This window comes from Hoplias malabaricus, chromosome 17 (assembly GCF_029633855.1).
Source record: "Hoplias malabaricus isolate fHopMal1 chromosome 17, fHopMal1.hap1, whole genome shotgun sequence".
Taxonomy (NCBI): Eukaryota; Metazoa; Chordata; class Actinopteri; order Characiformes; family Erythrinidae; genus Hoplias; species Hoplias malabaricus.
In genome coordinates this window covers 31,503,999-31,568,779 of record NC_089816.1, presented here as the reverse complement: position 1 = coordinate 31,568,779, position 64,781 = coordinate 31,503,999, and the positions used below count along the sequence as shown (strand labels likewise).

The 64,781-nt window shown below is 42.5% G+C and overlaps 3 protein-coding genes across 5 annotated transcripts in view; 1 reads left to right on the top strand and 2 right to left on the bottom strand.

Annotated features, from left to right (window-relative positions):
• The window catches only part of ndufa9a (NADH:ubiquinone oxidoreductase subunit A9a), a 5,597-nt gene extending 2,691 nt beyond the window's left edge, over positions 1-2,906 (bottom strand). Inside the window, exons 1-4 of the mRNA XM_066649558.1 lie at positions 2,787-2,906; positions 999-1,169; positions 282-379; positions 84-175 (exon numbers count right to left, since the gene is read on the bottom strand). Of these exons, the coding sequence (XP_066505655.1) occupies positions 84-175; positions 282-379; positions 999-1,169; positions 2,787-2,841 (416 nt within the window). The 5' untranslated portion in view covers positions 2,842-2,906. The remainder of the gene's footprint in view (positions 1-83; positions 176-281; positions 380-998; positions 1,170-2,786) is intronic.
• A 2,706-nt stretch (positions 2,907-5,612) lies between these two features.
• dyrk4 (dual-specificity tyrosine-(Y)-phosphorylation regulated kinase 4) lies at positions 5,613-35,809 on the bottom strand. Its single transcript, XM_066649591.1, has 14 exons — positions 35,711-35,809; positions 23,261-23,344; positions 21,070-21,216; positions 20,666-20,813; positions 19,951-20,114; positions 17,223-17,359; positions 15,490-15,630; positions 11,864-12,002; positions 11,379-11,460; positions 11,006-11,178; positions 9,503-9,563; positions 8,799-8,928; positions 8,472-8,638; positions 5,613-6,962 (listed from the first exon to the last, which is right to left on the bottom strand). The coding sequence occupies exons 1-14, from the start codon at positions 35,807-35,809 to the stop codon at positions 6,658-6,660; spliced, it is 1,977 nt and encodes a 658-aa protein (XP_066505688.1). The 3' UTR covers positions 5,613-6,657.
• Positions 35,810-52,804: 16,995 nt separating this feature from the next.
• ferry3 (FERRY endosomal RAB5 effector complex subunit 3) overlaps positions 52,805-64,781 on the top strand; it is a 20,147-nt gene continuing 8,170 nt past the window's right edge. For 2 of the 3 annotated variants that reach the window (XR_010795942.1, XM_066649161.1), the window contains exons 1-11: positions 52,805-52,907; positions 53,910-54,093; positions 54,602-54,747; positions 57,351-57,532; positions 57,638-57,737; positions 58,260-58,381; positions 60,830-60,936; positions 61,540-61,737; positions 62,096-62,224; positions 63,614-63,685; positions 63,769-63,971. Coding sequence is in view for 2 of the 3 variants with exons in the window: in XM_066649161.1 (XP_066505258.1) it covers positions 53,916-54,093; positions 54,602-54,747; positions 57,351-57,532; positions 57,638-57,737; positions 58,260-58,381; positions 60,830-60,936; positions 61,540-61,737; positions 62,096-62,224; positions 63,614-63,685; positions 63,769-63,971 (1,437 nt within the window). In the remaining variant the exon portion in view is untranslated. Of the gene's footprint in view, positions 52,908-53,089; positions 53,149-53,909; positions 54,094-54,601; positions 54,748-57,350; positions 57,533-57,637; positions 57,738-58,259; positions 58,382-60,829; positions 60,937-61,539; positions 61,738-62,095; positions 62,225-63,613; positions 63,686-63,768; positions 63,972-64,781 lie in introns of those variants that run through there. The other variant, XM_066649162.1, reaches the window with a different exon arrangement.

Below are 64,781 nucleotides of genomic sequence, written 5' to 3'. Positions count from 1 at the left end.
TTAAGAGAGTGTCTTGCATCTACTGATATCCAGTATTATTATAATATCAACTTCAAGAGCAGCAATTCTAATGTCCCGCATACTTGGTCTCCCACTCTCTTCCCACTAGATTGATCACGACATTGGAGTGAGAAATCGCTTTCTTGATTGATTCCTTATTCCTTGGGTCCCATTCCTGAAAAAAGAACACAAGTCTCTCTAAGAAAACCTCAATTCTAATCCCAAACGAAAAGAATGCCATTAAGTTGGAAGCACAGTAAAAGTGTTTAAAGAAAGCATACCATAAAGATAATCTGGCCAAGATCTCCCATGGGTCTGAGATACATTAGATCATACTGGTCGCACCGGTGAGGGACCACTATCTGAGATCCAATTCGACCTGAAGGAATAAATGAATTAACAAACAAATAAATAAATAATCTAAATTTATCTGTTAGGGAAATACATTTTCCAATAGAACAGGAAAGTGGCAGCAAATATATAACTTGCATCAAATCATCATAAAACTGAAGGCACTACAATAGACAAACTAAATTAATCAGGTTATAGAAAAGATTTTTAACCACTGATAGTTACAGTATTATATTGCACTCTGGTAAAATGTTGATGATTTTTGATTTTTATTTTCATTAAAAACGAAACCCCACAAACTTTGTTTGATTATAATTATTCTATTTTTTTTTTGTGGCAGAGACAGTTTTCAATTAGGTGCTTCATTATTTATTTGTAAAAAAGCATGCAAAGCTGCAGGACGTACAACTACCTAAAAAAACTAAAAAAAAAAAAAAAAGGCTGTCCTACAGAAATTTTACTACTGTCTGAAAATAACAAATTAATCACTGAGGAAGTGTACTGCTCATAAATAAATCCCAATAAGGCTAATGATGCTTGCAAATCTTTGGCATCAGTTTTGCTAAAAGATTTTTTCTGACCATTTATTGTTGATGTCATTGCTAAATTTTCCTTAAAAAAATTTCCTCATGCACACTTCAACTTACCCAGTCGATTGACCACATACCGGCCCAAGAAGCCAGTGGCTCCGAACACAGTGGCCGCTATACCACTGGATGAAGAGCGGCCTCCTTTGCCTCTAGGGATTAGAGCATGGTGGATCTGTCTGTGCTGAACCGCAACAGGTCCAGCTGCCAGCACCACAGGGGAGTAGATACCTGGACAAAAGAGAGGGTACACTAGCAGTTATCAGATTACCCATAACCCACTGCGTTGTTTGGTGAAAACCTGCATGAGGTAGTGCTAGAAATCATTCACTACCCTCCTGAAATCGATTGGAACCGAACCAAGGCTACCTGCTCTCAAGGGTCTCTGTGCAGTTGTTTTGGTCCGCATCTGAGTGCGATTACTGCATTCACAACTGCACAAACGAATCGCACCAAAGGCCTAAATGAACCAGAGTTCGATTTAACCAGACTACAAAGTGCAGGTGTAAACCATAGGGCGGCACGGTGGCGCAGCAGGTAGGTGTCGCAGTCACACAGCCCCAGGGGCCTGGAGGTTGTGGGTTTGATTCCCGCTCCAGGTGACTGTCTGTGAGGAGTTGGTGTGTTCTCCCTGTGTCTGCGTGGATTTTCTCCGGGTGACTGTCTGTGAGGAGTGTGGTGTGTTGTCCCTGTGTCTGCGTAGGTTTCCTCCGGGTGCTCCGGTTTCCTCCCACAGTCCAAAAACGCACGTTGGTAGGTGGATTGGCGACTCAAAAGTGTCCATAGGTGTGAGTGAATGTGTGTATGTGTCTGTGTTGCCCTGTGAAGGACTGGCGCCCCCTCCAGGGTGTATTCCCACCTTGCGCCCAATGATTCCAAGTAGGCTCTGGACCCACAGCGACCCTGAACTGGATAAGGGTTACAGATAATGAACGAATGAATGAATTCCACCATACAAAGCTCCTTAAATTTCAATAAAATTAATCTGGTACCTAAAACCAGGATGCACAGTTGTTTATACATCTTCATGCTGGTAACAACTGACCATTCCAGACAATAACCAACATGATTTACTATCAATGTACATCCTTATTTCAACAACAATATCATCATCATCATCATCTAGCCCAGCAGTGCTTGAATGATTCTGTATTTAAAATGAAAACAAATAATGTACTCAATTATTACAGTACTTTTATATAAGTCCCACTCTGGTAATCCACTCTCCTGAAGCTCAAGAGTTGAATTAATTACTTAGCTACTTTTATGATATCAGAATATGCTCTTCTACGGCATTAATTGTTTATTTCGATTTAGGTCTTCTACCGTATAAACAACACCAAAAACATTTGTTATCAACGTGAAACTTTATCTACACTGGAGAGATTCTTCAATGTTATGAACTTGCGTGAAATTAAACAAAAATAAATACCAAGGCAAAGCTGAAATTCATTCATTTTAAAATGAACTTAACCTCACACAATGAACTTCTCGTTAATTCTCCGTTCCACCTTAAATTGTGCAGGCGCCAGAAAATAATAGCGTCAACATTTAATGTGGAACAGAATATTAGAAATGAGCGAATAGGAAACTAAGTTGTCTCACTTCACTGGTTTTGAAGGTAGTATAGATAAGATTAATACTGTGCGTGTGTGAAGGCATATTTTGTAAAAACAGCCCGCGTCAGAAAACTCGACCAGGGTCACACTGCATTTTAAAGGACAAATAAGCCCTACAATGAACGACTAATCTCGTATTTAGCGGACGGCGTTACATCTTAAAGCGTCCCGGTTTCAGAATACAGTCCCAGTTTTACAGTGAGACATTTGTGTTTGTGTTAATACTCACTGGAAATCCTGGGAAGGACATTCACAGGACGGCTAACCAGAACCACAGCCGCCATGACTCCGGCCTACAGCGGCTACGGCGGCGCAGGAGGGTCAAACTCACACTGCGTCCCACTGAAACAATACATTTTAGTACTATTAAAGAGCCCATATCTAAAATTGACGACTGAACTTTTGGGCCACGGCAAAAGTATATATAATAAATAAGTATATATAATCTAGGAATAAAGTCAGAATACTTAGAACAAAGTCGGACTAATTTAGAGAGAAAATAAATAGTCAGAGTCATGATTTGTCAGATCCTGCATGGTTGTTGGTGGTCCCATAGTTTTTGTAAATCGCAGTATTTTTTTGTAACTTCCTCAAATCAGGAAACTTTTGGATTTTATTTTCACGGTTTCCAACTATGATCTCCTCAGATGCATCTCCTGAAAAATTGCATGACTTGGAAATAAATGGCCTTCTTATTAAAGGCAGTGTCCCTCTCTGACTTTACCCTGCACTGTAACTTACAAGTACCTTAATAAATTGTTCTTACATGTATGGTCACTTACATGTATCACTATTTGGTAGAGTGGGGTAAGATGAGCCGGTGAGTAAGTTGACCGTTGCTCTGTACCTTGGCAAATGTGCACTTTTATTATCATATGACACACATTTTGGGACAATCTATAATTTCTGTCTGACTGAACAATGCAAGCACATACCACCCACTTTATAGGTCCATTGTTGATGTGTTTCATTTCATAGCTTAATTATGAAAGGTTGGTTAACCTTTGCATCGTGCTAAGGTTTTGTTAAAATAATGAATGGAAAATGACTAAATCCTGTCCTCACTTAAATATCGAGGTCATTCTGTGATCTGACTTATATTTGGGCAAGTTGTACTAAAATAAATCCACTGTAGTGTTGTGTAACTAAAGGCAGGTAACAGTCAGCCCTTTTACAAAGTGGGTGTGAAATGCGGAAGAGTTCCATTTGATGTAGAAATGTAATTAGAGAATGAATGTAATGTTTATGTAATCAATAGCTGCCTATTCAGATGCCTGTTTGTTGGATATTTGACACAAGGATGACTAAACCATACAAGGATGACTCAAAAGTACACAACGCAAAACCAAATACAGGATTCCGAGGTGTTGCAAAATGTTTATTTTCTCACAAAATTGAGGCAAAATGACTCCAGGTCTTGTCCGCAAATGAAAGCAAGTCTGAGCTAGAAGTTTATACAGATGTTATGATATATTTAATTATTGAATGAGTTTGTTTAAAAAAAACAAAAAAAACAAAACTACAGCCAGATGTGTTATAAGCATCCGGGGCTAAGACTACTGGCAGTGCTTGGCTTTAGTAAAACACCTGTCAAATACAGACATTATAAAGAGCATCTGTCACCTCTGGTGCTACAAATATAGACATTAAATGAAAAGAGACATTGATGGTTGTAAAAACCACTTCTTTCATTTGTAATACACAAACAATACATCAACAAGTAAAACCTTGTCTAATTTTACGTCACCTGATGGCATACACTTCTAGTGCATGGCAAAGAAAACATTAAGAATTTTAGAATTGTATATACAGAAAGAAAAAAAACTGTATGCTGACATTTTAGTATCAAAGCACTTTAGTACTAAACTAAACGATACATTGTACAACATGTTGCTTTCAGTGCATTACTGCTCCTCAGTGTCCTAACCATCACCACATCACACACAATGCCACCTTCATCCATCTATCCATCCATCCATTTTCCACCGCTTGCCACCTTCATTCACACCTGATATGGGGACACTTTATTTAAAGGCCGGCATAGAGCCTACATAACACAGTCATTAAGCGTTGCATAAGCCAATTATAAAGCTATACTTCATTAATTATGACCAGCTTCTTCTATTAGCCCTAATTACATTGTAAGGTACTTTACGAAGTACATGACATCGCTTTAACAAATGGATATTATAATGCATCAAACCCAAATAATGACAGTTTTGGGGCAGAGGTCTAGACTAATCCATTATATATCAGTTGTACTTCAGTTGACACACAAAAGTACAATATCAAATGACTGCAGACAAAGGAAACTTGCAAATAAAACGTTAAGGATTACTGTCAACACTCTTACATGGGAATGATTATTTTAACAGTGTTATGGCCCTTTAGGTAAAGGTCCTTCCTGTCTATACAATGTCATTTTTATTTAGGGTATTACTGATTTAAATGCTTTAAAACAATGTAAGATAGATGTACTTCTTTATTATTATGTTATACATATTTCAACACTTATGCAAGTATTACAAATAGGCATGTAGGCAGCCTTTAAATAAAGTGTTACCTAATACTGTAACAACTTTTATTGCCTGCTTTATTACCACCACCCATTATCTACACTTTCACCCTCATCACTGCAATCATGCCACTTCTGTATTAACACAACCAAGAGAGTCCTAACAATATGTTACTTTATAGATACGTTCAGGTCAACTATTACTTTATATTCTCCCTGTGTAGCAGCCTTCTCCCTGTAAAAGACAATATTGATTCACCCTCATAAAGGGAATGATAACTGAACATTAAACCAATGAGCAGAATCAGTACACAGAATCTACAGTAACACCCCATGACCATAACTCTGTGAGAAATAATCTCTTTGGCTCAGTCTCATTACACTACCTTGGCTAGTAGTGATTCCATCTTACAGCAAAACAAAACCTTAAAAAAGAAAATAAAAAAAGCAGAAAATGCTTCCAAAAACATAAAACACTATTTGAAACCATGCAGATGTATTGCACATTACAATTGCTTTGGTATTGAACTGGAACTCTATTAAAAATGTAGTGTAAAAATGTCCTATAAAGCATGGCTACCTCAGAAGAAGAGCTGTAGGAACTAAAGTCATTCATATACTAGAGTAATACTGTGTAAGGGAAGGACACTGGATGTTTAGTGTTTATAAGACGAAGAAGAAAGGAGCTACAGCAGTGACCTTTTAAAGAATATCACAAGATCCAAAAAGCTAGAAATGTTCTTATCTTGATCTGAAGGACTAAAATATTTAGGGTCCATTTCCTAGACAGGGATCAAGCTTAGTCCTAGACTACACAGGACTTTGAAATGAGATTTTCCTTTGAAAGGGCTGTCGGGACAAAATGATCCAAGTCAGGGTTTTTTTTTAAACATAATCTAAAAGTATCTTTTGGTCTTTATGTGTTATGAGTAAGTACTGAATTATTAAGTGTCCCATTGAAGACTCTCTAAGGAGAGTCAAGTACCTTTCGCCGCCCGACGTGGAAATGAACTGCATTCTACTGCAGGAAAAGGAATTTGACTGACACCAAAAGGACCAATCACAGATCTGCCATTTTGGCATAGTGTATAGAAGGAGACAGGGAGCCAATCAGACTTCAACGGACAGAATCCTGACAGTGAGGCCAACTTAACAAACTGAGAGTCTCTGTCAACTTGTGGGTTAGGGTTAGGATTGAGAATACTGATGTATGGACTTATAGAAATGGTCTAAAATAACTTCCCCTTTCCATTCATATCTCTGTTTTTGTCCCAGCAACATGGCGTTAATCCCTGCCTGGGAAACATACTCAGAATCTATGGTACTGACTTTACAATACTGACATCCAAAAAAGAGAGAGAGAAAAAAAAGAACAAAATAAGAAAACCTTAACACAAGTCACAGGTAAGAAATAAAAGCCAACGTTGACGTTTGATCTTTCAGACACAGCAAAATAAGGACAAGTCTGAGTGATGCAGATTTCAAGTTCTTATTCTCCACCCTGCATCACTCAAACACACCTTAAGACTTCGTTAAAGCCACAGGTCAGACCCAGGACTGATTGCCTGAACTGTGTGACGTCATGTTAAATGATAGGGGGCACCCCGTGGACCTCCAGTCCCTCAGAGTCTGTGCTCGACTGGGACTGAGACTGAGGTTTGATGACAATTTCCACAGAGCGCTCTTCACTGCCCGGGTTGCTGTCTTGGTTGCTGTCCGGTTTGCTGTCTGGAAGGCTGTCCGGTTGGCTGTCTTTACTCTCTTTACTGGACACATTCTGATCCACTCCTTCGCAGGCCTCCTCCTCAGCGGACGCTCCGATTGGCCGCAGACGCTCAAACGTCTCTATCTTTTCATCTTTGACCGAGTTGTCCTTCTTCACTCTTTCATCTGGAGGATAAAACAAGAAGAGGTTGGATAATTGTTGATACGTGGAACAATGGACGCAATTACAAAGCATCCTGCTCCTAGGTCACTGGAATTCTGTGGTGACTCTGAAGTGAACCAGACCTGGGTTTGTCAGTGGAGGGGAGATACTTTACTTTGATTTGAACTTATTTGTAGAGTCTTATTTTGTGGATCTAAGGCAGCGGTTCCCAAACTTTTTTTGTAGATGAGAATATGTCCCCACCTCCCCAATATTGACACATCTTTTACTTCCGAGCTCCACAGGAATTTATTTATAGATTCATACAAAACTGCAACTACTTATAAAAATAATAATAATAAATAAATTAAATAAAAACTAAAAACAATGTGATTGTTAAACACATTTGCTCCTAATTGCTTCCCTGCACAAATTATACAACTATAAAACAGCTTTCTGAGAGAAAAAGCCTAAAACCTGCACATTTGCTCTGTAACAATGACACATTTAATCCCCTCATCTCTTCAGTGAATGGTATGAGCTTGGAGATATGCCTCATAATATTTTATTGTTTTCCCTTTGGAAGTTATGGCTTGAGAAAACTCATCATCTGCTTCAGGTTTAGTTCTCACATATGTGTCCATCTTTTGCTGGCAGTGCTTAAACGTGTGTAACTCTGCACCCCCTAACCACTGATCTAAGGAAACTAAATACATCCCTACATTTGTCCTTCATCTGCACAGAAGATATTATCATAGACGGTGAAAAATGAATGGGAAAGTTTGTAACGCATTATGGTCTCTGTCTATGGCAGGGGCGCACAACTTATTTTTTTAATAACTTCACTTCATAATTTCAAACACACAAATGCAAGGTCCTGCCATTCAGTGAAAAATGTCCATTAGACTCTGATTCATTCATTCCTTCATTATCTGTAACCCTTATCCAATTCAGGGTCGCGGTGGGTCCAGAGCCTACCTGGAATCATTGGGCGCAAGGCGGGAACACACCCTGGAGGGGGCGCCAGTCCTTCACAGGGCAACACAGACACACATTCACTCACACACTCGGACACTTTTGAGTCACCAATCCACCTAACAACGTGTGTTTTTGGACTGTGGGAGGAAACCGGAGCACCCGGAGGAAACCCACGCGGACACAGGGAGAACACACCAACTCCTCACAGACAGTCACCCGGAGCGGGAATCGAACCCACAACCTCCAGGTCCCTGGAGCTGTGTGGCTGCGCCACGGTGCCGCCCCATTAGACTCTGATAAAACTTCAAATGGAAGAAAAACTCCTTTGTTTTGAGTATAAGTGTATGTGGATCTGCCATTGCATCGGCTTTTAGTTTTGGGTTTATAGGCCTCTCCCTATTCAGAGAGAAACAAGCCTGGTCTTGTACGAGTGGAAATAAATGTTTACATTTTTATTATTTTTAATAAAGACTTTGATATTATTTGCTCACAGTGTGGCATACCACGTTCTTAAAAGGGCTGTAAATAGAACAGTTGTAAACTCTGACCCTCACTGGTTCTGTTGGTGGTTGTTCTGCGGTATGTGTGCTCAAAGTTATTGTCAGGTTCTCCAGGCTTTCTCAGTGTTCGAGTTTTAGGGCGCAGCCTGTTGAGACGACCCTCGTGGATCCACTCGTGCTGCATACCCTCATCTGGGGTCATGCGCTTAGTGGGGTCCCACCTGCCACAGAAACAAAAACAAACACTATTATAACATGCCCTGCTTGGTGAGTTCAATAACACTTCAGTTCAATAACTTAATTACATATTTACACAACTTATCAATGGGAAACTTGCTTTACTAGCTGATTTATCTAGAATGTAATCTTGAGTACACATACACCAGACAGCGCTTTAGAAAGTCCATAAATAAAGCATCGTTTGTCTTCAGGACACTGGCAAGTTCCTTAGAGTTGGGTCTGCGTTTTTTCCCCTTGCTGTTAGTGATGTTCCTGGGGTTCCCTTTTGAATCTGAATAAACACACAACACGTTAACTTACTGTTATTCTTCAGCAGTACCAGAATATGGACTTTGGCATTATTATAGACTGTATGCCCAAATGTTTGTAGACACCTTTCAGCTAATTTAATGAGCATTAACTGTAGAACCAGACATTCAGCTGTGCACACACTTCTTGTAGTATTTCTATGAAAAGCATGGCCCAAAATGGGACGATACAGAGGAACATTCCAAGTGTTGGCAACTGGGGTATAAATATAGCATCACTGCACTGTATATGTTCATTGGAGTGATGGCGCACCATCCAATATCTTTGGGATGAGCTGCAGTGGCATTTGTGACTAAATAAAATGATTTAACACCAGTACCGTCAAATGCCATTCCATCAGATCCTTACAGACTTGTGCCAACAGCTGCTGTAAAAATGCATTCTCAGAAGAGTTGAAGCTGTTACTGGAACAAACGGGGAAAACTCCCTACTGATTCAGAAGAATTTCAGAAGAAATATCGGATGAGTTGATATCCACAAACATTTGGCCATGCAGTGTATAGCTGTTATTCTGATCATCAAGGAGGAAAACATACCAAAAAATAACCTTCTTCTGGACGCTGTCTGAATAAAGTCATTTGGAGGCATTCCCAGCACCTACAAACCAACAGCAGAAAAACAAACACAGGGTTAAATTCATGCTTTAGGTTTAAAGGAGAACTCATTCATTATCTGTAACCGCTTATCCAATTCAGCAGGGTCACGGTGGGTCCAGAGCCTACCTGGAATCTTTGGGCGCAAGGCGGGAATACACCCTGGAGGGGGCGCCAGTCCTTCACAGGGCAACACATACACACATTCACACACATACCTATGGTCGCCAAGCCACCTACCAACGTGTGTTTTTGGACTGTGGGAGGAAACCGGAGCACCCGGAGAAAACCCACGCGGACACAGGGAGAACACACCACACTCCTCACAGACAGTCACCCGGAGCGGGAATCAAACCCACAACCTCCAGGTCCCTGGAGCTGTGTGACTGCGACACCTACCTGCTGCACCACCGTGCCGCCCTTTAAAGGAGAACTCCTTCCACCAATTTGTTTCAAATGTTTGGTGTGAAATGCTTCATTTTGAAACAGATGTGAAATGTTCCCTTGGGTGATCTACGACTTATCATTTCACATCATACCTCATTGGGTGGCAGTTAAACAGACATTCAGAAAAATTGTAGAAAACCCTTTTAAAGAAACAAATTTTCCAGTGTCAGTATTTCATGTGAAATACTGTGTTGTGTTCTTAAAAAAGCTGGCAGTATAGAAAAAAGAAAGAAGTAAACTTGGTACAACAGTGGAAAGTAAAACAAAGTCCAAGAAGGGCTTGTATGAAGTACTTTCCCTCAGAGGTATATTAAATAATAATGAACAGACAAGATATTCAAGAGACAAAAGAAGATGATTAAATTACTCATTAGAGAAAGAAAATTATACCGATTCATACATTATCTGTAACCCTTATCCAGTTCAGGGTCGTGGTGAGTCCAGAGCCAACCTGGAATCATTGGGCGCAAGGCGGGAATACACCCTGGAGGGGGCGCCAGTCCTTCACAGGGCAACACACACACACACATTCACTCACACTCACACCTACGGACACTTTGGAGTCACCAATCCACCTACCAAAGTGTGTTTTTAGACTGTGGGAGGAAACCGGAGCACCCGGAGGAAACCCACGCAGACACAGGGAGAACACACCACACTCCTCACAGACAGTCACCCGGAGGAAACCCATGCAGACACAGGGAGAACACACCACACTCCTCACAGACAGTCACTCGGAGGAAACCCACGCAGACACAGGGAGAACACACCACACTCCTCACAGACAGTCACCCAGAGCCGGAATCGAACCCACAACCTCCAGGCTCCTGGAGCTGTGTGACACTACCTGCTGCACCTCCGTGCCGCCCAAATTATATTGATGATAATGAATAAAAATTAATGTACACATCTATACATATACATTCATATATATATATATATATATATATATATATATATAATTTCCCATCATATTAGTGAATAAGGAACAGAATTAACCTCCATGATGCAGGCGATCTGCTCAACCTCACTCTCTCCAGGGAACAGTGGGTAACCCGTGTAGAGCTCAGCCAGGATACAACCCAGACTCCACATGTCTATGGCCATGCTGTATGGATGACCCAGAATCACCTCCGGAGAGCGGTAGAAACGACTCTGGATGTACGTGTACACTAAAATGTACAGAAAAAAGAAAGCCATGAGCAAGCCCTAATTATGAGGCAGTAAGTGAAAATACAAACCCAAGAAAAGAATAAGTGAAGACAGAGATTAGGGCTGTTGTCTATGCAAGCAGAATAAATTAGTTGTTTAGGGTCTCTAGGGGCCGGTGAATTCTACATAGGTCAAGAGAGAGAAAGAGAAGAAAAATTACCTCTCTGCTGTTCATAGCAGCTTGATCCAAAGTCGACCACCTTGATATTCCCCTGACCTCGCTGAGACAGCAAAATGTTCTCCTTTAAAGCAAAGCAGAAGGTATTAAACACATGGTAGAGACTGGTTTTTGCATTTAATATCAGGCCTCTAGGTACACAGCCAATTAATTAGTCAAAATACAGAGGAAGTTAATCATAATAACAACTTAGCATCTTAGTATTTTATTATAATAACATACATTCTCATAGTAATTAATTCTCCAACAATAACGAGCTCACACACAATAGTAAATCATGATTAGGAGCTGCTAAATGATTAACATGAGACACTAAGTTACATTAACGGGATCTTTTTCATTCATATGAATTAATAAATAGCTTTATTATGTGTTTGTTTTCCATAGCTCTCTACTCTTCACATCTTAACACCCCACATCCACAGTTCAAGCTCTAGCCTGAGTGTGTGAGGGAGGAGACGATTTACCGGTTTGAGGTCACAGTGGATGATCTTCTCTCTGTGGAGCATCTGCAGGCACTTGAGCAGAGAGTGAGCGAAGCGGCGGATCAGCGCCAGACTAAAGCCCTGGAAGTTATTCTTCTTGATCAGTTCATACAGGTTTGCTCTGAAGTAGAAATGGAGAAGGGGGTGGATGAGAGGGTGTTCATTCAGGTATCGCCACCTAACAGAAGCATGACATACTTTATCTTTTCATCTTTAGCCCTGTCTGATTACTCACACTCACAACCTTGCATTCCTTATTTGTGCAAAGCTGTAGAACACTGAGCTTGTTGTATTTTCCATATTAAGTGCACACATGAGAGCCACCTTTGAGGATTTAATGTGCCCCTCCAAAATCAGGCTACAGAAGTAGGCTAATGTAGAGTTAGGAATCTTGGCCAGTGATTCCTCTGTGTAGTGAAATGTTCCTGCTAGAGCTGGGAATTGAACCCCAGAATATGGTTGTGCTCCACACTATGCTAAGCCCACAGTGCTATACTCCTTGCAAATACACATTAGATGACACTTAAAAAGCTGTATATCCATAATCCATTACGATCATGTGACATTTAGAAAACGGCTTGGAAAATGGAGAAAAGGATTCAGTGTTTATTGACAGTTTAATGGGCATATTCCAAGTGTTTCCCAATTCTGTTTTCAAGGTTCTTACAACTGAACACTTAGGCCCTATTGACTACCCCTCAGTGATGCCACACACCCTGCAGGCTTTAAAAGTGGGCTTAAGGACTTAAGGCAAGTATGCAACGTATCCTTCTACCTCTAGAGGGCAGCAGTATTCAATCAAAACCCTAAGCTCATTCTTTCCCTCTTGACTAGTCTCTGACACATGCCCATCTCCACACATCTTTAGCTCTTTGATCGATAGACGTGAAGTCCCTCTAAAGGCTGTGTTAATTGCGGTGTATTTTGATAAAGTGTCCTTTGAGAGCAATGGTCTGAGAGTTATCTTTGGCACCGAATGGGGGGCTTGTGAGAGCAGCTGTGAACAGCACCCACAGAGCCCAGTGAAACCAGAGCTTTCACACCATGAGCAGACCAAGAAAGAGATAGGGACCTAATCAAGGTATTAAGTAAAGGGTTTGGTAGCAGTAACCTGAGACGAGGGACAGACATCTGACTGTCTCCTAAAGGTCAGGGCGCCCGTGACGGTACGTTTCTCACAGTGCATCCTAATCGATCACTTTACTCCCAGAGCCTCCCAGACTCCTTATACAACTCTCACTTCACACTCTCAGCGTGGGTCAAAACCAGGCCAGTGTCTCAGGGGACCAGGGAACATTCCGTCAGCAGCGATCTGGGAGAATTTCTCTACCCACCAGGGCCTAGCTGTTTACAGGAAGGCGGCAATGAAAGCAGCCTGTACTGTAGCTGAGACTGATATCCAATATTTTAATGTACATATCTGCTGATGCTGATAATGCTGATACATACATATTCATGAGACTCTGCTTGTATTAGGTTTAAAGGGAAGTATAACATTAAGCACACTGAGCAGCAGGCTGCCCCTGCCCTGCTGCAGCTATCAGACAACTGTAGACTCCATTTATGCATCCATGCAAGATCAGCACGGGACATTCTTTTTTTATACATACATACATTTCTGTCCTTCTCTCAAGAATAAATACCATAACACTGCAGTAGCCATTTACTGATGTGGCTCTTCATCTGTAATTACCCAATGTATGTGGCTGTACCACTGTATATTCCGTTTACAGCCTATAATACATTCCTTATATAACTACATTTTATTGAATTATTTAATTTTAATTTGATTTATTTATTATTCGTAGTAATAATAATTATGTGCAATTTTTTGTCATTGTACAAATAAAGGTGTCTTCTGTATTTAACCCATCGATGGCAGTGAACTCACACACACACACACTAGTGAACTGCAGGCTGCAGCAGGAAGCCATCCCCAGTGGCCGGGGAGCATCTGAGGTTCAGTGCCTTGCTCAAGGGCACTTCAGTCATGGATGTTCCTGCCTTTCCAGGAAAATGAACCGGCAGTTTTCAGGTAGCGAGCCCAGTTCTCTAACCATTAGGCCAAGGCTGCCCCCATTTGGCTTATATCTTGTGTTTAATTTATTTAACCTGCTATAACACACTGATTTTTCTTTGGGGAATAGTAAAGTTTTATGTTATCTTAACATTAACTCATATAATATCACAAATGCAGTAATATTAATACAATTCAGACACCACAGTGTGTCTTGCAGTTGTGTGTAAATGTTTGTGCACCAATGGTAAAACATTTAGGTGGTTATCTAAGTGAAAACAAGCCTACAGCCTGTGCATAGAACACACTTCTGCACATTTTAATACACAGTTAAAGAATACTGGGCTAAAGCCAAATACAGGGAAATAAATGTAATTGGAAATGCTATGGCACATTTCATAAGTTGTGCTTTACTATATTCTGATGTCTTAAAATCAGAAAAGAAAAAGAAAGATGAATGATACACACAGGTGTGATTTATCAGACTGTGCTGTTTAATATATCATTCATTCATTCATTCATTCATTCATTATCTGTAATCAGTTCAGCGTCGCGGTGAGTCCAGAGCCTACCTGGAATCATTGGGCGCAAGGCGGGAATACACCCTGGAGGGGGCACCAGTCCTTCACAGGGCAACACACACTCACACCTATGGACACTTTTGAGTCGGCAATCCACCTACCAACGTGTGTTTTTGGACTGTGGGAGGAAACCCACGCAGACACAGGGAGAACACACCACACTCCTCACAGACAGTCACCCGGAGGAAACCCACGCAGACACAGGGAGAACACACCACACTCCTCACAGACAGTCACCCGGAGGAAACCCACGCAGACACAGGGAGAACACACCAACTCCTCACAGACAGTCACCCAGAGGAAACCCACGCAGACACAGGGAGAACACACCACACTCCTCACAGACAGTCACCCGGAGGCAACCCACGCAGACACAGGGAGAACACACCAACTCCTCACAGACAGTCACCCGGAGGAAACCCACACAGACACAGAGAGAACACACAACACTCCTCACAGACAGTCACCCGGAGGAACCCAACGCAGACACAGGGAGAACACACCACAATCCTCACAGACAGGCGGGAATCGAACCCACAACTTCCAGGTCCCTGGAGCTGTGTGACTGTGACACTACCTGCTGCGCCACCGTGCCGCCCTGTTTAATATATCTATTAGGAAAATTAGTAAAGCTCCCCTCTCCTTGTTGAATTGAAAGTAGTCTAATATTTATGGTACACAATTAAAACCACTGTTATACCATTTGAAGGTAAATTTACACTGTTTTTACCTTTGATGAATAAACTACTGTTAGAGTTACTTCTTTCTGGCAGCGCACACTTTGACTTATTCACTGAGTATCTTAAGCAAACCAAATATGTTAAGATAAGATAACAGATAAGAACTAATAATACATAGAGTCCCTCGCTGATTGCACTTGCTGAGCCGCTGACTCCCTCTGTGTCTGTGGTGTCTTGTATCTCAGTGAAAAGGTCTAAACTGCATTATCCAGGACTCTGAGATCCTTTAACCATCAGCAGTTAACCTACAGGGTACAGGGCTGTGCTCACCCCAACAGCTCGAAGGAAATACAGAGATGATTGCGGAAGTAGAAATAATCCTTCATGTGGATGACGTTGTGGCAGTTGTCGCGGTCTCTCCTCCTCACAGCGTCCAGAATCTTCAGCTCAACCAGAGCCTGCTGATGGAACCTGCAGATAAATAGAGGAAACAGTGTACATTAACCTCAGTGCCTTCATTTATTACTTTCTCAAATCACCAAATCACACAGGTTTAAGCCCCTGGTGATGCCTCGGCCATTTGAGTGTGGGAGACAGTACAATTGGCCTCGCTTTGTATGTGGGCAAAATTCCACTTATCTCTATCATTCGCCCCTTCTCTCTCTCACACAGTTGACATTCACTTCAAAGCACACTGAGCTCTCCAGTGGTGTTACACTAGCAGCAGTTTGAAAAGAAATAGTGGCTGGATTAACGTATTTTGTAAACACTGTGTTTGCATTCACACTCTCAGGTTGGTGGCACGGTGAGTAATTAGGGGGAGTATAAGATACTGGGGTGGAATTGCTGACATAAATGCATATCAACTTCAGTAATTATGTAGTAACAATATTCTGCAATGTCACATCCAGGGTGCGTTCCCGCCTTGTGCCCAGTGATTCCAGGTAGGCGCCGGACCCACCACAGCCCTGAACTAGATAATCGGTTACAGACAAAGAATTAATAAATGAATATACTGCAATGAAATCACTGAAGTTAACCCTTGGTTGTATTTACATTAACATTTTGATGCACAATAATATTACAGAATATCTTGAATGTATTTTCTCAATCAACTTAATGCTCTGTATCACTTGGTTTGAAGCCACATATTTGATATTAGTTTTATATTAAAAAAAAAACTACATCTGTGACACGAATTGAAAGTTTCAGAAACGTTAGAATACTTTCCTGTTCCTGATTTGTTTTTCACTTGTTGAGAAATAACTCGCCTGCGCTAAAATACTTCTCAAGGTAGATTTGAAAGCTGAAATGAGGCTATGTGTAAAAAAGCCCTTCAGTAGTTACATAAGCTAAACTGAGAACAACTTTTGAGCTTATTTAAAGCCCAAGTTCAAAGCCTCAGTCTTAAGCCCAGTGATAAGTCCAGGGCAGGCCCTCTGCACTAAGCTCTCATTTTGTTTGCTGCATTATTGAAAGGCTGTAAAGCTGAGGCTTCTGAATCAATCACAGGGTGTGTGGTGTGTCTGAGGAGCAGGTCACTTGAGCGTGGATGGGAAAGGAGATACGGTCTGATGCCTTTTAACACTTCTCTGGGTTTCACACTGACCTCTGACTCAGTCATGTACAGATCAGATGGTCACATTCTGACCAGCTCCGCTCCAAACAAGCGAGAGAATGAAACGCTCAACTGATTATAAGAGAAATATGGGAAAAGTCCAGTTTACACTTTGTCCTTTTATCTCAATTCAGTGTTCAAGTCTGAATATCAATCAGTCAATACTGTTCTGTATCTGCTTCTGCTTGTTCATGTTTGTGGGGGGTCTGGACACTCCCTTGAATCTTGGGGCACAAGACAGGAACACACCCTGGACCGGGCATCACACACACACACAGCCAATTCACCCCAAAGGTTTTCCACTGTGTGTTGTTGTGACAGTGACAGTTTGTAGTTAATTCTTCAAGGTTCCACTCAGAGTTTGATAATCATGTTATAACACTCTACATCCTCTCCGGTTTGAGGTGGGGGCGCTCTTAAAGAAGACGCTGTTTTTGAGATATACCTTTTCTTATTGCGGATGATCTTGATGGCCACCATTTCGTTCGTCTTGTGATCCAGGCATTTGAGGACCTGCCCGAAGGAGCCCTTCCCAATCACTTCCAGGACCTCATAACGATAGGCAATGTGGTCATGTACAACCTGCAAACAGATCATATTTGGAAGAAGAGTCATGTCTCAGCTATGGATAGCCGAAGCACAGCTATTTCCATCTCCATCTGGCAGGAAGACCTACTGTTTCGCAGTGGGGAAAGATGGGTAAAAGTGAGACAGACAAATGAGCTGAAAATTCCCCCCATTCCATATTTGTCCTTCTTTCTCTGTCAACGTTTAATATAAATGACCCATTTATCATTTCAGTCTTGGGGAGTAAAATCCTCTGGAGTTACATTACTGTGCGAAAGTCAGAGACCACCCTACTGTTATTTAAAATCTAGCCAAGGGCTTCATATTTTGGGGAGATTTTAAGGAAAATCATAGGGAAAGGAAACGTCACTGGAAAATAAACAGCATTTTCCAAAACTGCACTTTTAAAACAGCACTCCACACAACCATGAAAACCAGAAAACCAACTGTCCAGATAAACATCACTTAAGTCTTTAATCTTTGAAAAAAGCAAGTTCCATTATTGTTTCAGATCTAAAAAGTATTTCTGTCCATGTCTCTGACCACTGTGAGAAACCAACTCAGTGCTGTGTCAGAACGTATGTGGAAATGTCAAGAAACTGTTACCTGGATTAGGGAAATAGATTTAAAAAAGTCACACATTCCTAAATCAAACAAAGAAGCTACCGAACAATGGACTGGCCACAATCCAGACCTCAGCGTCCATCCATCCATTCATTATCTGTAACCCTTATCCAATTCTAGGGTCGCGGGGGGTCCAGAGCCTACCTGGAATCATTGGGCGCAAGGCGGGAATACACCCTGGAGGGGGCGCCAGTCCTTCACAGGGCAACACAGACACACACACATTCACACCTACGAGTCGCCAATCCACCTGCAACGTGTGTTTTTTTGGACTGTGGGAGGAAACCGGAGCACCCGGAGGAAACCCACGCAGACACGGGGAGAACACACCACACTCCTCACAGACAGTCACCCGGAGCGGGAATCGAACCCACAACCTCCAGGCCCCTGGAGCTGTGTGACTGCGACACCTACCTGCTGCGCCACCGTGCCGCCCGACCTCAGCGTCATTAATAATAATTGGATTATTAACAACCATCCATTGCTCAGTCTAGAGTACTGAGAAGACACCTGTTCACTCACAGTGGTTAGACCTGGCAAGTGTTCATGATTCATTTTATAAGCTGTTACATTAATGATAGCGAAAAAAGAATGAATATTAATAATAAATCAAACCAACATGCTGTTGAACAATGTACTGACCAATCTCGAGCCCAGACCTCAGGGTCCAACACCTCTGATTGTACTCGATTTGAAAGATGCAAAAAACACAAACCTTCCAAGACTGACAGGGTAAACACCACTAAATATAGGAATAATGTGATATTAGATTTAAAGCCTCGTGTTTCTGAGTACTGTTCGATGTTTCCTGATGAAAATGAATGACTTCTAATGACTTTCATTTTTATGGAAATACAATGAATTAAATATGGTCTCTGACTTTCACACAGTAGTTTCTCTGGGGGTCAAACTCATGCTGTGGTGACCACAGAGAGGGCAGCGGGTCCAAACCTTTAAATAATGCAAAGAGCATGTGGTAAAAGTCTCTGTTCTGGTGAGAGCGCACTGACAGTGGACAGGACGAGGAGGGTTCACGTGAGGGTCTGCAGGAGATTAGCTGGCCTCATGCTGTAATGCAATTTCCCTGCTTCTCGTGAGGTTGAGTATGAGATCAGTGTGTCATTCACTGTGCTGTTGTCTCAGTAAACACCCAGAGCCCGACCTGATGCAGCATAACTCAATCATGGAGAAGTAGACTTTTCCAAATATGGGCTATGTGTGTAAAGACTTGGAGCGCTTCATTGTCTGGGACCTCTGAAATGGGCCATGAACCGATTAGACAATTAATGAAGGTCCTACAGTGCTCACACTGCAAACGCTCATGCTGTGAATTTAAGGAGTGTTTCATGCTGGACTAGTATATTTATAGAGAGAGGCAATAAAGGACAAAGAGAACAAAGCACATCCTAAAGACACAAATTCAAAATATTGCGAGTTGGATAACGGTCATGTAAAAATGTATATGATTATTTTTGATACTCCCAGACACACTCATGTTAAAAGTGGACTTTAAATACACACACACACACACACACACACACACACACACTAGTGGTTACGGGCAGTAAACACATACCCAGAGTATTGGACAGCCACCTCTGTCCCCAGGGGGCAGTTGTGGTTTAGGTGCATTGCTCAAAGGCATTTTAGCCATGTTTTTGAGGGAGGAGGACAGCGCTGGTCCTTCACTCCCCTCAGCCCCACCTTTCCTGCCAGCACCGGGGATTAAACCAGCAGACCAGTTCCAAGACACCTCCTATTTACCTTTAATCTACAGCTGCTCACAGCTATTCCTTTATCCCCTGAACATTTTATAAAAAGTATATGCCTAGAAACTAATCGCACTAATACAGACCCAGCCTTAGGAACACTATGTGATGTAAAAAAATATGAGTGTCTAATTTTCCTTCAAGTGACAGTATTTAAACCCTGCACCTTGCAGTGTGTGCGCATAGCCCCTCTTTCGCACTCTCTGATGTTACCTTGAGGTAGCTGCCGTGTTCGTCATCATAGCCGGAATTGTGTGGAGATCCCTGGCAACCCTCGATCTTCTTGGCATCCAAGGCCAGATACCAGATCTCAGTGTAGTCCATAATCTCCTCTCGCTCGTACTCTGTGAGCTGGCTCTGGAAGTGCTTGAGTGCAGCTGTCGGCGGGATGGAGGGGAGCAGAGGGAATTTCAGGTCATTTAGATTCTCCAAGAAACATGCCGGCTTTTCCAGACAGAAATCTGCACGGCTTTACTTACGTCTCTGAAATGTTGAGCATGTTAATGCTTTAATTGTTACTACAGCATACAACTAAAGCAAATGTGCCTTTTCTTAAGTTCATTATTGTGTTCTGCACTGGTCAGGGTTGAGGTGGGGTGTTGAGAGGGATGCAGGAGCTCCAGATTTTAGGATGGCTTAACTACAACAACTGTTGCTACGTTCATCCTATTTATCCATGTGTTTGTTAAATTCCAGAAGTTTCCCTGTTATTATTTGAAACTTCATCCCATGGATTATCTGATTAATTATCTAATACAAATCTAGTTTGTTAATATTGGGGCCAATATATGATCCAGAGATACTGAACAGCTCTATATGCTTGGAGAATACTAACCACCCAATTCTGATATGTCAGCCAAAAGATGTCAACATCATGCTAAGCTAATTCCTTCACATTTTTTTCTACACCCAGCTGTGTATGGCTCACCTGTTGGAGACATGGGCAGCCTCTGTCCCTCATATGTCCGGATCTTCTCAAACTTGTTGATGATACTTCTGGTCGTAGACTCAGAGATGTTGTCCACAGAGGAGCCGAAGCGTGCGGGGAACTGAGGCCTTGGCCTCTCCCTCTCCTCCTGTGTATTAAAGCATGGTCAGCTCTCAGTGATGAAACCAAACCAAAAAAATCTATTCTCCTAGGCTTCACATTTTGTGAATGCTTAATGATTCAAACTGCTTATATATATATATATGTGAGTGTGTATAAAATGTTTGTATACTTGTTATGCGACTGATTGTAGAATGACTTTCATATTTACTTTCACAATGTAACCTTTCGAATGACCAAAGACCAGACAAAATCATTACTCATTAAGAGCAGCGTTGGGTCACCTGACTCTGTTGGACATTCTGCACCAGCTGTTTGACGATGTTGGGCAAGATGCCATCTGATTGGTGGAGGAGTTTGCCATTGGTCACCACCACCTGTTTGACAGGTGGGTCGAGTTGGGGCAAGGTGCCAGTTCCTGTACCACACTTCTACAGGAGAGAAACACCAGGATTAATGATGGCACAATGGTATCAGTGGGTGTCGGTATTGGGTATGAGGTCAGGTACCAATGCTGGACGATTATTTTTCCACTCTGCATTATTTTCACATTCTAAAGTGTGGTCATTGTGGTCACTCACTGCTCTTTTTCCAACACAACCATTGGTTCATGTTTTTCAACATTTCATTGGTTTGTTACTGAAAAAAATGGAAAAAACTAGGGCATGAATCATGTAAATGATATGTAAATTAGGCATTGGTAGGTGGCACTTGATTTAATTCATTCATTCATGTCATAGCCGGTCCAGAGCCTACCAACAATACACCCTGGGCAGGGTACCAATCCACGGACACTATACACTAACCCTAACCTTAATCCAGCTATCCAACCAAGAAACATGTCTTTCTGAAACCTAAGCACATGGAGGAAACCCATGTAGACACAGGGAGAACCCAGTACCCTGAGATCCAGGAGTTTTGTGTTTGTGACACTACCTGCAGAGCCGTGGTACCACCCCATGCTTAATTGTATGCAATTGGATGAATAAAGGATAAAACTTTTCAGGTTAAATTCCAGGGTTAATGCAGAAGATTAACAGGTAAACTAACATTTTAACCTTTCATCAATAATACATTACAGAGTGCCACTTACGACTTGTCCAGCTCACTGACTGTGAAATTGTTCTCAATGCATCTTTGTCCCTTAGACACCACTTCTGATAAACACACACCATTCAGCCTGCTAAACCGAGCGGTCAGCGGCCCTATTGACCTGCCCCCTGCTAAGAGGATGGAATTTCAAGGAAGGCAGGGAGAGTGAGAGTGGAACAAAAAAATTTGTTCTGACAGTGAAGGCCATTTTCTACTCTTGGTGCTGACCTGTTTTCAGTGCTGTTAAATTTGGAGGCGTATATACAGGGCTTATAAGGCAATACTATCTGCGTACGGTAGGTGTGGATGTACATTCTACAAGCCTTCTCATCTCTCAGTGGTCTTCCAGGAAAAATTATTTCCAGCATTGACGGCAATCAATAAAAACAACTTTCTAGCTTAGGGCTATGGTCAACATTTGCCAGGGAAACTGACCCTGCATCTGATATGTTCCCATTGCATCAAAATCCTTGGGCTGTTTGGGCTAGATTCCTATTCCAATCCTGCTGATGAGGAATAACGTGAGATTTCTGAGCTCTAAAAACTAAATGTAGGGCAATATATTAAGTAGGAAGTACATTTGCACCTTGCAGGTTTTTACGCCCTCCGGTCGGAGATTCCAACTGCAACATTCTGGGCCGAAAAAAGAGCAACTGCATCTATAGATAGACATGATATTTAATCTCATGTGTTCCAGGGCTGCTGCAGTATCTGCCAGCTTGATTATGATGCATAGAGACAGAAACTAAATTTAGAGCAGAGGCACCTGCAGAAGCACGCGAGCGGCTGAATACAGTAACCAGGCCATAAACAAGAGGACTTGCTCCTCAGGTACCGCAGCTGTGCCTTTAAACCACAACATGTTCAAAGGATTCTGTCTCTATTTAACCACCGCACACCACGCCGCTTAAGGTGGATGATACTTCCATAAGTTCAGCGTGTCACATAGTTAAAGGCTGGTATTGAAGGAGATGCAATCACATCAGGCACAGCATTAAAAATTTAAAGGTACTTACAGTACCATTAGAAACGCTTGGCTTGGAAAGTGTATCTACTGCATAATCACTGCATAATGAGTGGAAAACTAAAATGAAGAGGAAACTGAAACTAAGACTAGAATAAATATACTGTAAACTTGTGTCCCTAAATTTTGCGAAGAATGGAGGAGTTTTCCTTGGAGTAGTATGTTGTATACAGTGAGGTGTTGTATGTGGGGGTAAATGTGAGTGTGCTGTATATAGGGAGGTGTATCTGGGGGTAAATGTGAGTGTGGTGTATATAGGGAGGTGTTGTATTAGGAGGTAAATGTGAGTGTTGTGTATACAGTGAGGTGTTGTATCTGGGGGTAAATGTGAGTGTGCTGTACTCAGGGATGTATTTTACCTGGGGGTAAGCGCGGTTGATTCCCAGGCGTGTGTTCTCAGCCTGTGATCTCTGAGGGTGAGGGAAAGCCTCTGGTCTGGCTGCCTGCAGAAATAAACAGAACAAACATAGAGAATGACGTGAATGTGTGGGCACTTCTCACCTCCTACAGCCTGTGATAGCTCTTAAATAAAAACCCACAGTATGTGGGAAGCAGTCTGAACACCCAGGGAACCAGCTCTCGCTTCAGAATTCACACAGCATTATTCAACACACCGCATGATTCATCAAGGTCTCTCTTCTTGATTTACCTCATATATATATATTTAGTCCTAAGCCTGCACTCATAACACACATACAAGCAGTGTAAGGATGTAATCACAATGTTCATTACGTACCTGTGAACGCTGAAAATGTAAATCTCAATAGGAATGATGTGTTCCAACCAGAGAGTTGAGAAAGTTTGGTTCCTTCTATTCTCCGGAAATGTATTAACCCCTAAGATTCACATTTTAATATTTAATCATTTTACTGCAGTAAACCTCACACTGAACAGTGATGTTCTTGTTCTGCAGTCCTTCCATGCTGGATGACGTAGGCTGTTTTGAACATGTGCAATGAGCGAGTGTATTATTAAATGGAAAGTACTCCTTGAAATGTAGAGGTGTGTGTGTGTGTTGGAGCTCATCACACAGCGGTCTAAATAGCTCTTGTGCCAGTGCTGGTCATTCACAGTTCTGATAGACTGTGCATAAAAGCTATTTCTACTTACAGCCTTTTCTAAATGACAGTTTGTGTATACTGTACTGTGGATACATCACAGTGAGGCCTGTCATAGTTATGGCAAAATCCTATGATTGTAATTATCTGCGCTGACTGAAGGTCTTGTCCACTGATGTTAGCTCATATTCTCAGACCATTACCTTACGACAAGGTGAATATACATCTCTGCCAGACGAAGGGAAATGCATGCATATACGCTCAAAATGCTTATTTAAAGCATCGATCATATTACCAGGCTGAAGCGGCCCAAATCTGATTTTCTGCCTTAAAGGCATAGTTCAAGACTCACACTTTTTTAGAAAATTCAGAAGATGCTTCCTCACTGGAAACTGGTCTAATGTGTTTACGAAGCCCTAGTGTCTGGAAATGAGTCTGGTCCAGTATGCTAGGCTTCCTCTCTCTCTCTCTCTCTCTCTCTCTCTCTCTGCCCATGGCAGAGGCATCTGGAGTACTTTTAGACAATGGAGAAAACTCCAAACATTGAAAAGAAATCAAAGTGCACAGTGAAGCTGGCCTAAAGCCAGCCATATGTATCCTAAAGTGGCGGCCCAATTGAATGCTCTACAGCAGCCCCTCTAAAGCCCACCAGCCTCCCTCCAGGAACCCATTTGCTGTCCGTAAGCTGAGGGATCAGGGCTATCAAAGGGGCCCCACTGATTTGTCATGAGGCCAGACTTTGGCACATGCAGAGGTGAGGAAACAGGCATGCGTTTGTCTTAGTCGTGGGGACAGCAGTGTCCATAGTGCTGACAGACAACATATGGATGGACTGAAAAGCCCAGTCCAGCTGGGCACTGCTCCAACTCCCACAATCTGTCAAAGCTCAGCCCTGGATGACCACCACATCACACATTTCAGTGCCCTGTACTCCTCCAGACCTGATTAAACTGATGAAAGACTTTATTCAGGGCTCTATTGTCCAGTATCTTATTTTGGCGCTTTATGTAACAAAATGAGGGGGGGGGGAAATGACATGGCCGTTGTCTATCTTCTTATTCCACACAATTATGTAGTATATACCACAATGTAAATTGGCAAAGCTAAATCGCTGTAGGCAAAATAGATTAATATATGATCGCTGTCCAATTAAAAACACGCATCTCCATTTTTGTGGATTTTTAGTTTGAACACAGCAGATGTCCTTCACAGCAAGTGAAAATTTCATGATGAATGGGCCAATAGAAATGCTCCAAAATTACTCAGAATAAAATCTTTTTTTACACTGACTTCAAGTAAAAGTTTTTCCTTCTCCTGTAAAGTTACTGTTTTGGGAGATGTGCGTTTTGAGCTGGACAACTGGACAGTTTTATGGCCTTCCAGGACTTGACTTTAGCTCATTTACTATGAAGTCTCACTCTGTAGGGCCTCTGTAGGGATGCAAAGGGAGGTCAGGCAGAGTGGACGATCTTGTAGACCGACTGACACACAATGCGATGATCCAATCCATACGCGCCGCAGAGCTTAAGTGGTTTTCGCACCCTTAATCCAAGTGCTTATGTACTTCTAAAACACACAATGGTATTTGGCACAGACAGAGATCTAGAGGCAGGGGAGGGTGGGGGGTGTTGGGTGTCTGTGAGAGATACTGGTTACGGTCACATTCATTTACATGAAAGGTTTAGGAAAGATGTGTAATGATATATGTAGCATGAGTACCATCACTGGGCAGACTTTACTAAAAAAGTACTTTAATGTTAAAAACATATCACTGACTCAACATATGGAGCATATACAAATAGCTTAAATATAGCTTTTACATTTACTGTTTTGTAATATCACATAAAGCAAAGCATGAAAATTCAACCTTCAGTTTAGCACTGACCATTAAAATTAAAATGACAGTTTACTGGTAATTAAAGGGACCCTAGAATGTATTTTTACCTTAAAATTTTAGCATCAAAATCAGTGTGCTGCTTTACTGGGCGGTAATAGGAAGCACTGCAGAAACTGCACTAAGGAAACCACCTTGATTTTTAGGACAGAGCTGTAAAAGTGAATTACATTCTGCAACTGTGGGGGGAGGGGCGGCACGGTGGCTCAGCAGGTAGTGTCACACAGCTCCAGAGACCTCTCCGGGTGACTGACTGTCTGTGAGGAGTTTGGTGTGTTCTCCCCGTGTCCACATGGGTTTCCTCCGGCTGACTGTCTGTGAGGAGTGTGGTGTGTTCTCCCCGTGTACGCGTGGGTTTCCTCCAGGTGACTGTCTGTGAGGAGTTGGTGTGTTCTCCCCGTGCCCGCGTGGGTTTCCTCCGGGTGCCCCAGTTTCCTCCCACAGTCCAAAAACACACGTTGGTAGGTGGATTGGCGACTCAAATGTGTCCGTAGGTGTGAGTGTGTGTTGCCCTGTGAAGGACTGGCGCCCCCTTCAGGGTGTATTCCCGCCTTGCGCCCAATGATTCCAGGTAGGCTCTGGACCCACCGCGACCCTGAATCAGATAAGCGCTACAGATAATGAATGAATGAATGAACTGTGGGGGGAGCCCAGGAGTAAAATGACCACATCTTACCTAGTGTTCCTTTAAGTGAATTATAATGCAGGGATATAGTAGTGGGAAATATATTTACCTGAATCTAATTTGGGGAGGGCAGATGCAGCAGGGACAGGAAAGGCACATTTAGTGAAGGGAGAGCAGATATTCTGCAGGCTGAGTTGTTGGTGCCGGAATTTGAGCCAGAGACTCAAAACACATTCAAATATTAACACCTGCTTAACTGCAAAGTCACTCTACCTCACTGCTGAAGTCTATGTGGGTCAGTGTGCACAGCAGAGGTCACTATGGTGTACCTTCCTGTGGTCAGTGACTGATTTAAGTTGCATATTATATAGGGTGACCAGACGTCCTCTTCTACCCGGACATGTCCTCTTTTTTAGACTTAAAAAAATGTCCGGGCGGAATTTCACAAACGTCCGGGATTTTGTTTTCTAGAGCTTACACAGAACTTCGAGAAGTTTCATTCACAAACTAGTCCCGCCCTCCCCTACTCCGATTGGTTCGCTTGAATGAGAAGGGGGCGTGGTGAAGTAGCCTAAAATCTTCTGATTGGACGGTCTGACTCTAGAGCTACCGTTATTGGTTGATAACCTTCTCTGTAAACATTTAATTGGTCAGTCTGCACGTCAGTAGTCCTTGTTTACGTCAGGCAAAGCTCATGTACCTACCCTCATCGCGAGCAGCTATGCCGAAACGTAAATGTAAGTTCTCGGATGAATTAAAAAAGAAATTCCCATGTTTTCCCATGTGTAGCAAATAAAGGTGTAAAGGACCTAAAAGCACACATAGGTTCAGCTAAGAATACAACGGCAGCGAGGGGCGAGAGCTCATCACCCCCCAGTCAGTGAAATAATTTAACTTTCAGGAATCCACTGCTATGGATCCTTAGTAGTTTTCCCATGGCTGAATGCCATCAAAACCTCACAGGATGTTCTGGCATGTAGTCTAGAGACTGCCTTTCAATAACTTTCACGTATGAAGAAATGTTGGAACACCAAACAGAAAATAAAACTATTTTAAATGAACAAAAAACGAACATCATATACATTTGATTTTATACAGTGAATCCGATGTTAGGGGGCTAGGATTTATTGCTAAACGAAGCAGCTGAGAGGGTGCTGGGGTCATCTGAGAAGCCCAGCAGACAAAGGTATGACCAAAAGCACACCATATGTGCTTCCCGACACCCCGAGGCCTCTGAGCTCATGATATGGTGACCTAAAACCTTCTACTGTGTGACTTGTTGACAGGCACTTCACTTAGACACTAGCCTGGGGTTTTTGATACCAAGGAACTATCACATGTTCCTCTGCCAAATATGTTCCTGCCCGCTTCACTTCAGTGGAAACAGTTACTTAATCCGGAAGCACCTTGGAGACAGCCCTGAAACTAAAGGAACGCACATCTAATGAAGAAATACTCAGCAAATCAGCAGCCAACAAATTTAATATAGTGGACAAAGGTGACAGTTGCTGAACACCAAAAGAAACTAAACACTACTGGACACTGAATACTAGACAACACTGAAATGGATGATGAGGAACGCAGGATAAAATGACTTACATTAAACACCACAGGACACTGAGTGTACAGTGCAGGACATTTAAAGGAACACAAGGGAGAACCTATACCTTAAAACATCAGCTTCAAAATCATTATAATAATTCACTGACCTGTAAAACAGCCTCTGTCATTGCAACTCCGGGCTCAACACTGCTGGAACTGCACTATGTAACTTTTAGAGAAGGGTAGGAACACCCCCCCTCCCTTGTAGCGGGAGCCCTGGAGCCAAATTTGACCTAATGTTCCTTTAAGTCCACTGTAAAAACTACAACAACTATTGAGCACAACAGGACACTAACGTTTACAGGACCCTGAATATCACATGAGAAAATATGATAATCACGTAACACTACTGCCAAAAAACTATTAACTGACAGACACTCAACACCACAGGACAAAATGACACATACTGAACCCCACAGGGCAACAAGTGTCACTGACGTGAAGAACAAAATATGGCCTGTTTTATTAACCACGAGTGAGCGTGTGAATTAGCAAGGAGTTACGTGTGTGAGTGAGATATAAGTCATGAGGTGCTTAATATCTCAAAATAAGGTACTACTCTAAAGCAGGTGTTGTTCCTGTACAGCACTGAGGTTAAACTGTGTGAGGAGCTGAGAAGTGTTGGAGGTAGAAAGGAAGCTGTACGTGGAGGAATCCAAGTAGTTTGTGCGTCCAACAGCATCATCAGCAATAAAACGTCTAAAAGCAGCCACACTGAAACTGAAATAGACCAGTTATAAAGATCTGCCCTCACACAATGTTCCAGTGCAGTACAGTGCACTCAGAGGCTATCTTTACCTGAGGTATAGACCACAATATAGATTTGCAGTGTACGGAGCCCATCCCTGATACTTCAAATACACAGCCATTCAGTAATAACACAAACGTCTGAACGCACTTGTCCGACTTGTCATGAGATGGTAAGATAGAATCTCACACATAACAGAAAGCCACTTTCAGCCAATAATAAGTCTTAATTATTGATATAGCAGTAATCATACTGATATAGTTAATCATGGTTATGGTATAGCAAGTCATGAATATGAGATAGTAAGTCATATATCTGAGGACATTAGTCATGATTATGAGATAGCAAGTCATGATTTAGACATAGTAAGTCATAGTTACTAGATGTTGTCATAATTATGAGATGATAAATCATGATAGTAAAACGGTAAGTCATAAATGATGATGATAGCAAATCATAAATTCTGAGATAAATGAATGGTATCATAAGTATGAGATACTTATGAGATACCAGTGCATAATTTTAAGATAGTAAGTCATATTTATGAGATAGTACGTCATAAATAAGATTTTAAGTCATAGTCATTAGATGTGATCATAATTATGAGAAACTAAATCATAAGTATGAGATAGTAAGTTGTAGATCTGATCATAAATTTGACAAACTAAATCATAAGTATGAGATAGTAAGTTGTAGATCTGATCATAAATTTGACAAACTAAATCATAAATATGAGATAGTAAGTTGTAGATCTGATCATAATTATGAGAAACTAAATCATAAATATGAGATAGTAAGTCATGACTCTGACATAGTAAGTCATAAGTTATGAGATAGCAAAGAAAAATGATAGTATGTAGGTTATTGGATGCTAACATAATTGTGAGATAGTAAATGAATTATGAGATAGTAAGGATTATGTGTTGGTTTGTGATCAATAAGAGCATTTCTCAGTATTGTAACTTACTAAATGGCTGTACATTTTCTCAAGTGACAGAAGGGGCTTCCACATCAGCCTGGAACATTATGATAGGAATCCAGTTTCTCCAGAGCTGGAGGCTGCTTTACCTTGTTGTTGATTTCGGGGAACATGCTGTTGTTTTCCCCCAGACGCTTTAAAACACGTGGATGGATAGAGAACTGCGAGAAGCTCGAGAAAATCTATAGAGTCCAGGCGGAGAGCTGCAGCAAACACATCCTCGGCGGGGTCCGATTGGAGACGGAGAAGGAGCGGAGCGTCAGGAGAGCGCTGTACAGAGAAGAATCTGCGGGAAATCCTCTGAGTTCTGGAGTGAAGAGGAGGAGGATCTGAGCGCTGAGAAAAGCTCTGGTCAGCAGGAGATTACAGACCGAGCAGCTGTCCGTCTGCGCGCGTTGACGCGTTTGTCCTGAGGAACGCCACCTGTTCAGGTTCTTTGGGTTCTCTAAGTGAACATCTGCCCACTTCTTCTGCTCTGACTCATGTACAAATACCCCACTCATATATAAACACACTGGCTGTGTTTACATCTTACTGACTAATGTGAGGAGAGCCTTTAGAAGCTTTTTCTTTCTGTGTGTGTGTGTGTGTGTGTGTGTGTGTGTGTGTGTGTGTGTGTTATGGCACATTGTCCGTCTGTGTAACACGCACTGAAACACGAGGAGACCCTCAGCATGAGAAGTACGCATGCCTCAGTTAGACTCGCCCAGGGTTGCCAGATCCAGCCACACATCTCCACTCCTAAAACCATGTTTAAAACCTGATACCATTTCTGGGAAAAACTTCACATTACCTTTTCATTCATAAGACTAAATGACTCCATAAGCGTTTCATAACAACGGACATGTTTTCTCTATTCAGGCTAAACAACCATCCGTTTTTCGTAAACTAGCTGCCATCGTCAGTTACACCACAAAAAAACGTTACAAAAAAAAACTGGAATTAAGGCTTTTTATATTTTTCTGTAGGTTTATGTCACACAAGCTTATGTCTGCATGGTCCAGCTGGTCAGAGCCACTCCTTTAACAAGTCCAGACAAGCCTAGATTTTCTGGATTGCAGTCATCTGCAAACCATATGTCACACAAGCATCACTGATATTTCAGGAATGGGGAGTCAATCATTCATATGGGTTCAGAATATATATACCCTCTCAATACAAGTCCACAGTGTAATATTCTGTGTTTCGAACAAAGGCAGAAAATGTTATATCTGTTATATTACATTCAACATTCCTATGACCGTACCTTAAAAGGACAAAGAGTGTGTTCCCTTTTCCTTTCCCGCTGATCTGGAAGCACACTCTAAACTCATTTCACACATGGCAAAAACAAGTCACTGCAGTATCTGCCGCTATGTCACATGATCATGGGGAAGAGAGGGTTTTTTTTTCTATTGGAGTGTGAGAAGATTTTTGAAATAAAATGACATGTGGGGCGGCACGGTGGCGCAGCAGGTAGGTGTCGCAGTCACACAGCTCCAGGGGCCTGGAGGTTGTGGGTTCGATTCCCGCTCCGGGTGACTGTCTGTGAGGAGTTGGTGTGTTCTCCCTGTGTCTGCGTGGGTTTCCTCCGGGTGACTGTCTGTGAGGAGTGTGGTGTGTTCTCTCTGTGTCTGCGTGGGTTTCCTCCGGGTGACTGTCTGTGAGGAGTGTGGTGTGTTCTCTCTGTGTCTGCGTGGGTTTCCTCCGGGTGCTCCGGTTTCCTCCCACAGTCCAAAAACACACGTTGGTAGGTGGATTGGCCACTCCAAAGTGTCCGTAGGTGTGAGTGTGTGAGTGAATGTGTGTGTGTCTGTGTTGCCCTGTGAAGGACTGGCGCCCCCTCCAGGGTGTATTCCCGCCTTGCGCCCAATGATTCCAGGTAGGCTCTGGACCCACCGCAACCCTGCACTGGATAATAGCTTACAGATAATGAATGAATGACATGTGTCAACCCTCTATTTCTATCCAAATATACCCTATTTTTATTCTCAATGCCCTGCAAAATGGGGCAGATATTGTTTTGAAACATCCAAAATTATTTTCAGAGTCTAGATCCAAAGCCATCCTGCTCTGAAGGATCTCTGTTCACAGTGAGAGTGGTGGAATACCGTCAAAGTAAATGGATTTATTTGAGTTGACTCCCAAAGGATACAGTTTTAAAAAAGAAAAAATGATGGATCTAAACCTGCAATTACATTGTTACCTTATTTTACCTAATGAGTCCAAATACAGCACAGGTGGTCCTCAGAATAGCCCGATGCCTTAATGTTGCTACTATGTTGTGATTCAAATGTGTTCGGCATGCTCAAATGGCATTGGCGCTCCTAGGCCGGCCTGCCTCTTGGTCCTTATATTAAACCAGATTGTTTTGAAAATAGCTCCAAATCCGTACCCCACACTGTAATGATCTTCACTTGCCCAATTCGTTGGTAAACTGTGAATCTGGCAACTCTGGACTGGTCTGCTGAGTGTCAGCTTGCCTGGCCTCAGTATCAACCCCACCTCCTCAGCTCTCAGGCTGCTGGCTGCCTCTTCACTTGAGTTTCCAGCTGTCACAGTGACATGGGCCCGGAGCGGGACTCATAAATTTCCTCTATCACTACATCATCACTGAGTGCAATATAAAACATCCAGAGATACGCTGTGGTCAGTCAGAAGGTCCCAATCAATGTACAAGGGGAAAAAATGATCATGTCACGTAGCTTTGAAGTGTCAGGAAGTTTTAACATAGGAACACAGTGCCACCATTCACACATCAGTGCACTGTTTTCTGTAAACACTTTGCACATTTTGCAGCACAAATCAAAGACATTGTAGAAGAGGTGGACCCCCCCACCCCCCACCCCATGCATTGGGAACTGCATTCTGTGCAGTGATGGAGTACTATCCCCTACCTTTGGGATAAGCTGTAGAGTTGTTTGTGACCTGTCCTCACTGAATGTCATCAAATTCTCACTAATAACGTACCTCTACTGTACCATTGATTTTAGACGAGGAGCAGGTGTCCAGAAACCTCTGGCCATAAAATGCACCTGTATCCATGGGTTGCAAAACCAAAGAGCACCAAATGCAAGCTTGGAAAGAGTCTGGGTTCTTTTTTTTTCCTGCACAATTCAGACTATTGCCCACAGAAGATGAATCACATGTCACCTCGAGAAACAAAAATAGAAACAGGCCATGAACCTTCCATTGCTGCACACCTCCTCTCTCTGAGCCTCTGCTGCACACAGCTACAACACGCTGCAGAAAGGCACTGTTATGTATAGAGTAAACTCATAATAACGACTCACAAAGAGCATCTCAGACACACTTTCCTGAATGGAAGTGAATCAGGGGTTGATGTTTGTTAGAATCCACACACTGCCTGCCTGCTATATTCAAGCAAAAGAAGTCCTGAGACAATGTTATGTGTCCAAAACTTTAGGTCACCAAGCTCAGGGCCAAGTGTCAGCCAGAAGGATGTAAAGCCCCCCAACATTGGGTTGTGGAGCAGTGAAACTGCATATTCTGAGTGGCTGGATCTCAGTGCAGTATCTCTGTAATGAGTTGGAGCGGTGCTTGTGATCCAGAACAAATCATCAGTACATGACCTCACTATTGGTGAACTAAGCAATCAAATTCTCACAGCATTGTTTCAAAAACCATTCCGGAACTGTAGAAGCTGTAGCAAACAGGTGAGCAAACTTTGAAGGTCTCTACAAACGTTAGGCCAACTTCATAATAATAATAATCCTCGAAGAACAGGTTTTTCTTGTTTTAATGCACATTCATTCATTCATTCATTATCTGTAACCCTTATCCAGTTCAGGGTCGCGGTGGGTCCAGAGCCTACCTGGAATCATTGGGCGCAAGGCGGGAATACACCCTGGAGGGGGTGCCAGTCCTTCACAGGGCAACACAGACACATTCACTTACACACACTTTTGAGTCGCCAATCAACCTACCAACGTGTGTTTTTGGACTGTGGGAGGAAACCGAAGCACCCGGAGGAAACCCACGCGGACACAGGGAGAACACACCAACTCCTCACAGACAGTCACCCGGAGCAGGAAACGAACCCACAACCTCCAGGTTCCTGGAACTGTGTGACTGCGACACTACCTGCTGCGCCACCGTGCCGCCCGTTTTAATGCACATCAATTACTATCAATTTGCTAAATGAAGGGTAAATTTGAAATTTTATGCTAAAACTATTTTAAAAAATATATATTGTGCATTAAACAGAGGTCATACTTGTGCCAAGACGTGCACATAGTTTTATTTACAGTATCAACAGAACATATTATTTGATCGCTGCTGTCTATACGTTTGCTTTGACATTTTGACCCGACCCCCCAAAAATCCCCAATTAAAATTCGAACCACCAAACCGTTTCACATGACACCCCTCCTTCCCCATGGGGGGGGACTACAGACTACCAACTGTTTCATTTAAGGGCCAGAGAGCAATTTGAGTCTTAATCTCACAATGCAAAATATGTGTAATCAGAATTAACTTTCAGAAATGATATGAGGTTGCTCCTTTAATTACATATTTCTCACAGTTCCAACCTTGTCCACATGCATTTATTTACAGTCTAGTGTTATGCATTCTGTGTTTTATTTGTGTCTGATTTTGTTGGACATCTTGTATAACTGAAAAACGCCTTAAGGACTGGAGCAGTGGCATTAGATATGGAAGCTGTTTTCCCCTGGTGACTAATTGCTTCCTAGAGAGGTAGTTGTAGAAACAGTACTGGGTACGAAGGGGTTGGGGTGGGGGTGGGGAGTGAGAGAGAGAGAGAGAGAGAGAGAGAGAGAGAGAGAGAGAGAGAGAGAGAGAGAGAGAATGAAAGAAATATAGGGAGGAGAAATGCTGTCATGACAAATGAGCAGCGGTGAAGAAGGAAAGCTGTGGCTGATTATGATTAGAGTCCTATTATGTAACCCTGAGGCACTCCAGTAATCAGAGCAAGCCATAGGGATGAACTGTTCCTAATGGAGTGCTCTTTCAGCACAGTACAGCTCAGAGATAACACACACACACACACTCCATGCCAGACTTGTCAACACAGAGCTTGTGTCCATCCCATATATAACCCTTCAATTAGCAACAACAGCCCCCTAATGGGTCCCTTATGCATTTGAGGCTATCTGTGGAAATAGCCCATTATATCATCAGTTCTCTAAGCCACTGATGGCAAACTGTACTATTAGTTATAATAATAATAATAATAATAATAATAGGTAAATATTGGACACATACGATAAATTACATTATGTCAGAGTGTGCTTTCATAACTATGACAGCATAATTAATCCTGAATAACTGGATTAAGGCTATGCTTAAACCTAATTATAGAGGATGCCATCACCAACTACCAACATAGTTATCGACTGTGATACTATATTTACTAAGTTACAATATCTATAAAACATTTACAATATTACCTACTACTCTGGCTTTTCTGTCTACTCTATTTTAATGTGTCAGGAAATGTGTTGAAATTTCATGACGCATGTAATATTTTAGGAATAGCATCCACTTCTAAAATCTCCCCTAAATAGTACGCCAAGTTACAATGTAATTACAGCTTCATACAGGGTCTGTAAATCTGATCCCAGAATATTCCAGATACTGTTTTTTGTCCAAGCATTTATGGAATACACATGCTGTAACCTGAACCTGAGAGGCACTCTCACTCTCACTTAGATAATAGACAGTATAAAGCATCTCAAATCTGAATCAGCTGCTGCAGCTGCTTAATGCAAATGCCAGTTGTCCGAACATACGATTATCATGACACATTCGTAAGTACATTTACCATCTGTTGCACTAGAATACACATGCCTTGCATTTGTCCAGCTGTGCTCCAACACAATCCCATTCTGACTAAGGCTAAAAAGTAAAGTTTGTCAGCAGCCCTTTGTGGCCTTGTTTACCTCCGGCTGTACTCTCCGGTTCCTGTGGTTCTGGCTGCTCCAGTAGCTCCGGAGGCACTCAAAGCCACAGCAGCTTGGCGAACTCCCATCTTCCCACATGACAAAGCTTCCAGTCCATGCTGCTTTGGCCTTCACCTTCCCATGTCAGTCCTGGACCGTCGAATCCACCTTCTCCTAGATAGATAACGACTTAATCAAGCTAGACCTCATTTCGGGAAGCCCACCCCAGAGTTCTACGACCAGGCTATGCTCCTCTGAATGATGCTGATCTCCAAACATCCAAGCAGTCTTCCGCCCCTAGGAACATGTCGGAGGCTCTGAAACATTTGAAAGAATCTTGAAAAAGTCTCAGCTGGTGCCCCAAGACAAAACAAGTGGGGAGCTACAAACCTCTGAGCTTCTGGGGCTTGATGATATCTCAGCTGGTGCTCCACGTACATGAACAAAATTCCTGAACTAGTGCACCGTTCAGTTTTCGCTAAACCTGTACGGGTTCCTTCCTCAGGTGCTCTGCTTTCGCTCCCTGCTCCAGGATCCAGAATCACTGTCAGGGAAAGTTGGGCGGATGCGAGTACAGGGGGAGCTCAACGACATGTGGCGAGGACACCGCGAGAGATCCATCCTGAGCCGGAGACTGAGGTTGCGGGGGGGCTTTCGGCGCTGTCTTCCTCTTCCTGCCCAAGGGGAGTCTGATCCCTGGCAGACGAGCTACTTTAAGAGCCCAGAGGGGCAGCCATTACTGGTTTCTTTCGATTCCCCCTTTCCTCCCTCCCTACTCCCGTCTCCTGGAGACGGATCCACCGGGGCTGTCATCTTTCTTCCCCTCTGCTGCTCCCTTTCCCCCCTCCCGGGACACTGAAAAACATCTGCAAGGCACAGAGGTGAAATTCTATCCTTTACAGCGAGCACACGTACGCTCTCAGAGTTTGCCGCAGCACTTAGATAGCTCCAGCACCAGGGAAGAGTGAGGGAAAGTTAGCTCTGCCCTTCATAATGCAATCTCAGCCATTTCCTAGAGGTATCATGTTCGTCCCTGCTGAGTCTTGGAGAAGAAGTGGAGGGCTGAGGAGTGGAGGGCTGAGGAGAAGGTGTGTGCCCCACTCTAACAGGACTAAGTGGCTCTGAGTAGCTGCGGTCAACTGAGAATGTTTTACTGGCGACGTCCGGGCCGAACCAACCCAGGCTGTCTTTAGGAGCCTGTCAACAGCTTATTATGTAAGAGTTCCTCTTCAGAGTGTTGTCACGGCCAGCGAGACTGTCAATAAAGTCTAAATATACAAAAGCATATTGCTGTCATCATATCAAACATGAGAAAGTTATTTTATTTGGGTTTTGTGATTTTAGATAATCTGAAAATGCTATCTTTGCTCTTCAAGTGGAGATTTCCTGATTAATGGGAAATACATAGGAATAAAGTGTGTTTAATAAACATTAAGGAAGTCTGTATATTCTTTCCCCAGTTAAGGTTTTCGTATCATATATGGTAGATAATGACAATAATGAAAGAACAATGGTCATCTAACAGCTTTTAATGACTTTGAGTACCTCATGGACCTGCATTTAACACTTACCTACTGACACTTTTACTCAAGTTTAGCAGACTAAGCATGTATTTCCACTAGGAGGTGCTATTATTACTCTGGTTCATTTTGTTTGATTAATAAAAGTCATGCCTTGATTGGAGTAAAAGCTTATTACTTACTATAGAATTTCACAAGAACAATCTGTAGACCTACTGACTCACTGAAAAATTCTACTTATGGTATATTTCTGAATAATTCATATATTAAATACATTTAGATTTCAGTTGTTTATTGGATCATTCATTTATAATAAGTAAGATTCATTCATTATCTGGGCGCAGGGTAGGAACACACCCTGATGGTGGCACCAGTCCTTCTCAGGGCAACACACACTCACACCTACGGACACTTTACAGTCATCAATCCACCTACCAACGTGTGTTTTTGAAACGTGGGAGGAAACCGGAGCACCCGGAGGAAACCCACGCGGACACAGGGAGAACACACCAAACTCACCCGGAGTGAGACTCGAAACCCCAACCCCAGGTTTGTGGAGCTGTGTGACAGTGACACTACCTGCTGTGTTACCATGCCGCCCATGATTAAGATTTTTTTTTTAAATAATTTATTTAGTTATTGAGGATTCTGTGTGAGTTTTCAGCTTGTACTTAATGCTTGTTGACATGATATGAAGGGTTCACTGTAGTCATAATTTATGCATAATAATGTATACATAGTGCATTCTAGACATATGCCTTTTACAGTGGTGGGGAAATGTGGGTCACAATGTCTGCAATGCAGAATTAACCATAACTTTTGAGTACTGAAAATGTTAAAATAATTGGAAATGTGAAGACTTTTATTTTGTAAGAGAAAATTATTGCTTTATTCTACATTTTTTGGGCCACAAATCAATTTGGAAAATAATGCCTTGGGCTTAATGCAATATCTAGGTTTTAAATATATAACAGTCTTTAAATAAATTGGCTGTTATAAATTAAGCCTTATATTTCTCTGACCTGCTTCCTGCACTGTGAATAATTCTGACTGCATAATTTTCTCTAGGATTGTAAAAAGACACTCTGAATATTCATACATCAACATCTGGTGGAATTCCCATTTAAATTGCAGTCCAGCCATGCTGCAATTCCCTTCAGAGGCCTTCACTCACATCCTGCTGAGGCTGGCTAATCTAATGCTAATGCTAATGCTAATGCTAAAGCCAGGCGGCTGCCAGTAGGGTATAGCTGTGGATATCAGTGTCTGCTGCTGAGTGAGGGACACGGGGCTGCTGGGTAATGGCCTGGCTGGCACACATCTGCAACAGCTGAGGTGTCTGGACTGAATAGGTCTGAACTGTCCAGGTGACAATAAGGACATGTTTTGGCAGAGAGATGGCGTTGGGTTATGGTGGCTGACAGGATTAGTCACAAGACACCAGCAGACTGGAGGAGTGTGGCTATAAAATGGCAAGAGCCGCAAGCTTAGCCAAATCAATTAATGCATGAGCTTTGCAGCTTGCCCTGATACTTGAGATTAATGTTTTCATCACACTCCAGATGCTCATTAGTTTCCAAGAAAACACTTAGTGATGCATTACTTCAACATTATTTGGCAGGAAATGCAGTAACACAGAAATTCAGAATCATTATGAATACATTATGAAGACAGTACACTCTTCATTCCTTTCATTTCTCATCAATACTGACATTAAATACAAGCTGCAATATCTCACAAAATACTCAACAACTAAATAAATTAATCAGGTTTTGTGGCATTTTTCAGGTTCAGAAGTTAGAATTTTCTATTTCTTCCAAAATAGAGAACTGAGGTCAGTTCAAAGTTCTGAGAACCCCAGCAGCTTTTTCTGTCTATCAGTTTCCTCTTATCATTTAGAGCTTCTTAACATCTCCACGTCTTTTTTTACATGTGGACTTCCATTTTTCGACATCTTTTAACACTTTTTTGAAATAAATTTTGGAAACTCCTCATTTTCCACTGGCTTTTCGCCCAGTGGGATGTTTGTTAGCCCCCTCTCATCCTGTTCTTCAATAATCATGATGACCACAGAGCAGGTATTATTTGAGTGGTGGATTATTCTCAGTGCTAAAGTGGTGGGTGTGCATTACTGTATGTTTTGCTGGTATGAGGGGATCAAACACATCAGTGCTGCTGGAATTTTTAAACACTGTACTCATTCGCTGGCTCACGGGTGCTCTGTTTATGTGTGTTCTGAGCATTTTGATTTCTGCGGGCGGCACGGTGGCACAGCAGGTAGCGTCGCAGTCACACAGCTCCAGGGGCGTGGAGGTTGTGGGTTCGATTCCCGCTCCGGGTGACTGTCTGTGAGGAGTGTGGTGTGTTCTCCCCGTGTCTGCGTGGGTTTCCTCCGGGTGCTCCGGTTTCCTCCCACAAGCCAAAAACACATGTTGGTAGGTGGATTGGCGACTCAAAAAAAAGTAGGTGTGAGTGAGTGAGTGAATGTGTGTGTGTGTGTTGCCCTGTGAAGGACTGGTGCCCCCTCCAGGGTGTATACCTGCCTTGCGCCCAATGATTCCAGGTAGGCTCTGGACCCACCGCGACCCTGAACTGGATAAGGGTTACAGATAATGAATGAATGAATGAACATGGAATACATTATTTAATTGTACAACTACAAAAGGGCACATTATATATATGTGTGTGTGATTTTATTTCATTTCCTTGACATGTAACCGGTATGTTTACTCCTCTCAAGGATGCAGTTAAGTAATGGCATCTATCAGGGTCACCTGTCTAGGCCAGGCATTATAATCCTCCCTACACACACAATAAAGCCATATCCTCATATTTTATTCATACTGCGGCAAGCTTTTTTAGCCTGACCTAGACACAACATGTTTTGACCCTCTGCGAGGCCAGATGGCAGACATACAGTTCCATAGTAACACCTCACACATGACTAGGATCAGGCCAAATTGAGACATTGACCTCCTTCTGAATCGCAGCATGGTGCACCTGCTGTCTCTGTAGCTGATGCAGGAGGTGGCCCGACCTCCTGACCCACCTGATTATCTGACGTCTAGAGAAGCTCTTTCATGCTCAGGTGTATGTCAAAACCTGCTCTCTACAGCACACGCTGACCTGAGTTGAGGATATCAGACTTACCCACTTTTCACAGTAGCCCTTTAAAAGCCGTACATGCGCTGTCTGTTTTATCCGAATATAGTTGTCTTGTTTTCACAGGGGGCTTCAATTATACACACATTACTCTCTAGCAGTTCATCACAGAGTGACAACATTTCACATATTATAGTATTAATAAAGCATCATCTGAATTAAAGGAACACTTTGGAAGATTTTTACCTTAAAACTTAACATTTAAAAATAATTGTGGTGGTTCACACACATGTAAACGGGTGAATAGAGCGACTATCCTTGCTACTCTGGGCTCAACACTACAGAAACTGCACTATGAAAATCCAAAACTTACTTCCACCCCATCCATATTGATTTCAGAATAGTGCTGTACAAATGAATGACACTAGGGGAAGCCCCAGGAGCAAAAACCCAAATCTTATTGTTAACTTTAAATTACAGTTTAAATATTAATGTGATGCTCCACTGATCTGTAACAGGGGGAGAAGAGACTCTACTGTTGCTACTCCAGGCTCATCACTGCAGAAACGGCACTATGTACTTTTTGGAGGACAGTAGGACAGCCTTTGACTTGAGGACAGTGTTGAAACACTGAATTACACTCAGCAAATGTAGGGGAAGCCAAGGAGCTAAAATACCAAATCTGACCCAGTTGTTACTTGAAATAAATATAGTAAGGTCAGATTCCACTCTGCTGCCAGACTTGCCACTTAGGGCTGGGCAAAAGGACGAACACTCAAGCATTAAGAGGAGAATTAGACATAATAAAAGAGGAATCTGGAAGAGAAAATATACAAAATCCCCAAAACACCAATGTCGGACAATGGCCCTTTCATTTGAGAGACTACGGAGGCTGCACTGATTATGGCTTACAGCATCTGAGGATGATCTCAGCCCCGCAGAGCTTAGTGTTGTTCAAGTTATTGGCTAATGAAGAAGCCCCTCAGGTGATGAAAATATGCCTGATAAAGTAAGGAGAATGGAACTTGACAGTCTCCCAACCTAGGCACCAAACAGAGGTCTGCAGAGTGAGGCACTTTTTTGGTTTCACAAGTTAAAACGTTCACGTGAGGATTCTTCAAAACGTCTCAACTGAAGGCCTCTTTAAAAAAACAAATGCTTCTATGGCATCGCAACAAATATTCAATTTTGGCCCCTTTGTATTTGAGAGTTTACACGACCCCCATGTCCCATTCCCTCCGTCTTACCTCCTCTCTTCTCTTCTCTCCTTCCCTTCTTTCGGAGTCAACCCATGGGCCCATGTCCACTTTGTTTGGCGATGTCTGGCAGCGAGAAACTGCAAGGTGTGTTCTGCGGCTCTGTGGTGGCTCTGAGGCAGTGGGGCAGAAGTGGAAGCATGTGTGTGTGTGTGTGAGATGAAGCCCTATCCAGTGATCCAGACGCCTGCTACTGCTGACATGCTTGGCGAGGATGGAGGAAGCAACCTGAGGCTACACCAGTGAGTGATGGAGGCAGGTGCATCCAGGCCACTATGTTCATAATAGTAGGAGTATATCTGTCTGTGTATTTATGTGAGTGTGTATTTATGTGTGTGTATCTTAGCTGAAGACTTAAGCCCTTCCACCCCTGTTCTTAATAGCTTAGATGGTTATTGCTAGGACTCCCTGCCCTAGCCAAATGCACACAGTGCTGTGCTGTGCACCAAAAACTCATCACTAATAGCACTCTTACACGTCATCCATTTCCTGAGTTAGTTCTGGTCTCTAGTCTCATTCGTTCTGCTTCTGAAAGTCTTCAGATTTTTGATTACACAGTGCACCTAAAGGTGGGATAATAATATAAACCAATAATAAAATGCTGCATGATTCCATCACCCCATCAACACAAGAAAATGCTCATCTATCTTACACTTAACTGAGAATACACTTCCAGTATTGCTGGGGAAATTATTTATGAATATTAAAACCAAGAAAGAGGAAACAGTTGCTGTCCGTGGTGCTGAAGGAGTCTCTCAGGTAAGCTAAGAAATGTTACGTCACCAAGTCTACATCCTTCACGTGTCTCACACACACCCACACACACACACACACACATACACACACAGCTTTCAATTCAACACCCATGAATGTTACATCATGTTACATTAAAATGGCTTAGACTTGATTGGGATTCATTACTCTTAAAGGATATAATGCCACATTTGAAATAACATAATTATTTATGTATTTATGTTTATGTCTAACATGAACCAAATAAAAAATAGAGTAATTCCTACTATACACTAGAAGACTTTGAAGAAGTCTCACATCTAAAGACCATTAGTGTTTAGTCACAGACAGTAATTTTGCTAAAGACTGAAAGACTGTGGACCTTGCAGGGTCACTATTCGCATTAGCCAAGACTAATCACTTGTGATAATATTAAACACGGTTGATTATATTGTCCCAAACATGTTACACCCACATTTAAAGCTCATATGACAATGTGGCCATTATTGAAATAGATTGTTATAGCAAAAACAAACAAACAAACATTGAAAACTATCCACCCTGGTTAATATTGATCATTGATCCTAGGCTATCACCAAATCAACGGCAGTGGAACATCCTAGCAACCACCTGGAAATCAATTATCATCCAGCAACATAGATTTAAACCACCTGAAATAACAAATTAATGATGCAGCAACACCCTGGATTTATCTCTCTATCTATCCAATATTGATTGGGAAATTAGCGATATTAAGTAGTCTATAATAGTACTTAGTATAGTATATGCTAATATATAGCTATGACTGTAAATGAAATTACACATTTTAACAAGTGATTCCAGACTTATGAATGGAAAGTAATTTAATCTCCACGATAGCCGAGACCATTGGTAATCCCACCTTTCCTCAAGGCAGCTTCACTTTACCAGTGTTAGCTCATCTGTCATCTGCTTGTGCACGTAATAAGGGCACGTCATTATGAGCGAGTCACATGGACAAAACATGCAGGGATAGATTTTTATGAAGACATAACAGCCACTGAGTTCATTATCCACTGTGCTGTTGTTAAGCCTTTACAGACATGCATATCATCCTCGGGCCTGAATTATGTTACACAACAGAGCTTATTGACTGCCATTCACTGTGTTTACAAACAAACAAACAAACCTTCCTCTGAAGTCTGGAACTAAGATGTTATGTCAGAACTGGCTAAAAAAAGAAGAAACGTGACCCTTTCTTATGTATTATTTTCCAAACCAGTGTCTACAGTCCATGGGTTCAACAATGTGGGTGTGGTGGTACCTCCAGTAGTGAACTCAACAAAGCCCTGCTTTCATTAAAGGGCCTCAGGGTCACAGTATACCCAGCAATCCCCGGCAAATCCAATTACGCCTTGTTAGAGTGAGGGAGTGTCCAGCTGTCCATTAGTGTCCACTGCGTGCCAGGGAGGGAGCCTGTGACTCAGGACAATACAACAATAGGGTGGATAACAGAGCCGCTTACAGGCGGGGAAACCTGCTGTTGCTCCATTGTTGCCTGTGTCCACTGACATAAACAGTATTTCATCTGCTGCAGGAGAACAGAAGGCCACCGTGCAGGAGGCGGGCTGAGCTGACAGTGCCCACATGGTGCCCACACTGTGCCCAGGTCGGTACACTCCATTGATGGTGAAGACTCTTTAGCCACTGTGTACTGTATCTCTGCACTGACTCTTATTCTTATACATTCAAAAATAGCAGGAAAATTAGGGGTTAATATGTTGAGCAAGTTATGAACTTCAATATGCCATAAGAGTAAAATCACCCCGTTGTTTCTGCTCATTTATCAGCTGCACTGACCATAGAGATGCACCTCCTAGTTCCACACTTCCAGACTGTTGCACATATAATATTGCTATGCATACTTTGTTAGCTCTTTCTCACCCTATTTTTCAATGCTCAGGGCCCCCACAGGACTACAACAGAGCAGGTGTTATTTAGCTGATGGGTCATTCTCATCGCTGCAGTGACACTGACGTGATGCTGCTAGGAGTGGCTCAGACACATCAGTGCTGCTGGAGTTTTTAAACACTATGCTCACCCTGTCCACTATTAGAGACCCCTACCATCATGTGGATGTAACCCATACCAAAATGTAGCCACACTGCTGTCTCTAACAGGAACAGCTGTCTTTGGAAACCACAACAACGGTGGTAGTGTTAAGCGTTGTTTACTCATCGTGTATTCGCATGTGGTTGTTGTTTGGAACTGAACACAGATCAGACAGTTCAGAGAGATCAGTAGAGGTATTTATTACTTGTTGCACTGTCCAGCTCTCTCTGAATTCTTTGGTGGACCACTGATCTAAGAAACAGTTTTACCTCTTCAAAAGACAACGCCGTAATTTTACGAGCTGCTGTTGTAAGTCAGATAAAAACAAAACATGACTGCTACTGTAGCTCGGAGATTTCACAAATAGCTTGTGCTGGAAGTCTGCATGTTATTGTTATTGACAAGTCTTTCTGGACGGTCAGAGCTATACAAGGTTTACTCATCTCTGTTTAGTCCCTACTCAGCTTGCTTGGAACCACAAGAGATTAGGTCCTAAAAAGGTACCTGGTTCCGAGTACCAGACCAAACTGGCCTATTGGAAAATCTAAAGAATGTTTGGGGGTCTATTCAGTCACATTCAGGTCAAAGTAGTTTTACGACCCCTGCTTTCTGTGTTTATCTGCAGTTTCCGATTTCAGACACTGCCCCTGGAACGGCGCTAAGTGTCTATCCTGCATTTTTACTCACTGCAGCAGCTGTGGGACACAGCAGAGGTAATGTGAAATGCTGAGTTTAAATTGGACTCCAGCCATCGGGATCAGATACTGGGATCAGGTGAGGAGTTCATCAGGGTAATGGCTGCCTTGCTGGGGTCTGCACTGCAGGGGTCTTGGCAGGTGCTTTCACACATTAAATCCACTTCCCTGCTGTGTCTCTCCAGTGCACATCTCTGCTGGGTGATCGCCTGGTGACACCGCTCATATTTTACACTGTATTCATTCCTCAGGGTATAATGCTTGATAATAAAACTGTCTGCTCTGGAGCCAGCACAGTGTACACTTGGCTTTACACTACATGCAGAAAGACTGCGGTATAGATTTGATGGCACTGAGTCCATTAGCATTACTGAGACCAGGGGCTGATGTGGGATGATTAGTGCTGGATCACGAACAACTCTCCAGCTTATCCAGTCCAGGGGACTGGATGGAGCTCTGTGAGAATGAAGCTTCAGGAGTGAGGGTCCTTATACATCTTTAGGCAAAACACTGGCATATGCTTAAGCTCATGAGGTGACCAGAAAAAAAAAACCTCTTCAGCATTGTGCCAGTGTAACTTTACTTTTGGGCGGCACGGTGGCGCAGCAGGTAGGTGTCGCAGTCACACAGTTCCAGGGGCTTGGAGGTTGTGGGTTCTATTCCCGCTCCGGGTGACTGTCTGTGAGGAGTGTGGTGTGTTCTCCCTGTGTCTGCGTGGGTATCCTCCGAGTGACTGTCTATGAGGAGTTGGTGTGTTCTCCCCGTGTCTGCGTGGGTTTCCTCCGGGTGACTGTCTATGAGGAGTTGGTGTGTTCTCCCCGTGTCTGTGTGGGTTTCCTCCGGGTGACTGTCTGTAAGAGTTGGTGTGTTCTCCCTGTGTCTGCGTGGGTTTCCTCCGGGTGACTGTCTGTGAGAGTTGGTGTGTTCTCCCCGTGTCTGCGTGGGTTTCCTCCGGGTGACTGTCTGTGAGGAGTTGGTGTGTTCTCGCCGTGTCTGTGTGGGTTTCCTCCAGGTGTTCCGGTTTCCTCCCACAGTCCAAAAACACATGTTGCAGGTGGATTGGCGACTCAAAAGTGTCCGTAGGTGTGAGTGAATGTGTGTGTCTGTGTTGCCCTGTGAAGGACTGGCGCCCCCTCCAGGGTGTATTCCCGCCTTGCGCCCAATGATTCCAGGTAGGCTCTGGACCCACCGTGACCCTGAACTGGATAATGGTTACAGATAATGAATGAATGAATGAATGAACTTTACTTTCCTGAGTAATTTGTACACTGCAGTGTTCCAATTGTCTAGATAGCTAGCTCTTCATTTACACACTGAACAAGTTCTAAAAACTGGCCCCCTCTGAGAGATTTGGCAGGACCTGCCACTGTGTCCATGTGCTCCGGTTTCCTCCCACAGTCCAAAAGCACATGTTGGTAGGTGGAAGCGCTGTGCAAAATGTACATACACTCTTAAAAATAAAGGTGCTACAAAATGTTCTTCAAGCGACGCCATTGAAGACCCACTTTTGGAACCATTTTTTCTATTATGTTTAAAACTATTAAAACTATTAAAACTATTTCTATTATTTTTCTATTATGTTGGGTAAAGAATCTTGGATTTTTAAACCTTTAAATGGTTCTATAAGGAAACAAAAGTGGTTCTTCTATGGCACTGCACTAAGAACCCTTTGTAGCACTTCTATTTTTAGTGTAGGTGTGAGTGGGTGATGCCCTGTGATGGATTGTGTTCCCGACTTTTGCCCAGTAATTCCAGGCTGGCTCCAGACTCACTGCGTCCCCGAGCAATATGCAGCTATAGAAAATGCCGAATGGAAAAAAAAAAGCTTAGGTATGCTACAATATCCTGATACTTTGGGACATGTGGTGTATCTGATCCAAAACAATGGCAGGATCTGCAGTGTAAGTGGCATATGGCATTCAGTCCGTATGAAAGAGGTCTGAAAGGTTTTAGAGGAGGTAATTAGGCACCGAGAGCATTCCCCCTCTGTAAACACATGCATGCAGCCCACTCTTTTAGCACCTTTCAGAGAATCGTCAGCGAGACCGGAATAAAGCCCAGCACAAGGCAGAGCCAACTTCGGGAGATGAGCGGTTTCAATGCCCACGTTTCCATGGCAACCCACTGGGGCGAGGATGACGCTCAGAAAGCCTCAAGGTCTTTCCGGCCTCTCATTTACGCACTTGAAGCAGCGTAGCGCCAAACAACTTCAGAACCCACGTCAGCACCACGCATGATTCACTCCTCTTATGGAGTTCCATTTTTTGAGGCCCCATGGGAACACTTTTCATTTTTTGATATAACAGTTATGAAATAAATGTGTGTACTGTGAGTGCACAGCTTCAGCTTCACAGTGAACACACACACAAACACACACACACACTGGCAGGTAACCTATCCTAGGGCTTGGGGATCGGTTGGGGATTAGGTGTCTTACTAGGGACTCCTCAGCTGTGGATGTTGATGGATAAGCAATTACTGTTCCTTCACCCAACCGCACCCGCCCCTTCGCTATTTTGTACGGCCATGGAGATTTAAATAATTACTTTTCAGCCCCAAGTCTGAACTTTTAAGTCTAAAAGTTTGCAGACACCCATTTTTATTAGTTAATTACTCATTAACCTCATGGACGCTCTAGTTCAGCTGTGAACATGCAGTTTGTAATATCTCCGCAGTAAAGCATGAAAACGGGGATGCTGGGGATACGCACAGTGACGGTTAATCATTTCCTGTTAGGAGCGGTGTAGTAGGTTAATTTTTAGTGTTAAGCGTGAATTTGGGATACAGCTATAGTGTGTTTTCCACATCTGGGTAGATTTCCAGGAAACAAACAGAGGGTAATTAGTAGAGAATGCACAGCAAGCAGCCAGCAAGGTCAGTGATGTGAGGTCCACATTGATTTCTTCACTGAAGCAAGTCAGCTGTTCAGGAACACTGCATTTCTTATTCTAAAGGCAAACAGACTCTCAGCAGGGTTTGACTGACAGCTGTCTACAGTCTGTTAATATATGGCTGCCAAGGTAAAGACCTAGATTTGAACACCTTATAACACCTCTTTGGAGGAATTTGATGCCTTTGAACTGAATACTGTAGTATATTAAAAACCTATGGTGTATTATAAATCTACCATAAATCAGCCATAACTTCATTGTCCATTTTGTCAGCTCCTCTGAGCACGTAGTTGCTCTGTGTAATTTTTTAGACCCATTTTACCATGTTCTTTAAAGGTCAGGACACCCAAGTCACCACCACATGGCAGAGGAATCATTCTCAGCTCTGCAGTGACACTGACATGTCACTGTGTTTTGCCCTGATAGGAGCGGATCAGACACAGCAGTGCTGCTGCAACGGTGTCCACTTACTGCTCACTCTGTTACACACACACACACACACACACACACACACACACACACACAACACATCTGGATGTTTTTGGTCGGTGGACTATTCTCAGTCCAGCAGCGACACTGAGGGGTTTAAAAACTCCTGCAGCACTGCTGTGTCTGATCCACACGCACCAGAGCAACACACACTAAAACACCACCACCACCTCAGTGTCACTGCAGCTCTGAGAACGGTCGACCACCCAAATCATATCTGCTCTGGGGTGGTCCTGAGCATAGCTGAACGGAATGAAAAGGGGCTAACAATGTAAACAGAGCAACAGATCGGTCACAGTCAGGAAGTGTAGAACTATAATGTGTACCTGTATGGTAATTAGAGCTGATAAAATGGACAGTGACTGTAGAAACAAGAGGTAACTTTAATGATATATCTGGCTGCTTTATTGTATATATAGGAAAAGTGTGGATATGTACATGAAAATGACATACTTTATAAAACACCTTACTGGCATCATTAATGACATCATTTACTTAACTCTAGTTTTGTAAGAATGCTTAAAGCTTGTGTATAACGGATATCCAAAAGTGAGTGCTTGGTCTAACACTGGATAACCGTGGCTCCAGTGAATTAAAATAAAGGTCATTCTCAAAAAAAGAGGCCATGGATACAGAAGCTTAGAAGAAAATATCTGGAGTAAATCAGCTCTGTGAACACACGCAGTGACTTCTAACCTTTGTTTAACCGCTTACTTCACACTGCACTAAACTGATGGACTTAAACACACCTGAATAAATACAGCCTACCTTTTTCAGCAAAAGAAAGTTACAACTTCTGTTGTGTATGAGAGCCTCCAGCTTCTTTCTTGCAAACCTGCTGTTCAAGGCAGAGATATTTATAGTCATTAATATTCAATATTAAAAGGGACATACTGTGAAAGAATCACATGCACATTAATTGGGAGATCTGGAGGTCCTACCACCTTAATACACTAAAATAAACAACCCATTCAGTTCTTGTGGGCTGCCTAAGTTTAAAAACAAGGGACAAAATCACTTTAGAGTGTCTGGGTCTCTCCAGTCACAGGACTGGACTTGCATTTATCTGAGAATGCAAAGACAAGTTTGAATGGAGCAAAACCAACACAACAAGTGCACAACAGAAGCACTGAGAAAACAATGGAGAAAACAAAACATGGAGGAAAAAGAGAAACAAGTTGAAAATGGCTAAAAACTGTGGCTCGTTCTCATTTAAAGGAATGGGTGCTGAAACTGCTGTGGTGCTTGATCCATGTGGTATTTTGAACAAAATATGTTAAGACTCCAGAACAGTGTCCCCTTTTGGAAAATGGGTAGAATATGTCCCTTCTACACAGATCAAAGAAATCGATCTGTTGTTGACATTAGAGTAATTAGGTAACCCGCTGAAATATTCAAACTCAAAAGTCAAAGATCCAGACGGGTGTAGTGTTTGGTCCTTGTGGTGCTTTGACCAAAACATGCCACAGATGTTTCATTAAGACTCCAGAAGGTAAAGGGTAGAATATAACCCATTTAAATTGTACATAAATCAACCAACATTATATCGGAACAGTCTAATCGCTAAACTGCTTATTATGTGTGTGTACACCAGCGAGGCCTAGTATGGAAGTTGTATAATAAGCAGCTACTGACACCTAGTGGAGAAAATCGGATGGACACCTGCTTATCAGTGTGAAGTTGTGATGTGTCGGTCGCGAACGAACCGGTTCAAAGAGCCGGCTCTTGTAAGTGAACGATGAGAGCCGGTTCCTGTCTAAGACCGAGCCATTTTTTTTCTAAGGCTTGTCATTCAACCAATCAGAGAACAACAAGCAAGTTCCAACACTCCAACCCTCCGAGCTGAGACACTGGGTTTTCCTGAATGCCAATCTGTTTTCCTAAAAAAATAGTTGAAGAAAATGTTAAATCAGTTAAATGTTTGTTGACAGTTGTGGGTGTTTTACCGTTGAATGCAGCTGTTTTGCACTTTGCAGAGTATTTGTTTATTTTATTTCCCAGAAATGAATGATTATTTAATTTAATAAGCTATTTTGTAATACCTACCTTTTGGGTTCCATTGGCTGTATTTCAGAGTTTACAAGTGATGTTTTATTAAGGTGTTTAAATAAAAATCCAGTTATTTGTACAGTTGAATGTGTGAGTGCAATCAGTGAGTTATTACAAGACAGCCATAAAACAATTGGCCATCGCAACACTATTTATTATTTTTAATATTGAACAATAATAATTTGTCCATATAGTCATGTAAAATGTAGGTAATATTGTTCTGTACCAGTGGAAATAAGTGGTAAAACAAAGAGCCATTTAGGAGCCGAAAGAGCCGGCTCTTCATGAAGAGCCGAGCCAAAAGAGCCGGCTCCCCAAAAAGAGCCGAAATTCCAATCACTACTGTGAAGTATTGGCTAGAGCGGTATAAAGCCCACCCAGCACTGGGTTTTAGAGCAGTGGAACATAGTTCTCTGGAGTTCTGAGATGAGAAGTAATCATCCAACTGATGATTATCAGACCTCACTAATGTTTTCATAGCTATATGAAATCCTCACATCTGTTTCCATATCTACTTTAAGCTGTTCCACTATTTCCAGAGAAGCAGCAAACATCAAACATGGAAAAAACTACCAGTTAATAACAATGATTTTAAAAGAAATATGGGATGAGCAGGTGTCCACAAAGTTTTGGCCATCCACTCTTGTTGATTACAGTTTTTCTGGCCATGACTAACCTTGGAGCAACAGAAAAACACAGCAAAACCGTGTTTAAGACAAGAAAACATCACCAGATACTAAATATTCCTCTGAATGTGTGAGTGGTTTACTTACTCTTTGTCCATCATTGGTCAGCAGCGCTTTAGAAAGTACCGACTCCGTACCTTGTCATTTCATGAGAGTCAGGACTCTACACACATCAACATGGCATCCATTCACATACAAACTCACACATACACACCACCCCACCTCTCAGACTCCTTAGTGATACAAGTCTTTGTCAGAACCAGTGTGGAGCTGACAATAAAGGAACAAGTCAATCAACAAAATGACTTTGGTCTATTTCTTATTTATGCCAATAATTGCCTATAATTATGATCTGAAAGCTCTTCTGTTACACATGGATCGGTTTACCAGACCTACTGTACTTCAAGTTCAAGATGGCTCCGTATTAACTGCAGGATTCCTTCTGTTTACATAACCTGGCCGTCAGTGATTTAACCTGTCCCTAAAGACTGTGGCGGTAAACAAATGAGCCAAACTACCTGCAACAAGACTCCTCATTCATTTTAATTGGGATCTTTTCTACTTAATAATTAAGTTAGTTGTGAAATCAATTCCTGCTTTCACACCTATTGAGGGCACACCTGCGGTGCTCAGTGGAAATATTTAAATAAAGAGTTGAATTAAAGCAGCAGTGTCTTTGTCTCACTAATGTGTAAAATCATATTTGTGAAAAATATTATTATTATTATTTGCTCATTTTGCTTTGTTGTTCATATTGCATTGTAGTCCCTGAATGAACATGTTTATTCCCACCGAGCAGGTCCCCTATAGGGTACATTTCCACTGCATGTACCATAGCTCCAGTTTTCTTGAATGCAGAGAAATGTATTGATATTTATACACAAATTGATTGATTAGGATACCCTCTAACATCCCAGTAAACAATTAGACGTTGATTCAACGTTGAAATAACGTAATGACTGCCGTCTAATCAACGTTCTCTTAAGGTTGAAAATGAAAGCTGAAAAGACGTCCAAACACAGACATTGAAAAGACGACTATTAGACGTATTTTGGACGTCCATTGACGTTATTAATTGGTCCCGAAATAAATTACTTGTATAAAACATTTTTTGAACGTCCACTGACGTTATCGATTGGTCACCGCTTAACTAACTTATTAATATGGATTGTGGACGTCCATTGACGTTTAAAATATGTCCTTGACGGACAGACTACTTTTAGACCTATTTTGAACGTCCAAGGACGCTCCTTGTTTACTGGGATGGTCCTTCAGGGGCCAAGGCAGTGATTATATATTAAACTATGAGTATTAAAATAAAACGTTTCAGTGTCATTGCTAGGAGTGCAGCCTAAACGGGTTAAAAGTATCCGTTCTCTCAGTACACTCGTCTTTATTTGACCAAAACCCCACTTCACTTATAAACGGCGAGTGAGATATCTAGTTTGTTTTTAGGTTCTTTAAAATATCAATCGCAGTTTCGTAAATAAGCTCACGTTTGTCAAACTTGTTTTCAGCATCAGCAGTATATAAATAAAAATCTGTATATTTTGAGTTTTAAGCATGTGCATGGGCTATGGTCAGTTATCACAAATACACAAAATTAGCACTGTCCTTTTCTAACGAAAGTGCAACTACGAATAGGCAAATAGGTGGTCAGCTGATCGGAACGACAAGGGGCCGGCGGTGAGTAGCTAGTGTTATTATTGCAAAAGAAAATAAACCCATGAATTAATACTATTTGACCAGGGTTTATTAGCGAGCGGGCTAACTGCGAAGCTAGGGCTAATTTAGCTTTTTTCTTTTTCTTCAGTCTTTCCTTCTAATTTACTATTCCACCTTAAAAGTTGTAGTAGACGCCTGAAAGTAACCGGTGCAGCATTTAAGGTGGAACGGAGAAGAAAGCTGGAAAGAGGAAGCAGTACAAGTACAGTGTAAACCTCTTTGGCTTCCACACAGTTAAACACTTAATACATTACTAATAATGTCATCTTCAAAGCTTCGAAGCTCAACGAATTACAGTTGAATTGCAGTACACTGACCTACCACCTTTAGTGTCAGCGATAACCTGAATTTGTGTAAGAATAAGAGTACTGAGCATATTCAGACCACCCTTTATTTTATTCAAGAAAAAATATATATATATTTAATGCATCTTTCTTGTATCCAACCTCAGAAATATATACTGGAAAGTGATAATTTGCACTTAATATCCATCTTGATTTCAAATTAAAGATTTCTGAATTCTACACTCTGTGGTATGTTTTTTTTATTGTTTTAATATTATTATTATTATTTATTCATGTTAATCTTCACTTGACAAATAACAGGTACTCAGCAAGGGAACATAAACATTATGTACCACCTGTTAAAGTCCCCATCCAGTCATTAAACCCCTGAAAGTCCACCTGTTTTCATCACAATTATACATTTAGAAGTTATTTCCAAGAAAAAAAACACCAGTGCCTTAAAAGCGATTTAGATATAACTCTGTATTTTACAATGCACGTGAATAAAATATATTCAATTACTCCCCATTTCTATCTCCACACACTCTTTAGCTGTTCACCTACAGATTGAACGCCTCACACCTCACGTTGCCTGGATGTGGTTTCTTGGGTTTATGATGTAGTTAACCCTGGCTGTCTGTCTTCACCGATTTGAAACTCTTTATTTTTTCTTTGAAAGAAAAAAATGAGGAAAAACAAAGGGAAACCAAACACAACTGAAAAAGAGTTTGTGTTTGAGTACAAGGCCGGCAGGAATCACTGTGTCCTCAAAGTGCCTCTTCAGTTTCCCGTCCAAGAAAACATCAGTGATCTTCATGGGAGGCTCATGCTGCTTCACAAAATCCCCTGCTTTGTGGAAAATGGTAAGACTCTTGGGTTAGTCACTGCTGTGTTATATGAAATATACATCACCATACAGTTTTTGCAGAATAGGACTAACAGCAGTTTATGGCCAACATTTTAGAGAAACTGCTCATTCAACATGTATTAGCAGAGGGGTGTTTGAATTGGGAGAGCTCAGCACGGCAACTTTTGGGCAAGCAACTAACCCACCTCCAATTTCAGGACAGTGCTGTAAAAGTGAATTACACTCTACAACTTGTGGGGGGACCCCATGAGCAAAAATATCAAATGCTACTTAATGTTGCTTTCAACTCTGTACCCCTGGTGTCCACTGTAAGTGCTCCTTAAAGTAGTTGAGTTCACTAATAACAAGATGTGCCTAAAAAACATCTGAACATATGGTGTCTCGTTTTAAATGGATTTAAATTGGTATTGATCTGTGATATCCAGTTTGCAGGAACTGACCATTACACTTTCATTTTCTCTCTTGAAAAGTGAATTCCAGCTAAAATGATCTGTTTATTTCAGACTTGAAGAGCAGACTCCTAGCCTTCATTGAGAGAGAAACGTTAGAAGATTATGACCGGGCTGCTGAAGCAGCACTACAGAGACTCTCGGTTGGAGAAGTTGACATTAATAAACTGGCTAACTCCTGGGCTAAAGCATACGCTGAGGTAAGAGTCCTGTACACTGGGTTGATCATGACTGAGCATCATTTTTAGACTTAGTAATCACATATCTAATCATAGCGGGGTCATTTTGACTGCTGACTTGTCTACAGTTCTGTTTCTGTCCTGTGCTATATATTGCAGTGATATGAACATGTACACAAACACCTACTAAAACACAAATGTTCTGGAGGTTTAAACAAGCAAAAATGAATGAGAAGCTACACAATATGTCGTATTACAATAATTAGCATCTTACAATAGAGCTGTCCAGTTGCTAATACTAATAATATTGGATTTTGTGGCAATTTATGGTTATAATTCCTAGAAGACCAGCCTAACACATAATAGAGAATATTATAATTGTTTATTATGTAATACATTTGGGAAAATATGATTCCTTTCCTCAAAAATATACTTAATTATTCATTCATTCATTATCTGTAAGCACTTATCCAGTTCAGGGTGGGTCCAGAGCCTACCTGGAATCATTGGGCGCAAGGTGGGAATACACCCTGGAGGGGGCGCCAGTCCTTCACCGGGCAACACAGACACACACACATTCACTCACACACTCACACCTACGGACACTTTTGAGTCGCCAATCCACCTACCAACGTGTGTTTTTGGACTGTGGGAGGAAACCGGAGCACCCGGTGGAAACCCACGCAGACACAGGGAGAACACACCACACTCCTCACAGACAGTCACCCGGTGGAAACCCATGCAGACACAGGGAGAACACACCACACTCCTCACAGACAGTCACCCGGAGGAAACCCATGCAGACACAGGGAGAACACACCACACTCCTCACAGACAGTCACCCGGAGGAAACCCACACAGTCACAGAGAGAACACACCACACTCCTCACAGACAGTCACCCGGAGGAAACCCACGCGGACACAGGGAGAACACACCATACTCCTCACAGACAGTCACCCGGAGGAAACCCACACAGTCACAGAGAGAACACACCACACTCCTCACAGACAGTCACCCGGAGGAAACCCACACAGTCACAGAGAGAACACACCACACTCCTCACAGACAGTCACCCGGAGGAAACCCACGCGGACACAGGGAGAACACACCACACTCCTCACAGACAGTCACCCGGACGAAACCCACGCGGACACAGGGAGAACACACCATACTCCTCACAGACAGGTCCCTGGAGCTGTGTGACTGCGACACCACCTGCTGCGCCACCGTGCCGCCCCTACTTAATTATTACTATGTATAATACACAGTTAAAACTAGATATTATTGTTACTCAGAAAAATATCACTAGTATGTATCACCATATTGATATGACAGATTAGAACAGAGGTTCTCAAAGTGGGGGCTGCGCAGAGCTATTGCAAGGGGTGCACAGCAAGGCAAATGAAAGTGATACATAATACTGTCACTTATATTAATTCAACTGTAAAAGTGATTTGTGACTTTATTCGGTTCTGTTTAATAAGACGTTGCACTTTTGGATTACATTTGAATTACAATGTTAAAAGTACATTCCCATGGGAGTCTGGAAATAGAAAATGTGTAAGTGTATGTCGGAGTGGGGGGACTGCAGGTATATTATAAGCGGATCATAATGCCATAATAACAAGAGTGATTATACCACCAACAAGAAATAGGTTTTCCTAAAGCCTGTAAACACATTAGGTAAATAGCTGTTCAAACCTAGTGTAAATATATGGTCAGTACATTGCCTGCTCAATATTTTAAGCACACTGATGTGTTCCTGACATGTAAAGCACCTAAACACATGTCACATAATAAATATAGTGACGTTTGGGCATTGGCTCTAGGGTTCTGCTCCACTTCAGCTCCTGTGCTGCACTTCCCTTCCGGACATATCTCGTCAAACCCAAGTCATGGAAGTGTTATATGATCTTTTATGAGGCATATTGTGTGAGAGGGCTTCTGTGCACTTTGAATCCTTAAAAGTGGACTGTGTCCATGCAAGAAATTCTTTTGAAACCGAATCTCGTGTATCTGCTTTTCAGAAGGTCAAGTAGATCATCTGCTTTTGAACCTAAGAGTATTGGAGTTTAAATTCTGCTGTAGCTTGCTCTGGCGCACTTATAAAAAGCAAGCAGAGTCCTCCCCTCCGTTTCCTATAAAGTGCTTTTGGTTCATCACCGTGAACCCACAGCACGATCTTTAGTTCTAAGTTTTACAGCAGCTGCACAAAGATACACACATACTCTCTTCAGGGTTTATGTGGTGACTTTTTTATGGATTTATGGATGGATTTTTTCTTTTGAAGTGTGATCCAGTCCTGTTCTAAACCTGTTGAGAAAAAGCACTACCAAAGGTGTGATGTTGTTAGCTGTATTTTTCTCTTCTGATGGGGTAGAGTTTGACCATGATACACCACCTTTAGATACTCATTTTATGCGAATTTCCTAGCTCATTTTAAAGTGTAATCATTTTTAAAAACAAAATGATAAAACCCTAAATTGGATCCCATTTCACCTCAAACCATGATCACAGCAGGTTCTGTGAAAGTGAGTGGAGTGTGCCTCTTTTATCATCAATACAGAATATCAGCACACTGGATCTAATAGCATTCACCCCATTGTGTGCTGTCTGTCATTAGACGACGCTGGAGCATGCCCGGCCAGAGGAGCCCAGCTGGGATGAGGACTTTGCAGATGTGTACCATGAGCTGATCCACTCTCCCGCCTCAGAAACACTGCTCAACCTGGAGCACAACTACTACGTCAGTGTGTCCGAGCTCATCAGTGAGAGGGACATGGAGCTGAAGAAACTGCAGGAGAGGTCTGTCAAACAGCATGTCGTTTTATCCCTTTCAGACATTCCATCAAATGTTAGCAGCCGGAATGGACAGAGGTTTACACTGTTTTCTTGACGACCTGTTTACAGGCAGGCAGCAGAAATGAACAAAGTCATGCAGGAGCTGGGAAAGACCATGAGCGATCATGATGTGAACACTGTGGCAGCGCAGCACTTTGATGCTCAGCAGGTGAGACCACTGCTGACGATGCAGTCTCTTCTGCGTTATGGGTAACGAAGTGCCAGTTAACATGTTATTGAAAGAATAAGGCCAACCAACCTAATCCTGTCAATGCAGCAATACCTTCACCAATTTGAGCCAATAACACTGATTGTTTACCCTGCTTGTCTAGTCCACTAGAAAGACCAAGGACACATGAAGTGAGGACAGAATGGCTTGCTTCAAAATAAGGAAATCTGATGCAGAAACCAAACTTTTAAACAGACGGAACAGATTATGTTCAGCTTGAAGTAGCCAGTTTTAAACCAGTATGTGTTATGTGTTCTGTAAATGTTAATTAATCAAAAGCAGTAATGCGAAGTGGCACTATGAGACCCAGCGTGAATCTTGAGGTTTGGACGTTAGCTGAGAGGACATTCTGAAACTGGACCTGATTTATTTTTAATTCCGTATTTCTGCTTTATGAATGTATAAGCTGTATATACACTGTTTTTTCTGTAAACGATAGTCACAGTTGGGTCTGGTGTTTAGGTATTGGAGAACAAGTGGGCCAGTGAGCTGAAGCAGGTTACGGGTATACAGAAGCAGGAGTACCAGGAATGGGTGATCAAACTACACCAGGACCTCCACAACCCTAACAACAGCACGATCAAGTTAGTGCCAGCAGAGGACTCGTATATGCATATGTTTCTGAATCCTGAAGCTACAAGTCTGAGCCTGGACGATGACATTAAGGGCCCAATTCAACTTGATCAGACTATATATAAAGATTAATAAGAAAGATAAAGGGAATTTAAGAACAGTCTCTGATCTAATAGCAAAATAAATTGGGAAAGTTATTACTAATGCAAAAAGGACTGGTTTAGAACAAGCTCTAAACGAACACTCCATTGTTCCTTTTTATATTTCTTCTTTTGTTATCCACGTTCAGATTTTTCAGTCAGTTATTAAACACCGTGGTGCAGCAGGTAGGTGTCGCAGTCTCACTGCTTCAGGGACCTGGAGGTTGTGGGTTCGAGTACCGCTCCAGGTGACTGTTTGTGAGGAGTGTGGTGTGTTCTCCCTGTGTCTGGGTGGGTTTCCTCCGGGTGACTGACTGTGAGGAGTGTGGTGTGTTCTCTCTGTGTCTGCGTGGGTTTCCTCCGGGTGACTGTCTGTGAGGAGTGTGGTGTGTTCTCCCTGTGTCTGCGTGGGTTTCCTCCGGGTGACTGTCTGTGAGGAGTGTGGTGTGTTCTCTCTGTGTCTGCGTGGGTTTCCTCCGGGTGACTGTCTGTGAGGAGTGTGGTGTGTTCTCCCTGTGTCTGCGTGGGTTTCCTCCGGGAGACTGTCTGTGAGGAGTGTGGTGTGTTCTCCCTGTGTCTGTGTGGGTTTCCTCCGGGTGACTGACTGTGAGGAGTGTGGTGTGTTCTCCCTGTGTCTGTGTGGGTTTCCTCCGGGTGACTAACTGTGAGGAGTTTGGTGTGTTCTCCCTGTGTCTGCGTGGGTTTCCTCCGGGTGACTGTCTGTGAGGAGTGTGGTGTGTTCTCTCTGTGTCTGCGTGGGTTTCCTCCGGGTGACTGACTGTGAGGAGTTTGGTGTGTTCTCCCTGTGTCCGCGTGGGTTTCCTCCGGGTGACTGACTGTGAGGAGTGTGGTGTGTTCTCCCTGTGTCTGTGTGGGTTTCCTCCGGGTGCTCCGTTTTCCTCCCCCGGATTGGCTAATCAAAAATGTCTGCAGGTGCGAGTGTGTGTGAATGTGTGCCTCCCTACAAAGGACTGGTGCCCCCTCCAGGGTGTGTTCCTGCCTTGCGCCCAGTGATTCTGGATTCCAGACCCACAGCAACCCTGCACTGGAAAAGCAGTTACAGACAATTAATGAATTCATGAATTTTCCCGTCTTTGTTGCTGTGGTACATGGCAGCTTGGTTATCCTTTCAGACCATGTTTTCTGTCAGCTTTCTGTGGAACGCAAAGTTTTTGAATGAAGATAATGACTGGCTGAGTCAGGAGATGCAGTAGTGAGATTATAGATACTTTGGATTAGGATCACGCACACTCAGCAGCTCCTCAAAAAGTGACAAATGCAGGGTTGCTTCAAGACTGAAAATACTGAATTCTACTACAATCCACTTGTAGTAGCCAGCACCCGTCTTCTAAACACCTCCTGAATATTTTGGGGAAGAATTATGTTAGCTAATTTTCTATCACAAAATTAAGATTAAAAATTGCCCCATCTGGAGTCATTAGATGCATGGCAGAAACACACAATGGAGCGTAAGCCTATTGGAGGGCATTACACCTTTACCTGGACACACACACACACACACACCTGTGCACAGTGAGTTTTTGGAACTATGGAAGGAAACCGGAACACCTGAAGGAAACCCACACAAAAAAAATTAGAAAAACACCCCCTAACTCCTCACAGACAGTGACCCGAGGTGAGGATCCTAACAAGAACCCCAAGGTCCTGGGGCCGTGTGGCAGCAATCACTACCTGCCGTATGTGCAATATACATCCCCAAAACATTCATTCATTCATTCATTATCTGTAAGCGATTATCCAGTTCAGGGTCGCGGTGGGTCCAGAACCTACCTGGAATCATTGGGCGCAAGGCAGGAATACACCCTGGAGGGGGCGCCAGTCCTTCACAGGGCAACACACACACACACATTCACTCACACACTCACACCTACGGACACTTTTGAGTCGCCAATCCACCTACCAACATGTGTTTTTGGACTGTGGGAGGAAACCGGAGCACCCGGAGAAAACCCACGCAGACACAGGGTAAATAGGTCTTTATCTTCCTCCTGGGATCTTCACTCTCCAGTCAACGTGACGTACCTGCAGAGAACAAGCACCATAAACATCGTAAACTGAAGAAATATATTCTTAGGAGGAAGACGCATGTTGTTCAGTAAAAAATCTTGCTATATTTAAAGATGCAAACTTGATAATTCTCATCTTTTCACATCATACAGATGTTCTCCCAGGATCCGTAGTCAATTCATATTTTTATTTGATTTGTTTTGCGAGGCAAGGTTACAGGGACATCATTGTGGACAGTTGAAATTAAGGTCCATCTAGTCCTCTTGATAATTTTTGTTGTTTGAGTTGCAGTGAGGAGATTAAGGTCCAGTCTGGGCAGCTTGCGGAGGCCGGGGAGTTGGGGGCCAGACACTTCGAGGAGCAGCGACAGCTGGAAGAGAGCTTCACCATTCACTTAGGTATGACGTCTCCTTAGAAACGCTGCGCACTTCCACAAACCTCAATGTAAAAATATACAGCCGTTTAATATGTGGCATTACAGTAGATTACATTCACATGGGTTTTCAGTGTGCGTGGATGTGTTTATTATAGCTGGTTGCATTGGCAAGAACTGAATTATTGTAACACGTTGTGATAGGTATTAAAATAGTTGAAATCCTAAAATCCCATTTCTTAGAACCTTGAATTTCTGCAGTGTTCGTGTATTATTGTAGACAGCAGTATACTGATTATACTGTATCACTGTATTATACGGATTACTGAAGATATAATGGCACTGAATAGCTGATTAATTCATATCATCAAAAGGCATCCTTCACCAGATGTTGACCGTAAAAACTCATCCAATGAACTGGCAGTCATCCGATTTGTCTGCTCGAGGAAGGGGTCCAAGGCTTCCGCACCAGAGAGGGCTCTAAATCCCCATAAGTTTCATAGTTCCACTTTAAAATAATAGCTAATAACTAATGAAGACTTGTAGGGGATCACGTTAGCCTTGCTCTGCAGTGATATATATCTCTTTAATATTCCTCTTTCTTTCCTTTAAAATTCCAATCACCCAGGGGCTCAGCTAAAGACCATGCACAATCTTCGGCTGGTGCGTGCCAATGTGCTGGACTTTTGTAAGCACCGTCGGCACGGCAGTGGGGGTGCTAAGCTTCGGAGACTACAGACAGCATTGTCGTTGTACTCGGCTTCTCTCTGCGGCCTTGTCCTGCTGGTGGACAACAGAGTTAACTCCTACAGTGGCATTAAAAGAGGCATGACACCTCACTCACACAGTCATTACATATTTATCACTTTGGCTAGTAGTGATATGCAAGAACCTACTAAATTGGTAGTATTTTATTTTCAAAGCTCATCATCAATAATTCAAACCCTGAATATTTCAGGTGGTGTAATCAATCCCTAATGAAGCCATTACCTACTACCACTACTTGTTTAACCTGGGATAAAACCCAATCTTAACCATGACTCAAAAATGACTGGAAGTCTTGCAGTCTTGAGATACAATACCCTACTTTTCTGTCTGAAAAGGATGTTAGAGTTGTAGTGGGCTGCACGTCTTTATCTTTAATATATACTTATGGTTTTATTTGCCTGGTCATTTTGTTCCAGATTTTGCCACAGTGTCCAAAGAGTGCACGGATTTCCATTTCCCCCGATTGTCTGAGCAGCTCGATGTGATCCAGCAGGTGGTGCTATATGCACGTGCCCAGCGCAGCAGCAAGCAGAGGGATCAGCAGGGTGAGTGACACAGCAACTGTGTGTGTATGTGTGTGTGTGTGTGTGTGTGTGTGTGGGCGGCAGACTCCCCTGTCCCAAACGTCCATCTCTGCAATGCACCACAGCGTATCCAACTTCAGTGGCTCCGCAGGGAAGTGTTGCATTTCGTTTGACTGGTGCCAGCAACAATGAAATGGGATCCAGCTCTTTTCTGGCTGTCTAAATATTTTGCCAGAATGTGGAATGTCCTGGTAGTCACTGCCTGAGACTAGATAGATCCACTTAGTTCTTAACAGTCAGTGATATTTCTCATATATCAGCAGCAATGCTGTGATTTATTTCTGGTTATGGAGTGACAATGATCTTATCTTGTTCATCCTCAATTGCTTTACAAATATTTGCACTTAAAAGGATAAATATTGCATATTTAAAAGAACACTATGCATTATTTTTACCTTAAAATTACAACTTTAATATCATTGTGGTGCTTCACTGATTTGTAATAGGGAGAATAGAGCCTCTGTCAATGCAGCTATGATCACCACACTGCAGAAAGTCATTCATTCATTCATTATCTGTAAGTGCTTATCCAGTTCAGGGTCGCAGTGGGTCCAGAGCCTACCTGGAATCATTGGGCGCAAGGCGGGAATACACCCTGGAGGAGGCGCCAGTCCTTCACAGGGAAGCACAGACACACACATTCACTCACACACTCACACCTACAGACATTTTTTTGAGTCGCCAATCCACCTACCAATGTGTGTTTTTGGACTGTGGGAGGAACCCACGCAGACACAGGGAGAACACACCAACTCCTCACAGACAGTCACCCGGAGGAAACCCACACAGACACAGGGAGAACATACCAAATCCTCACAGACAGTCACCCGGAGGAAACCCACGCAGACACAGAGAGAACACACCAAATCCTCACAGACAGTCACCCGGAGGAAACCCACGCAGACACAGGGAGAACACACACTGCAGAAAGTGCACTATGTAACTTTTTGATTGATTTCAGTACAATGCTGTAAAAATAAACTACGCTAGGAGGAGCCCCAGGGGGTGAAAAAACAAATCTTACCTAGTGTTCTCTTAACCGCATTAAAGTTAAAATTGTTCAGATAATTAGTGCTAAGGGATTTCACACTGGGTTGGGTGATATGATATTAGATATTGACATTGTGATGAATTTCACCATATAACACATAACAGCATGATATGAATTTCAGAGCCTTTTGTGGATATTGTACTTAATGCTAATGTTTAATTATAATAAAAGTGTAATTTCTACCGTTTTATTGGACATAATATAGCATATAAAACGTGTCTCCAGTGCATTGTTTAAATATTTATATACACCACTACATTATTCCTCACCTGTTAAAACACGTAATTCCTTTCTAACAGAGATGCAGAGAAATGGAAGCAGCGATGAGAAAAGCAAGAATATCGAGCGAAATTCTTCAAACATTCTTCCTGGTATGTCTGATGCCTTTAAATATTAAACCTTGTGCACTGACTGATCTAAATATTAACTGGAGCTTCTTTGTTACCCCGTGCAGGTGAATTCTACATAACTCGGCATTCCAACTTGTCAGAGGTTCATATAGTCTTCCATCTGTGTGTGGATGATAACGTGCGTTCAGGGAACCTCACGGCCCGAGACCCCGCAATAATGGGTTTGCGTAACATCCTGAAAGTGTGCTGTACACATGACATCACAACCATCACCATCCCACTGCTGCTGGTGCACGACATGTCAGAGGTGAGAGAGCCCCGAACTGCTTACTGTCTAAGTTGGCACTTCCTGCCTTGAGAGTAGACGCTACTGGAGAACATTGTGCTCTTTATAGAACACAGACTGTTGTCCATCCTTTTTACCCTGATCATTAATGGTCAGGATCTCCACAGGAACATAGCTGAGTAGATGTTATTTAGGAGGTGGATAACTCTTAACACTGCAATTAGGGGTGGGCGATATAATATTGTTCACGATAATATCGGTATGTTTTTTTAATTCGATAGGACTTTTGCCTTATCGCGATACTGTGGCGTGAGCGCGAGCTTCCGAAGCAGGCGCATGAACGTGACTTGAGTTCAAGCTAGAGCTGGGGGATATATCGCAAATATCAATACATTTGATAGTATTATTTTACACGATTTTGAAAATGACCATATTCATTATATCGAGTATGCTGAGGATACGCAGGTTGGCATCTGAGTCCTTTCACAAATGTCCCGTGCAGCTGTTTTTCTCTCGTGCATGCGCACCCGCCTATGCAGGCGCATGCATGCACACTCACACAAACAGACACACACACCACGCTGTCCTGCCGTTGTCCTCAGCACTCAGGTCTACCTCTCTGTTAACTGGGAGTGAGTCAACAATGGGCTAAAATGAAACCAGTGGCGAAGCTTTAATTCATGTTAAGAGCCAATCTGCAGCCAGTCTTAGCTGTACGTCATTTAGTGTACAGCCAATGGAGTCACAGTCCCACCTACAGGGGTTTGTTGTTTTTTGGCAGCGCTGAGAGAAACAGGTCAGCGCTTAAAAAAATAAATAAAATATCTTATT

Coding starts and splice junctions, on each gene's coding strand:
- dyrk4 (XM_066649591.1), bottom strand. CDS start 35,809: ATGTGGGAAGATGGGAGTTCGCCAAGCTGCTGTGGCTTTGAGTGCCTC. Junction 23,345..35,710: donor ACCGGAGAGTACAGCCGGAG/GTAAACAAGGCC, acceptor TTATTTCTGCAG/GCAGCCAGACCAGAGGCTTT. Junction 15,631..17,222: donor ATCATCCGCAATAAGAAAAG/GTATATCTCAAA, acceptor ATTTATCTGCAG/GTTCCATCAGCAGGCTCTGG.